Genomic DNA, 69,341 nt, shown 5'->3' on the forward strand with positions numbered 1-69,341 from the left:
GGAAAAATCTCCTCAATCCACTGCCCAGACTCCTGTCCTCCAACACTTTGGGTCATGGGGATCCCTAACATTTGGAATGAGACAATTCCCCACAGCTCCAGCCTCTGTCTGGGTCAATTTTCCATTCTTTCTTTACTGATCTATCAGAAGCATTTAACATAGTATCACTCCCTCCACCTGGGATGATCTGGGAATGAGCTTCCTGTGACAGAAATAGGGATGAAAAGCATCAAGTTCAGTCATGGTGTCCTCAAGGCAGATAGGCTGCCTCTCAGTGTGTAGGACACTGCTGTCTCTTGGCCTGTCCCCTACCCTACAGGGCTTTCATTCTCAGTCTCCTATGTGAGTCCCTCCTCTTCCCCCTGGAATTTTGTTGTTGGAGCTCCCCAAGGGTCAGTGGTGGGCTTCTTCTTGATCCACATGACATCTCTCGGTTTTTGTCAGTGGGATCAATGGATGAAATGCCATCAACTCCCAAACCAATCTTCAGCCCAGCTCTCTTGGTTGAACTGTAGACTCTTGCATCTAATTTGTTATTTGATAACACCACATGGATGTATCATGTATGTTGCAGACTTTTTACATCCCAAGTGGAAACACTGATCATCTCCCCAGATCCCCTCATCTACCAGTTCCTTCCTCGGAATTCCTATCTCAGTTGAAGATAAACTCCATCATTTTCAGTGAAAACCAAAGTGGTTTGAAGTAATCCTTTATGCTTTCATTCTCTAACATACTCCAGCTAATCTATGGGGAAAGACTGCTCTTTCTACCTTCAAAACGTGCCTGGATCTGATTACTGATTCCTGGTTCCCCTACAATCACCAAGTCCGAGACACCAACACCTCCCACTGGCAGAACTGCAAGACCCTGTCACTGTGCCCTTCTTCCACCTTCACCAACCACAGCGGCCAGAATGATCCTTTTACACCATAACTCAGGTCCTGCTGCTCTACTCAGAACCCTATAGAGCTTCCACATTTCACTGAGTAAAAGCTGGGATCCCTACATTCTCCTGTGCCCTAACGTAATATGTCCTCCTACGCACTTTTGAGGACACACTTTCTACTCTTTTGCTTCTCAGTCACTCCCCTCTAGTTTCCTGACCGTTTACTGTTCCTTGAAGACACCTGGCATGTGCCTGCTTTATGGCTACTTTAGTCCCACCCCACCTGCATGTGCCGGGCTAAGTCCTTCATCCCCTGTAAGTCTTTGCTCAAAAGTAATTTTCTCAAGGATACCTATATAAAATGATTGTCATCTTAAAATGAACAAATAACAGAGCATGGATTTCTATCTTAAATTCTTTATCATTTCTTTCCTGCTTTTTAGTACCCCGAAACACCTTCCTTCCAAGTACTTGGTCTTTCTCATGACCTAAGAATCTGAAAGTATAGTTAAACTGTTATAAACAATAAGGGACAGTTATGGCTTAATGAGCAGCTTATCAGAACTCAGATGATGAAAAGAGAAACCAGTTATACACTCTTTCTTCATACTCCTCTATGCTCTATCTTGGTTCACTTTTCAGGCATACATCCTTTACATATTGGCAAGATGGTTGCAACAGCCCCAAAACCTTATATTATTTCAGAAATAAGTAGAGGAGAAAAAGTCTCCGGCCTTCTTCCCCCAACATTCCCAGCCAATGTCTGATTGTTTCGAGGGCCCGTCTCATAACCCAACAGGACCTCTGAAATGGGATGAATGCTCTGATTAGGTCAAGTGTGGCCCAAGAATGCTGGTGGTCTTCAAACCCTTTCTGGGGTATCCATGGGGTGTTTCCTTCCTAACCACCCATTTGTGTGAGGCCAGATTCTCTTTATACAATTCAGCAAAACAACATAGTGTAGCAGACTGAACGCCAGGCAGACATGAGTGTCCAGATGTCTATATAGACTCAGACATTAAAGACATTTTGAAAATGTAAAACAATGCCATTCCTTTTTAATTGTTTTGTTTTAAAAAACAGAGTTACTTTTCAAAAAGTATGATCTTTATATTTATATGTCATAATTGTATTAACTGGTTTATGATTGATAATTATTTAAAAAATATTTTAGTCCTAATTTCTAATGAGATAAATAAATATGAATAATCAACATAAATGAAGGTTTTCTATGGTTCTTAGAAACTTTCAGATGGTAAAGTGATCCTAAAGAACATTGGGTGGAGGGTTGGGGTGTGGATGAGATGGTGTCTGTCCTCTGCTGAAACAGAGTTCTTACTCACCCTGCAGCTACTGCTGTGCTTTGACTTTGTGACGGATTGTCCCAGTATCAGGCTGATATCCTAGGCGGTGGGAAGGGGATATTGGTTGGAGCTGATTTGTCATGTCAAAACATCTACATTTGGTCAATCAATGACCCAGAATGATTCCTCAGAATCTCAGAATGGGGCTCTTGTACTGAGCGGTCCCATAAAGTCATATTGAGTGAGGATTTTCTGTAGTGTCTATTAAGATGCCTTAGAAGAAACTAAGCCTATGTGGTAGTCACTGATGCCTCATTCTTGTGTCCGACTCAGTGAATCTTGCCTATGCGTTTGCCTTTAGCAAACTGCAGGATTTGAGATCCATAGAAGTATTTTCTGTTATTGCCCTGCCATCTCTAAATATAAGAGACATCTCATTTATGATGCCCCTTTTTTCTTTTTTTTCTGTTTTATTTTTCTTTCTTTTCTTTTCTTTTTTCTTTCTTTCTTTCTTTTTTTTTTTTTTGAGACAGAGTCTGGCACTGTCGCCCAGGCTGGAGTGCAATGGCACAATCTCAGCTCACTGCAACCTCTGCCTCCCGGGTTCAACTGATTCTCCTGCCTCAGCCTCCTGAGTAGCTGGGATTACAGATGTCCACCACCATGCCTGGCTAATTTTTGTATTTTTAGTAAAGATGGGGTTTCACCATATTGGTAAGGCTGGTCTCGAACTCCTGACCTCGTGATCCACCCCCACGTTGGCCTCCCAGGTGCTCAAGTGCTGAGATTACAGGCCTGAGCCACTGTGCCCCGCCTATGCCCCCTTTTTCAATCGTGGCTTTGATTTTAATATATTTTCTATATGATGAGTAGGCCCTGTTATAACTTGTAACATCAGGTGGTGAGCATCTGTCAATAGGAATCTCCTGCTCAGCTGGGATCCAAAAAGTGAGGGTGGAGTCTTCAGTGACAAGAGTTGAACTCAAGCAGGCTGGTCTCCAGGTTCCTGCAGCCAGAATCAGTATTCTTGCCCTACGCTACATCCATCCTTCATTGACAAGAGAACTATGAATAGAGCCTGTGTTGAGAAGGACCTGTAATGTAGGGGTGGGGTGCACCTAGGGTAATGCATAATAACATATCCGTGGTCAGACATGCTGAACAATCGGTTGGACCCAGTGCAGAATGAAAATGTGGGTTCTCTTCTTCAAAAAGTTTTTAGAAATTTCAAATGATGACATTGGAACATTAAATCAAGCATGGGCTCCTTCTAAGTCTGGAGCCCCGTGTGACTTCACTGTTCACACATCCATGAAGTTGACTTAGTTTATTGCAAATTATTACAGAATGGCTCCAATCATTAATGCCTCCTATCATCCATCCCTTTCTGTAATTCCCTTGTTACAATGACCCTGGCTTGACTTTGTGACTTACTCGAACCCAAAGACTTTGGGGTTACTTTGACTTCAGTAAAGGGTGACCATGTACATCCCTAAGTATAGTCCTTGCTGTTGCTTGGACTATTCCAAGCTGCCTTGGAGCCTCGAGCAGCATGTAAAGGAAGACTGGGCTCTGTTACTGGAGAGACCACATGGAGGGAGAGGGTTGGTATGGTTTGCATGTGGTTTATTCCTGCTAAAACTCATGTTGAAATTTAATTACAATTTTAACAGTATAGAGAGGTAGTGGATCTTTTAAGAAATATTTGGGTCATGGGAGCTCCACTCTCATAAACGAATGAATGCATTTTTGGAAGACTGGGTTAGTTTTCCTAGTACTGGATTAGTTACTATGAGAAAGAGTTTTTGTTTGTTTGTTTGTTTTGAGACAGGGTCTCACTCTGTCTCCATGCTGGAGTGCAGTGGCACGATCCCTCTGCACTGCAACCTCTGCCTCTTGGACTCAAATGATCTTCCCACCTCAGCCTCTCAAGTAGCTGGGACTATAGGCATGTGCTGCCACGCTTGGCTAATTTTTGTATTTCTGGGGGCAGAGGTGGGATTTCACCATGTTACCAGGCTGATCTCGAACTCCTGCGCTTCCAAAGTGCTGGGATTACACGCATGAGCCTCTGCACCCGGCCTGAGAAAGAGTTGTTACAAAGCCAGGTTATGTCTTTCGTTTCATCCCTTTTCCAGCTTGTTTGCTACGCCTTCCACTTCTTTGCCTTGTTGTGACGCAACATTAGGTCCTCACCAGAAGCCAAGCAAATGCTGGTGCTATGCTGCTTGAACTTACAAGCCTCCAGCAACCTGAGTCAAATAAACCTCTTTTCTTTTTAAATCACCAAGTTTCAAGTATTCTGTTATAGCTGCAGAAGAGTCTAAGCACAGGCTCTGGATGGTGAAGATAGAGTAGATGGAGGCCCCAGTGTTCTGGTCATCTCAGCAGATCAACTAGACATGGAATGAGGTTCTCTTGAAATCTCTAGCCTAGATTGCACCTGCTGTAGCCAGTGCAGCTGATACTACATGGAGCCAAAGCAAGTTGAGTGAGCAAACCCAGAGAATAGTGAGAAATTATATGATAGATTCAGTCTACTAATGGCATTTTCCTGCTGTTTGTAAAACACTGTTATCTTTTGGGATCTTGGTTACTCCTTCAGTATATCTTTTATAAATTGTTTGACAGTAGCTGTATTTTTTGTTTTGTTTTGATCTTTAGAGATGGAGTCTCACTATCTTGTCCAGCCTGGAGTGCAGTGGCTATTCATAGGCATGATCCCACTACTGATTAGCACAGAAGATTTGACCTGCTCCATTTCTGATTTGGGCTGGTTCAACTCTTCTTAGGCCACCTGGTGGTCCCTTCCTGCTAGGAGGTCACCATATTGATGCTTAACTTAATATGGACACCCCCATCGGCTTAAGTGCACTTATAGCCCACATCGCCTGGGCTCAAGTGATCATCCTGCCTCTGCCTCCTCAGTAGCTTAGACTACAGAAGCCGGCAACAACTGTCTTTTGACTGTTCAAACCAGTTCCTTTGATTCTTTTTAAAAAAAATTTTTAAGTTTTGTGTGTACCTAGTAAGAATATGTGCTTATGGAGTACATTAGATATTTTGATACAGGCATGCAATGTGTAATAATCATATCAGGTTAAATGGGGTACTCATCCCCTCAAGCATTTATCCTTTGTGTTACAAACAATTCAATTATACTCTTATTTTTAAATGTACAATAAAATTATTATTGACTATACTCACTCTGTTGCGCTAATAAATACTAGGTCTTATTCTTTTTTTCTTTTTTTTTTGTACCCATTAACCATCCTCACTTCCTCTGCATCACCCCACTACCCTTCCCAGCCTCTGGTAACCATTCTTCTACTCTATCTCCATGAATTCAATTGTTTTCGTTTTTAGCTCCCACAAAGAACATGCAAAGTTTGTCTTCCTGTGCCTGACTTATTTCACTTAACATAATTGGCCTCCAGTTCTATCCATGTGGTTGCAAATGACAGGATCTCATTCTTTTTTTATGGCTGAACAGTATGATCCACTGATTTTCTTTCTTTTGGATATATACCTAGCAGTGGGATTGCTGGATTTTGTGGTAGCTCTATTTTTAGTTTTTTGGGGGACTTCCAAACTGTTCTCCGTAGTGGTTGTACTAATTTACGTTTCTACCAACAGTATACGAGGGTTCCCTTTTCTCCACATCCTGGCCAGCGTTCTTTTTTGCATGTCTTTTGGATAAAAGCCGTTTTAACTGACGTGAGATGATATCTCATTGTAGTGTTGGTTTGTGTTTCTCTGATGATTGGTGATGTTGAGCACCTTTTCGTATGCCTGTTTGCCACTTATATGTCTTATTTTGAGAAATGTCTATTCAGATATTTTGCCCATTATTTGTTTATTTATTTTATTATTAGTTTACTCTTTGGGGAGACAGAGTCTCACTCTGTCACCCAGGCTGGAGTGCAGTGGCATGATCATAGTTCACTGCAGCCTCAGCCTCGGGAGCTTAATTTCCATGTGTTTGTATAGTTGTATAGTTTCTAAAACTCCTCTTGTTATTGATTTCCAGTTTTATTCCATTGTGGTCAGAGAAGATGTTTGTTATTATTTGAATGCTTTCGAAAGTTTTAGGATTTTGTTTGTGACCTAACATATGGTCTAACCTTGACAACGATCCACGTGCTGAGAAGAATGTGTATTCTGCAGCCATTGAATGAAATGTTCTATAAATATCTACTAGGTTCAGTTGGTCTATAGTGAAGATTTAGCCCAATGTTTCTTTGTTGATTTTCTGTCTGGAAGATCTGTCCAATGGTGAAATTGGGGTGTTGCAGCTATCCAGTATTTGGGGCCAATCTCCCTTTTTAGCTCTAATAATATTTGCTTTATATATCTGGGTGTTCCAGTGTTGGATGCATATTTATTTGCAATTGTTATATTGTCTTGCTGAATGACCCCTTTATCATTATATAATGACCTTCTTTGTCTATTCTAATAGGTTTTGTCTTGAAATCTATTTTGTCTGATATAACTACTCCTGCTCTTTTTTAGTTTCCATTGGCATGGAATATCTTTTTCCATCCCTTTATTTTCAGTCTCTGTGTGTCTTTATAGTGAAGTGTGTTTCTTCTAGGCAATAGATCATTGAGTTTTTTTTTAAAACCATTCAGCCATTCTATATCTTTTGATTGGAGAGGATAGTCCATCAGCATTCAATGTTGTTATTAATAGGTAAGGACTAACTCCTCCCATTTTGTTATTTGTTTTATGGTTGTTTTGTGGTCTTCTCCTTCTTTCTTCGATTCCTGTCTTTCTTTTCATGAAAGTGAGTTTCTCTGGTGTATGATTTAATTTCTTGCTTTTAATTTTTTAGTATCTGTTTTATGTTTTTTGATTTGAGGTTATTATGAGGCCCCCAAACAATGTCTTGTAACAAATACTGATGACAACTTAGCACTGATTGCTTAAACAAACAGTTAAATAAACAAGCAAAAAGAAAATTAATAAAAACCCTATACTTCATCCCCTCACTTTTTACCATTTTGTCTTTCTATTTATGTCTTATTTTACTATGTCTTGAAAAGTTGTTGTAGTTACTTTTGATCAGTTCATGTTTTTCTTTCCACTTAAGATAATAGTGATTTATACATCACAATTACAGTGTTATAATATTCTGTGTTTTCTATGTACTTACTGTTACCTGTGAGTTTTATACTTTCAGGTGATTATTTATTGCTCATTAATGTCTTTTTCTTACTGATTGAAGTATTCCCTTTATCATTTCTTGTAGGAAAGGTTTAATGTTGATTAAATTTCTCAGCTTTTGTTTGTCTGGGAAAGGCTTTACTTTTCCTTCATGTTTGAAGGATATTTTCACTGGATATTTTATTCTAGGGTAATTTTTTTTCTCAGCACTTTAAATATGTCATGCTACTCTCTCCTGGCCTGCAGGGCTTCCGCTGAAAAGTCTGCCGCCAGACATATTGGAGCTCCGTTGTGTATTATTTGTTTCTTTTCTCTTGCTGCTTTTAGGATCTTTTCTTTATCCTTGACTTCTTGAATTTGATTATTAAATGCATTGATGTAGTCTTCTTTGGGTTAAATCCGCTTGGTGTTCTCTAATCTTTTTGTACTCAAACACTGGTATCTTTTTCAAATATTGGTAGCTTTGGGAAGTTCACTGTTATTTTCCCTTGGAATAAACTTTCTACCCCTATCTCTTTCTCTACCGCCTCTGTAAGATAAATAACTCTTAAATTTGCCCTTTTGAAGGCTATGTTTCCGATCTTGTAGATGTGCTTCATTATTTTTTCTTTTGTATCCTTTGATAACGTATTTTCAACTCATCTATCTTCAAGCTCATGAAGTTTTTCTTCTGCTTGATCAATTCTACTATTAAGATATTCTCATGAATTCTTCAGTGTGTCGATTGCATTTTAAACTCCAGAATTTTTTCAGAATTCTCTGCATTACAAAACAGAGACTCTTGTTTTCTTTCCTTACTTTCGCTCAAACAAATGATGTTTCTCTCAAACAAATGATGTTTCTCTCTGTATGTTGAGCTGCCTGGAGCAGGTGGTGGGGTGACACAAACACCCCTGTGGTCACCACCACTGGGACTGTGCTGGGTCAGACCTGAATCCAGCACAGCTCTGGGTCTCACCCAAGGCCCTCTGTAACTACTACCTGGTTATTGCCTATGGTCACTGAAGGCCCTAGAGGTCTACAATTAGCAGGTGACAATACCAGCCGGGCTTGTGTCCTTCCCTTCAGGATGATGAGTTCCTCTAGGCCCAGGCATGTCGAGAGGTACTGTCTGAGAGCCAGGGACCAAAGTAAAAAACCTGAAAAGTTTACGTGATGTTCTATTGTACTGTGGCTGAGCTTGTGCTCAAGCCATGAGATGGAGTCCTTTCACTCTTCCCTTACCTTTCCACGGGCAGAGGAGCCTCTCCCTGTGGCTGCCTCCACCACAGACTCAAGGGGAATACTGCCAGGCTACCGCCAGTGTTCCCTTAAGGCCCAAGGGCTCTGCAGTCAGCTTGTGGTGAATGCTGCCTGGCTGGGACTCACGATTCAGGACAGTGGGTTCCCCTCTGACCCAGGGCAGGTCGAGAAATGCCAACCAAGAGCCAAGATCTGGAATTGGGGACCCAAGAGCTGGCTTGGTGCTCTACCCTGCTGTAGCTGAGCTGCTACCTAAGCTGCAAGACAGAGTCCCCTTTACTTTTCCGTCTGCTTTTCTCAAGCAGAAGAATTGTCCCTTCATGACTGCCACAGCTGTGAATATGGTGGGTCTCACCTGAAGCCAGCATATCTCAGAGTCTCACCCAAGGCCCATGGAGTGTACTACCGGGTATTGCTGCTGGTTATTTAGGGCCTGAGGGTTCTTCAATCAGCAGGTGATGAACCGGGCAGAACTGGGTCCTTTCCTTCTAGGCAGTGGGTTTTCTTCTGATGCAGGGTGTGTCTAGAAATGTCCTTCAGGAGCGAGTGCCTGGAATGGCGGCTTCATGACTCTGACTGGTGCCCTATCCTACTGTGGCTGAGCTGATGTTTACCACGTAAGACAATGTCCTAGTTACTCTTTCCTCTTCTCTCCTCAAGCAGAAGGAAGGAGTCACTTTCACTGCTGTGAGCTGTGCTGCCTGGGGTTGGGGGAGAGGTTGTGCAAGCACTCCCTTAGCTGCCCTGACAGGTGTCACACTAGTGGTGTCCAGGTCCACTGGCTCTGAGCCCAGCACATCACTGGGACTTGCCTTGTAGTTGTAGTTCTTGTGGCCTAGATTGAGTTTCAAATGTATTTAGGACCCCAGAGCACTTTTGCCTGCTTTGGCAAGGCTTTCCCAAACTCAGGGTCTGACTGCTGGGATAGGTGATTCCTCTTTGGCTAAGGTGGTCTAAATGCTCCTTCTGTGGGTGGGCTGTGACATGGCAGCACTGAGTTCAATGCAGATTTCCACAGTTGCTGCACTCTCCCTCCCCCATGCTCTCAGCTTCTGTCTCAGCTTCATGTGGTGGCTGGTGGGAGATGGGGGAGTGGTGGCCTCAGTGATTCAAAATTGTCTTTCCTATCCTCTTCAGTGCCTCTTTCAGTGATATGAAGTTAAAATAGGTACTATGATTGTTGACTTGATTTTCGTTTCCTATGCAGGTGCTTTTTTGTGTGTAGATAGTTATTAAATGTGGTGTTTCTGCTGGTATGTGTAGGGGTGCAATCAATGGACACTTCTATTGGGCCATCCAGCTCAACCCCTTCTCCTTGATTCTTTGGCTGAGAAGTTAAATATCTCCTCATGCATTAACCTAAAAGTGTTTTAAGCGTTTGTTCAGTGTCTTCTGAACCCAAGGGTTATAGCAATGAGACTGAGTCACTTCATACCCCATGATGAGCTTCAGCTAAGCCCTGCACAAATTCTCCCTAAATGTAAGTGAAGAGTGTTGATATAGCCTGACAGGTCAGTTGTGTACACTTGGATATCAATAGGGTCAACTGAATATAAGCCTTGTATCAAGACATAAATGCTGGATAATAGGTGTATGTAGCTAAAATTGTCTGGGTAATAATGCAAATGGTATCAACGCTTCCTGTGCTTTGGAATTTCCCCACACCGAGATTACTTCCGATGTACATGAAGGCTTCTGAAGTCACAGTTTGGTAAAAAATGAATCTCAAAGTTGGGCTGGAGACAGGTTGTTTCAGAACCACTTGAGGAAATGCTTGAAAATGCAGAATCCTGAGCTCAATGTACAGCCATTCTGTGTGAGTATACCCAGAATGGAGCTCACGAATCCATAGTGCAAAAATTCCCCCAGGTGATCCAAATGGAAACTACACTAAAGTTTGAAGTCTTTTCAGGCGTGGCACTTACATGCTGGCAGAAAACACTATCAACGAATTTGTTGATATAATATTTGATTATATAGCTTATTATTATAGAAAATTGGTTATTAGTCATTAGGGATTGATAATGAATATCCCAGTGAGACAAAATTGATGACCTATGTGCTGCACCCATTAACTGCTTACCCATAGCTTCCTTTTAAGATTTAAAGAATTTTGTCTTCTTGCTTTTCTGTTTGGCTAGAGCAGTTGGGGGCATGAGGAAAACTCCTTCCTGTTTCAGAAATACTGAGGAGTGAACTGTTACATTCGTACTTACTGAGTATCCTGTCCCTTTAGTTTTTTCACAAGTCAGCTAACCCAGACAGTCTGAGGAACACTAAATCCTAAGAATACTTAACCCCTCAGGCTTTTTTTTTCCTAGTCTTTTGTCCTACCCAAATGCAAAGACAGTTTTGAAGGTCAGGCCAAAATAGCTTCCTCACTAAAAATACAATTAGATATTACTATGGAGACTTACAGGAATAATGATCAAGCAGATGAAACTATGTAAAGTTTTGTGCATGATGTAATTATATATTATTTATTTAATTAACCAATTATTCAGAATATTCACATAGAAGTAATCAAGTAACTCATATACATAAACCAAGTAAACCGCATATATGCCTCTTTGAAACACACACACACATACATTCCTCATTGCAGACTCATAGATTGCAAAGTGTCTGAGATAGTCGTTTTATGCAGGCCTGTTATTTGGAGATGAGTAGCAGAATGTTAGGATGATTTGCTCAGATTCCTCATCCAACTGGTAGGCCATCTGCACTGAATCCCCCAGAGATTTGCCCTCAGACTTTTACTGATACAGTCAAGATCATGTAATAGCCCTCCACCACAATCCTAAATATGGGTATGCACTATATTTTGAGAAGTGTGTGTGGTAGAAAAATTGTTAAAGGAAATTGCTGGATCTCAAGAGCTTTGATTATGGCTGAACATCCAGAGCTTTTGTCCTGTAGTGACATGTCCTGGATCTTTTACACACCTTTCCTGTAATAATGAGGGAATGAACTCAGAGAATTTCAATATCACAAAGCAGATCAGCTTTCAAAGCACAAGGTTCTTATAGTTCCTCAGCTAACAGGTCCCAAGCTGGGTCCCACTCTACCTGCTGACTTGGGATATTCACACTCTTCCTCCAAAGTGAGAAGAGGAGGAACAGACACATGTAATAAGGGCGAGTTTAGAGCCTCACTCTGTGACCAGGTGGCTGGACTGGAGAAGGCAGAGAGCGGGAGGTGGAGTGAGGAATATCTCCATCACTCCCTGATTCCCAGCCGGGGGGTGAGGGGTGGCGGGCTGAGCGACCCTCAGCCTTCCAGGTCATCCAGTGCTGCCTTATTATAGTTCCTTTAGTTTTACTTGATTAATTCTCCTTTGTTTGAATGTTCTAGGAGTAGGGAGTCTGTGGTTAACAAACATATACATCTCTACATATACAGATATATGCATGTAAGTACATGCATATGCATGTAAGTACATGCATATGCATGTAAGTGCATATATAGAATGCCTATACATTCATATAGTGAAAATATAAATTCAATCATTAAAAAAGGGTATCTAGTGAAAAGGATGTCTTCATTTACCTTTCTTTATTGCAGCTAGGTTTGTATTCCAGGAAGAATAATTATTCAGTTTTTTAGTACTCTTTCTATAATATATATACTGAATCTAAGCATATATGCAGTGGTACATATAAGCATACTGGCTTTTTCTCATTTTCATAGATTTCTGCATGTAATTCCTCCTTTCCTCCCCCGCCAGACAGTAATATGCTGTATATAGTGTTTGCTGTGGACTGAATTATGTCCCTTAAAAATTCGTATATTGAAGTCCTAACCCCTAGTGTCACTGTATTTGGAGGGAGGGCCTATAAGGATAAACTGAATGTTAAATGATGTCATAAGAGTGGAGCCTTGATTCAAGAGGATTAGTATCGTTATAGAAAGAGACACCACCAGCTGGGTATGCTGACTCTCGCTTGTTATCCCAGCACTTTGGGCAGCTGAGGCGGTAAGATCACTTGAGGCCAAGAGTTCAAGATCATTGTGGGCAACTGAGACAGTTTGGATATTTGCTCATCCATATGTGGTATTGGAATATAATATCCAGTGTTGGAGGCAGGCTTGGTGGGAAGTGAGTGGATGGTGGGGCTGGGTTTCTCGTGAATGGTTTAGCGCCATTCCCTTGGTGCTGTTCTCCTGATAGTGAGTGAGTTCTCGTGAGATCTGATTGTTTAAAAGTTATGGGCCCGCACGGTGGCTCACGCCTGTAATCCCAGCACTTTGCGAGGCTGAGGCGGGCGGATCACCTGAGGTCGGGAGTTCGAGACTAGCCAGACCACATGGAGAAACTCCATCTCTACTAAAAATACAAAATTAGCCAGGTGTGGTGGCGCATGCCTGTTAATTCAAGCTACTCAGGAGGCTGAGGTAGGAGAATTGCTTGAACCTGCGAGGCAGAGGGTGCGGTGAGCCGAGATCATGGGATTGCACTCCAGCCTGGGCAACAAGAGCGAAACTCCGTCTCAAACAAAACGAAACAAAACAAACAAACAAAAAGTTGTGGTACATCCCCCCTTGCTCTCTTGCTCCTGCTCCTGTCATGTCAGACCCCTGTTCCCCCTGTGCCTTCCACCATGATTGGAAGCTTCCTGAGGCCTCCCCAAGACACAGTAACTGCTATGCTTTCTGTAAAGCCTGAAGAACTGAGAGCCAATTTAACCTCTTTTTTTTTTTTTTTTTGTATAATTTAAGTTTTAGGGTACATGTGCACAATGTGGAGGTTAGTTACATATGTATACATGTGCCATGTTGGTGTGCTGCACCCATTAACTCGTCATTTAACATTAGGTATATCTCCTAATGCTATCCCTCCCCGCTCCCCCACTCATAACAGGCCCGGGTGTGTGATGTTCCCCTTCCTGTGTCCATGTGTTCTCATTGTTCAATTCCCATCTATGAGTGAGAACATGCAGTGTTTGGTTTTTTGTCCTTGCGGTAGTTTGCTGAGAATGATGGTTTCCAGCTTCATCCATGTCCCTACAAAGGACATGAACTCATCATTTTTTAATGGCTGCATAGTATTCCATGGTGTATATGTGCCACATTTTCTTAATCCAGTCTATCATTGATGGACATTTGGCTTGGTTTCAAGTCTTTGCCATCGTGAATAGTGCCGCAATAAATATACGTGTGCATGTGTCTTTATAGCAGCATGATTTATAATCCTTTAGGCATATACCCAGTAATGGGATGGCTGGGTCAAATGGTATTTCTAGTTCTAGATCCCTGAGGAATTGCCACACTGACTTCCACAATGATTGAACTAGTTTACAGTCCCACCAACAGTGTAAAAGTGTTCCTGTTTCTCCACATCCTCTCCAACATCTGCTGTTCCCTGACTTTTTAATGATCGCCATTCTAACTGGTGTGAGATGGTATCTCATTGTGGTTTTGATTTGCATTTCTCTGGTGGCCAGTGATGATAAGCATTTTTTCATGTGTCTTTTGGCTGTATAAATGTCTTCTTTTGAGAAGTGTCTCTTCATATCTTTTGCCCACTTTTTGATGGGGTTGTTTTTTTTCTTGTAAATTTGTTTGAGTTCATTGTAGATTCTGGATATTAGCCCTTTGTCAGATGAGTAGATTGCAAAATTTTTCTCCCATTCTGTAGGTTGCCTGTTCACTCTGATGGTAGTTTCTTTTGCTGTGCAGAAGCTCTTTAGTTTAATTAGATCCCATTTGTCAATTTTGGCTTTTGTTGCCATTGCTTTTGGTGTTTGAGACATGAAGTCCTTGCCCATGCCTATGTCCTGAATGGTATTGCCTAGGTTTTCTTCTAGCATTTTATGGTTTTAGGTCTAACATTTAAGTCTTTAATCCATCTTGAATTAATTTTTGTATAAGGTGTAAGGAAGGGATCCAGTTTCAGCTTTCTACATATGGCTAGTCAGTTTTCCCAGCACCATTTATTAAATAGGGAATCGTTTCCCAATTTCTTGTTTTTGTCAGGTTTGTCAAAGATCAGATGGTTGTAGATACGTGGCATTATTTCTGAGGGCTCTGTTCTGTTCCATTGGTCTATATCTCTGTTTTGGTAACAGTACCATGCTGTTTTGGTTACTGTAGCCTTGTAGTATAGTTTGAAGTCAGGTAGCATGATGCCTCTAGCTTTGTTCTTTTGACCTAGGATTGACTTGGCAATGCGAGCTCTTTTTTGGTTCCATATGAACTTTAAAGTAGTTTTTTCCAATTCTGTGAAGAAAGTCATTGTTAGCTTGATGGGGATGGCATTGAATCTATAAATTACCTTGGGCAGTATGGCCATTTTCACAATACTCATTCTTCCTACCCATGAGCATGGAATGTTCTTCCATTTGTTTGTATCCTCTTTTATTTCATTGAGCAGTGGTTTGTAGTTCTCCTTGAAGAGGTCCTTCACATTCCTTGTAAGTGGATTCCCAGGTATTTTATTCTCTTTGAAGCAATTGTGAATGGGAGTTCATGATTTGGCTCTCTGTTTGTCTGTTACTGGTGTATAAGAATGCTCAATTTAACCTCTTTTCTTCATAAATTACCCAGTTTCAGGTGTTTCTTTGTAGCAATGTGAGGAAGAACTAATACAGAGGCAAACTTCTCATGAATGGTTTAGCACCAAATCCTTGGTGCTGTCCTGGAGCAAATGAGTGAGTTATTCTGAGACTGGTCATTTAAAAATTGTTGCACTTCCCTCCATGCCCCCCAGCTCTCTGTCTTGCTCCTGCTTTCTGCATGTGAAGTGCCTGTTCCCACTTCATCTTCCGCTACGATTGTAAGCTTCCTGAGGTCTTCCGAGAAGCTGATACAAGGGCAATACTTCCTGTAGAGCTTACAGAACCATGAGCCAATTAAACTTCTTTATAAATTACCCAATCTCAGGAATTTTTCATAGCAATGAAAGAACAGCCTAATACAGCAATATAGCAAGATCCCATCTCAAAAAAAAAAAAAAAAAAGAGAGACCCATCAGAGAGCTTACTCCTTCCTCCCCTATCTGAGGACACAGTGTTGGGGGGGCAACTGTCAGCAAGCCAGGAAGGGAGACCTCGCTGCAAACTGAACCTGCCAGAACCTTCATCTTGAACTTCCCAGTGTCCAGAGCTGCGATTGTGATATTGTGATTTATAATGAGAAATGCAACTGCTGGGCATGGTGGTTGCAGCCTATAATCTCAGCTACTTGGGAGACTGAGGCAGAAGGATGGCTTGAACCCGGGAGGTGGGGGCTGAAGTGAGCTATGATGGCGCCACTGCACGCCGGCCTGGGTGACCGAGTGAAGCCCCATCTCTAAAAAAATATATAGCATATATTTAGTCTTCCTCCCTGTTTACTCGCTCAGAGCTCCTAAAACTCTTAAAATTTCTGAATAAGTGTCTAATTTTTGAATAAGTGTCTAATGAACTATGTTAATGAGATGAGTGGCACCTGTGTAGACTCAGGATGGGGGCCGGTTGCCAGCAGAACCAAGGAAGTGATTAGAGGTTTAAAACATCCATTCCCATTCCAGCTAACCCCCTGGGAGGTGGATTTAAAGTTGAGTTAATCAGCAGTGGCCAATAATTTCATCAGTCATGCCAATGTAATGACACCTCCATAAATCCCAAAAGGAGAGAGAGAGACTTTGGTAAGTTTCCAGATTTGGTGAATGATATGGTTTGGCTCTGTGTCCCCATGCAAATCTTATGTCAAATTGTAATTATTAACGTTGGGGGAGGGACCTGGTGGGAGGTCATTGGATCATGGGGGCGGATTTCTCTCTTGCTGTTCTTGTGATAGTGAGTTCTCATGAGATCCGGTTGTTTAAAAGTGTATAGCACTTCCCCCTTCACTCTCTCCTGCTGCTGTGTGAAGATGTGCTTGCTTTCCCTTCACCCTCTGCCATGATTGTAAGTTTCCTGAGGCCCCCCAGCCCAGCCATGCTTCCTGTGCAGCCTGCAGAACTGCAAGTCAATTGAACGTCTTTTCTTCATAAATTATCCAATCTCAGGTAGTTCTTTCTTTCTTTCTTTTTTTTTTTTTTTTTTTTTTGAGATGGAGCTATGCTCTTTTTGCCCAGGCTGGAGTGCCATGACACGATCTTGGCTCACTGCAACCTCCGCCTCCTAGGTTCAAGTGATTCTCCTGCCTCAGCCTCCCAAGTAACTGGGATTACAGGTGTGTGCCACCACACCCAGCTAATTTTGTATTTTTAGTAGTGATGGGGTTTCACCATGTTGGCAAGGGTGGGCTTGAACTCCTGACCTTATGATATGGTGGCCCCGGCCTCCCAACCTGCTGGCATTACAGGCATAAGCCACCAGGCCCAGCCTCAGGTAGTTCATTATAGCAGCATAAGAACAGATTAATACAGTATACAAGAACACATCCCTGTGCTGGGAGGGTGGCACACCCCAACTCCACAGGGACAGAAGATTCTGCACTTAGGACCCTTCCAAGCCTTGCCCCATTATCTCCTTATCTGTACCTTTAATATATCCTTTATGACTGATGTACAAACTGAAGTGTTTCCCAGGGGTCTGTGAGCCATTGTAGCAAATGATCAAACTGAAGAGGAAGTCATGGGATCCTCCAAAGTATAGCTTATTGGTCAAAAGCACAGATAATGATCTGCTTCTTGAGACTGACAGTCTTGTGGGACTGAGCCCTAAACCTGTGGGGTCTGTGCTCACTCCAGTTAGTGTTACAATCAAATTGAATTGTAGGATACCCAGCTGGAATCAGTTGCTGTGAGAAAGCACCCTCCCATATTTGGTGGCCAGTGTTAGTGTGAGTATGGAGGAGAAGAGCTGACGTTTCCTCGACTGGAAGAAAGAAATTTCTGTTTCTTCAGCTACTCATTTGTGGTATTTTGTTATAGGAGCCTGAGTAGATTCTTACAGTGGCCTACACAATTCTTCTTTCTCATTAACTATATATTTTGGTAACATTCCATGCCAGTAGCAAGAGATTAACTGTATTTTTTTGCATTAAAAAATGCCACATAAAATTCCGTTGCAAAGATATACAATCCTATTTTAACCAGTTCAGCAGGATATATTATTTGTTTCTAAATTTACTATTTTAAACAATTCTGAACGGTATATTCTGAATAAAAGACCAACACGGAACCCCATATATTTGCTATTGCATTGCAGTTAACAAGTCATGCATGTACTATCCATGTTCCTAGGATCTGCTGTACTGAAGCTCCTGCACATCTGTGAAGTGTGGGAGCTGTGGGTGAAAACAGTAAATCCTTCCAGTTGCACATGTGTGTCCCTTAACCAAGGAATCCTGGGAAAGTAAAAGTTGTCACCACAAAATAGCTACGGTAGTGGAAGAATGTCTCTGTCATTTTCTGTGTAATGAAAAATCTGGTAACATCTGTGCACTGAGATTCACAGGTATTGGGTTAGGCTCTAATCGTTAATACCAGAAAGGGTGAATTTAATACCTATTTTTATATGTGGAGGAAAAACATGGACAGTGCGAAGGGTAACTGACTTTTTTCATTTTCATTTTGAGTCTCTTTGTCTTTGAGATAAGTGCTTATTACCAAAGGCTTTTGGCAAATTTTTCTCTCATTTGTAAAAAAAAGCAAATGAAGAATCCTTTCTTTCTCATTATTAGCTGTGGCCTGGTTCTTGGCCCCACTCCAGGTGAACGTGATGCCCTGGAAGGAAATGAATCTCTGGTGAATTGAGAAGTGCACTGACCTGGTGAATGTATGTGGGTTCTGGCTGATGGTGCCATTTTGGTAACATCTACTGGTGCACCTGGGAAACCATAGGTCATCATGATGATGAATTTTGTATTTCAAGTTGCCTGGGCCAGTGGGTGCCCAGATTAACATTATTTCTGTGTGTGTCTGTGAGGGTATTTCTGTAAGACTAGCAGTTGAATTGGTTGATTAAGTAAAGTGGGTTGCATTTCCAGTGTGGATGGGGCTCACCCAATCTGTTGAGGGCCAGATAAGCATGAAAAGTGGAGAAAGGAATTCACCGCTTTTTTCTCGCCTTACTTCTTAAGCTAGGACATCTTGTGCCATCTTTCCCACACCTAGGTTGACATTTACATCATCGGCTTCCATGGTTTTCAGGCATTAGAACTCGAACATAATTATACCACCGGCTTTCCTGGGTCTGCCAGCTTGCAGAGGGCAGATTGTGAGACTTCACTGACTCTATAACTGCCTGAGCCAATTTCTCATGATAAATCCTTCTGTATCCATATTTATTTCTATCTGTGTCTACCTAAATCTTTTACGTTTCTCTTGATAATCCTGAATAAAACACTCGTATTTTCTTACTCAGTGGGGATGTGTGATAAGCATGTAATGTGCTCAGTTTCCCAGATATTCTTTTGGGTAACCTGGCTGGCCCTGTATGCCAAGTTCTCTAACATCACCCAATTTTACATCCGAAACAGCTTTGAGATAATGAGAATTTTGAAGTAGTCAATTGGTCTTCTTTTGAAATCACTGTAGATCAGACATGAGACACAAGTGACAAATCTGTCATAATTCTACATGTATTTTAAGACAAACATTCGCAAAAATCAAGTTTTAGTTTAGAAGCAAGTCTGTTTTTCATAGGTAATTTGAAATAGGGATATAGACAGAATTTCTATGCTTCTATCCTTACTAATTGCCTCACTTCCTTATGTAATCGGAGTGGAAACACAGCTTATAAAATGGGAGTATCAGCTGGCTTAGTGGTGGGTATTTATAGCCCCAACTACTGGGATGGCTAAGGCGAGGGCATGGCTTTAGCCCAGAACTTCAAGCCCAGCCTGGGCAACATAGGGAGACCTCATCTCTAAAAATGAACTGAGAGGCTGGGTGCAATGGCTCATGTCTGTAATACTAGACCTATGGGAGGCTGAGGTGGGTGGATCACCTGAGTTCAGGAATTTGAGACCAGCCTTGCCAACATGGCAAAACCCAATCTCTACTAATAATACAAAAATTAGCTGGGCATGGTGGTGAGTGCCTGTAGTCCGAGCTACTTGGGAGGCTGAGGCAGGAGAATCACTCGAGCCTGGGAGGTAGAGGCTGCAGTGAGCCAAGATTGCATCAGTGCACTCCAGCCTTGGAAAAAAAATAAAATAAATAAATAAATAAATAAAATGAACTAAGAAACAAACAAAAAGTCAATATCAGGCAAAACTGATTACAATGTTTAGCCTAGATCCCTCTCCACTCTCTCTTCTGCCCTGACAATGGGGTCTCCTTCCTTCCCTTTTGGAAAATCAATTCACGGACATTTTGAAAGACAAAGCCTGTTGTTTTCTCATTAAAATGCTTGATCTACTTGGATATCCTTGAACATTGTAGGCTACTCTGCTGTGGGGTCTCATACTCGTGAATCCCAAGCGTAGTCTTAATCTCTGCAAGTGTGTCTCCCCAAGGTTGATGATTTTCCTCCTTGACCTTCCATTTAACCCCCACCTAAAGACATCTACCCTAATATGTTCCCAATTATTAAAAAGTAAAACAAAGTGAAAACAATAGCATTGTGAATTAACCTTCCTTCTGTGCTGGACTTTACAGAATGTGTTAGAGCTGGTAGCTGAAAAAACTAGGGCTTGTTTCCCTGGTGAGTAACAAAGACTCTCTATGAGAACGTACGTTTTGATAAATAAAAGTTTTATTACTTGATTTAAGTAAGAAGGCCACTGGGAGTATTCTCCAAAGCAGTGTCTTCCTGATGGAAAGTGACAAGAACATTCTATGGGGTGATAGAGAGGGCAGAGGGTGTATCATCACTTGTAGAGGAGGAGTCCCAGTTGCCCAGACACAGTGAGTGATTCTGCCAGCACATAGTGCACATGTTATGGTGATGAGGCTCCTCCTTGAGTGGAGACTTTAGCATGGTAAGGAGGAAAGTTGATGCCGGTTTGTCTGTAAGTTGCTGGGTTATGCCAGGAGCTGGTTCCCACCAGCAAGCTTGTAAAACAGGCTGATTGCTCAAGTTGATTAAATTCTTATAATCCCTGGAGACCCTCCCTGCCTGCTTATAGAACAATTAACTGCATTTACTCCTGCAAGACTTCCTGAATATTTGATATTAAGAGAATTTTATAAAATCAGACATGGGAAGTTCAAGGAAAAGAAGTGGACTCCAAGGATCATGTCTTTGGAACATGCTGATGTGACCACTTAACTTCTCCACTGGTAGTCTCTGTGGTGCTGGCCTTGGGTCCAGGGCAATCAGAAAATTTTGGATGTCTACTGCAGAAGGGGTCGTGAGTCCATCCAGGGTTTCCTGATGGTCAAGCACAGGATCCTCCTTACTCTTGTTTGAATCATCTCACCCCCTGGGAGAGGGGAGCTGCCTCTGACCTCAGCCCAATCCTCATCGTGGGGATGTCAGGAAGACGATGTGGAAGGCATGGAGGGGCTGGAGAGAGGCCATGGCAACAGGGAGGGGAATAGCATGGTGCTGCACCATGAGAGGATGATGGTGACATTCACTGAGATTGGAAGACTCTTGTTTCCCTCTCCCTCAACCTGTGGTCCTTCACTGGGGCCTTGCTTCCACTCTTGTTTATCAAAAAGTTGAGTTCTGCACAGCAGCTGGACTGATCTTTAGGCAGCATTATTCTTGCCTGTAACATTCTCAATTTGTGCCCCATGAGGAACTTATTTTATTCTTCCATCTTCACAGGCATGAAGGGTCTGAACCTCATTAACTACTATCATTAATACTCATGGCTATGATGATCTTGTCCTGACCAAACAACTTCTGTGCTTCTAAAACGCCAAACCTCTATCTATTCAGGACCATTTTTAAAAAATGAAAATGTTTGAATACATCAAGGAATAAACACATACAAAAATGCAAATAGTTGTAGTCATTTTCTTTCAGATGTTTTAATCAACTTATTGTAAACACAGAACTGAAGTCTACTTACAGCTTTAGTATTGGTCAGGAATTTTGAACTCTCTTTCTCTTTGCTGGATGATTCTCCACCTGGTGTCTGCATGACTGGCTGCTTTTCCTCCTGTTCAGATTTCATTCTCTGAGATGGGTCTTTCCTGGTGACACTCTGCTCTGTCACTTCTGTGGCACACACACATACACATATGTGTGGCTCTGTGTAATTATCTGTGTACTATGCTGTGTATTTTTCCTCCTGACACTTAGGAAAATTTTGTATGCTTAGAAAAATTTTGTATGTTTATTTTTATCCTAGTATCATGTGGCCCCAAAAGAGCAGTGACTTGTCTTGGTCTGTGTTGCATCAACACTCTTTCAAACTGTGCCTGGAGCAAGGTGTCTACTCAGTAGACGTCTGCTGGATGAATGAATGAGTGAAGGAATGAATGACAGGAGAGGGGATGAAGACACAATGTGGAGAGGGCGTGGGTGCAGCGGGGACTGATCCCTCTATCCTATGGTTTTAGAGACGAGGCATCCCTGACTGGGAAGACACCTGTGATCTGGTACCTGAAGCGAGAAGGTCCACTCCATCTTTCTTCACAGGAAACGTGGCTCCAGCTTTCAGTGTCCCACCTTCTTCTTTTGCTACTTTGAGGTGTTGGGAAGACTGCACTAACTTCCTAACATGCCCTATTTTACCTAGAGTCAGTGGATTCTGTTGAGCACTGAGATTTCCCAAACCCAGTGTCTCTGTGCAAACTTTTAAGTTCACAGCCCTGCCCCACCCTTGGAGAAGCAAGATCTCAATAGCTTCTCCAGAGGACAGACTTCAATACAGCTACTGTCTGGTGCAAATGGAAGCAACCATTACTGACATGGAGTCATCTGAGGATGGAAATTGCTGTTTCTGAGGGTCTGGAAGAGGAGGAGAAATATGGAAATCAGAAATCTCTGACTGAAGGACCAAGGTGCAGATCTGATGGCATCATATCTCTGTTGTATTCTGAGTCGGGCCGTTCAAAAAGACCCACTCTGTCCCCGGAACAATCACTTGAATGCTGCACCTGTCCACAGCTTGCAAGAAAGGGCTTCCCCTTCCTGTTTCTCGTGGATTCCTGAGTGAAGCCCTGTTTTGGAGTCCAGGGCAAGGGCTCTCATTATCCATTTCTTCTCTCTCTGGGTCTACAAATCTCTAATTTTTGAGGGTGTGCCCTTCCTGACAGGTGTTGAATGAACCCTTTGACTCACCATTGGGAACATCTATGGAGGGCAGAATGGGCAGGAGCCAACTCACCTTCATGAGTGCTCCCACTTCCCCATCCTCTTCCTTCCATTTCCCCTTCCCAGGTGACCAGTGGCTCCCCATCTCCAGGATATGGAAGTTTTGGGAAAGATGTCCACCTCTCCTCCAGGCAGCATTACAATCTGTCCATATTGCTGTCTGAACAATTTATCTCATTCCACATTTGACAAACCCTGGATCCACCTCTAGTACAGTTGCTCATAGCTGGAGATTTGATGTGCTCATTTAAAAGGAATATCTCTGAGGCTAAATTTATTTTTATCTTGGTTTTACCATGTTTATAGCATTCTTCACTTTTTCTACTTTTTGTTTTTGTGTTTTCTGTCATAACATTCAATCCTATCAAAATTTATCATTCATAAATCGTAATGAAACGTGCATTTTCAGCCTATTCACTGCAGCCCCTGTATCTCTTGGGATAGAAATCATGTCAATAAAAACCAGACTTCGACCGTAGAGCGTCAAATAGGACCTCAGTATCAAATTGGGCTCAATTGTGAAATGCAACTAAAACAAGTGGAGATCTATACTCAAGTTATAGGTTGGTGTGGGGGAAGGGGTTAGTGGATGGAAAATTACCTAGAGGAGATATCAAGGCTAGGGAGACCAATGCTAAGTTGATGTAATTGGATTTTTTTTTTTTTGAAGGTAGACCAGGAATCAGTTATCACATGGAGAATGATGGGGGAATTAAGGAATTTGGTCAAATATTGAGGGTGAGAGACTCATGATAAACCAAGTTAGGAGGACTTCTGTTAAACCTGACTTTAGGTCTGGCACTGGTGGCACATGCTTCTAATCTCAGCACTTTGGGAGGCTGAGGAGGGCGGATTGCCTGAGGTCAGGAGTTGGAGACCAGCCTGGCCAACATGTTGAAACCCCCTCTCTAAAAATTACAAAAATTGGCTGCGTGTGATGGTGCATACCTGTAATCCCAGCTACTCAGGAGGTGCAGGAAGGAGAATAGCTTGAACCTGGGAGGTGGAGTTTGCAGTGAGCTGAGATCTCGCCACGCACTCCAGTCTGGGCGACAGAGCGGGACTCTGTCTCAAAAAATAATATAAATAAAATAAAATAAAAAATAAATATAAATGACTCTACAAGGAAGGACTAGGAAGCCCAACAGGATGACCTAGTTGTGAAGAGGGTTTAGAGGAGATGACTAAATCTTGATCAAAGTAAGAGTCTTCGACAGTTGCAAGATATCGGTTGAGACCTCAGCTTCTCAGCCTAAAGCAGGGAGAGGGATAAGTCTGTGCTGCTTCATGACAGTAAGAGTCTCTTATCTTCAAATCTCTCTGTTTCCCACAAGTCTCAGGTTAGAGGAAAGAAAAATCTCTAGAGTGGATTGTCACTAAATGACAGCAGAGCAGCTAACGAAGACACATAGACACTTTCAGATGGATTTGCAAAGCAGTTTATTGCAGGCTTCACAAGGGACTTCAGCTCAGGAAAGCTGAAGGGGTATGGAGATTGATGAGGACAGATGTTGATACCCAGGGTACATGGAGAGACGGGATCTTGGGTATGATTGAGGAGCTTGGCAGATGAGTGATGACGAGGAGTATTGATACAGGAGCTTAGATGATTCTATCCAGGTGAACTGGAACTACTGGATACTGTGGAGGGTCCCGTTGTTGATCTCTGTTGTCACATGCAACTATATAGAACATGTTTGCTGGTGTCTGTGCATACCCGCAGTTTGAAATATTCTGTGGACTTGGAGTTGTGAGGTTACAGTGGATTAAAGGCACCTGGCTTCCACTTTGATGACAATTTTTGCGAGTTTTGTTACTAGGACATGTCATATTTGGGTTACCACAAACATTAACTACATTAGCAAAAGTGGTACGAAGAAAAGTATTTTGGTTTTTGCATCGCCGTTGATAATTGTTAATGACCCGCATTGCATTGGTGCATTGCTGGGAGGTCATATTGATGTGCTGGATTTCAAACCACTGAGCCCAGGTAAACTGTCGGGGTTTGGCATGGAGTGAGCCCTCCACACCCATAAGCCCCAACAGAAGAAGCAGACAAATTTGGGAAGTGAACAGTTTTGGAACCATGTTTCCTGTGAGAAAAGAAGAGAAGTAACTACTCCCCGATCCGGTCTCGGTTATGACACACACTGTAGTGTCTTACCCCACAGGCCCCTCTGCTGCCACTCTGGGGTCCCATTTCCTTTACTTCCTGACCCCAAAGTGTGCCCCATCTCCTAAGCACTAACGTCAGCTCCCTTCTCCCTCAGTTGCTGCCCCATTGCTGCCCCTTCTGTCCCAGCTCTGGGGATTCTTGACTTACCCAGTCTCCGTGCTGTGGCTCCTGTGAGAATTGATCCAGCTGGTTGTTCTGGGGTTCAGGGGCAGCTGGTCTCTCCTTCTTGGAACTGTTTAAATAAAGCATCCCTTGGTGGGTTGGACCAGCAGAGCCAGGAGGGAGGGACTGACTCTTGGCCATGCAGAAACCCACAGATTTGTACATAGTCCACTTGTGCAATCAGCCTTTTTATTTGATGACTTGGCTGAGCAACGGATACCCAAGGACAGCCCTGCTGCTCTTTCTGCTATAAGGACTCTAATTCCAAGTCAGCCTGTGTAAGACAGAGTTTTGCCAGTTAGATCTGGACTCTGGATGAAAACTATACGCTGCCTGCAGAATGACCACAGATTTTATAACTGTCCTCTGGCAGGCCCCTAAATGACCAAAGTACATGAAGGCAGGCATAGTAGTTAGAACAAATAGAGCCACAGAGGGCTGTTTGCCCAGGAGGAACCCAGCTTCCCTTTCATTTTTAGTAATATCCTTGGTTCTCTCTCACACAAATGCTCTCCATCTCATCCACCACTCTTGCTGGAAACTTGACCTATTAATTTCTTGAGGCACAAGATTCTATAGATAATTAAAACAATCTGCTCCACATATTTGAGGGATTTTTTTCTTTACTCCTCTTGCATCGGATCCACTTTCTCTTAAGTCTTGCCCTGATTATTGCTTCCACTTGGTGTAAAGTTACACAACCTAAAAACACACAGAGGAAAGTTGTAAAATCTGGCAGAGAATGTGCATTCTGGCATGGACATTTGGTGTCATGGAAGATTCCAACCTAGCACTCGGTATTCCTGTGATTTTTTCAGCCTATGGTATTTTCTACAAAACGGTGTGTTCTGGGGTTGTCATTCATCTTCCTGGTAAGTTTCATTTGGTGATATTAACAAGAAAATTGTTCTGTATTTACAAAATGAACATTTAAGGACAGAGCACTGTATTCCTGAAAGTATAGAAGTCAAGTGTACAGTTTGATGCACAATCATACGCTTATTCTTGGCCCTCAGAGACATACAGGAAAGTAATTGTAGACACGTAGTTGTATTACAGTGTGATAGAGGTAATAGCACTTGTGTGAACATGGTTTCACGGGGACACTGAGGGTGAAGGAAATCACTTGGCTTGAGGGACAAGGAAGAATTAAAAAAAAAAAAGTTTCATTTCAGCAGGGCCCTAAAGGATAAGCAGGGAGTTTTCAGGGACTTTAGGGAAGAAATGAGCATTCTGGGCACAGGGGATGATGTGGGGAAATTGTACAGAGGTGGGAAGTGAATTGCAGGGGTAAGACCTGGGTACTAAGAGATGTTAAATCTGGTCTAGTTTTGAGATTAGAAAATTGATATTAGACCCTTAAATGATATCATATACCTTCCAACAGTTAATCTACATAATTTTTACTACCATCCAATTTTCCTGTCATTTAGAAATGCAATAATTTTATCACTGGAGTCCTTAGGTAAATGTGGACACAGTGGTGACCTGGTGAGGACTCAGTGCACAGCTAATAGTGCTCTGCCTTGAAGTCCTTTTCTGGCCGACATTCATTAGCAGCTTTATCATGAGGTGAGGATTTTTTTTTCATGTGTATTGTGTGGAGATCAGTTTTGTAGGTGATGAGAATGTAAAGGTGAATGATACATCGAGTATCCCCTCTGTGATGCTGACAGCCACACTGGGTAGAAAGACTTGCACTCAAGTGTCTATAGTATGAGGCAAAAGACATAGACTGCAGTCCCAGGGCATGTACTTGGCTAAACAGTGCCTCTTTTCAGCATACACAGTGCTATTTATAATGTTTGGTTTGGAAGATAAAGTTTGACATTGGAATAGTTCACTCAAAGTTTTCTTTACTGTCTTATCTTTAAAAATCACATGATGGTGATTGGTGCACCGTGTCTCCGTTACTGTATTGTATCAATTAGAGCTGAGCAAAGCTGCCTCTGTGGAAGGGGCTCTAGCTCACGGCTGTTCTCTGACTCCATCTCTTCCTCCTGACTTTCATCCTGTCTGTTCAGTGATGACACCTGCCTGGCTTCTGGAGACATCTGTGCTTATGATGCATCAGACTTGTTGCAGTGTCTTAAGAAATAACTCAGACTATAACCTGCCCAATTTGCAACCATATTCATCCTTTAAAATTGTGAGGTTTTTTTTTTTTTTTTTGAGATGGAGTCTTGCCGTTGTTGCCCAGGCTGGAGTGCAGTGGCGTGATCTTGGGTCACTGCAACCTCTGCCTCCCAAGTTCAAGTGATTCTCCTGCGTCAGCATCTCGAGTAGCTGGGATTAGAGGCACCCTTCACAATGCCCAGCTAATTTTTGTATTTTTGGTAGAGACAGGGTTTCACCACGTTGGCCAGGCTGGTCTCAAACTCCTGACCTCAGGTGATCCGACCCCCTCGGCTTCCCAAAGTGCTGGCATTATAGGCATGAGCCACCACTCCTGATCACTAAAATTGCATTCAGAACATGCTCATAAGATTTTTCTGATTCTCCCTTGTGTAGATTTCCTGTGTACATTTCCAGCTACTTTCATTTGCCTGCAGAACTGTAGAAAAGATCTATTTTGATATTTAGGAGCTTTGGGAGAAGATTGTTTTATATGAAGCAGGAATAAAGTATAAGCCAACGTTAAACAAAATTTCTGTAACTTCAGCATGATTTTTTCTTGAACAGACACAAGCCATTTCTCCCGGGCTCTTTATTTTATTAGTATAACTTGTCTTGCAGCCTAATTTAATGACACATTTTCAGACCCAATCCACACTTCCACTGAGAGGAATAGTCAGAATTATGCCCCAGTATTAAGTCCTTTTTTGGAAACCGATGAACATTGTAAAATATTGTTCCAGACAAAGACTTCTGCATTTATGGTAAAAACCACTGTTGAGTACACTGGATTGATCAGTGACTTTTTGCATAGCATTTATGTGCAAAAATATAATGTTTAATGCTTGCAATTTCTTCAGCCCCGGGGTATCCTTGCAATATTTGCTCTTAACCTGCTGATGGGGAGGTACCAAACCATCAATACCTTCCTGCACACAGATTTCCCTCATGCAGCAGTGGCTATCTATGGGAAAGAAAATGCAGACTATTTACTAGGTTGTTGCAAAGGTAATTGCGATTTTTGCCATTAAAAGTAATACAAGATTGTCATAATAATATGGTGCAGGTTAAATTGCACCGAATTGAGTAATATTTTACTTACCTAAGTTCTAAAGATATTTGGTGTACTGAGCTCTTCCTGGTCTCTTAAACCTCAGAAAGGTGGCCCTAGGCCTTCCCTCTTGTGTGGGGCCTCCTGCATGTCTCCCCTGAAAGCCATTAAATAAGTAGATCTGACACCTTTGATTAAGTTTCTGGCATGAAAGAGGAAAGAACTAAGCCTTTCTTCTTTTCCTCAACTATAACAAGTCCTTTACTTCTCTGGAAAGGGAAGAAATGGAAATAGAGCTCAGATGGAATTAGGGAGAGGTGTGTCTTAGGAGGGATGAAATAAAGGGTGTTTCCTAAGAAAATGGAAAATTGCATATTGCATTCATGTCCCATTGCATATTTTTAAAATCTTTCTCTTTCTTTCTTTCTTTCTTTCTTTCTTTCTTTCTTTCTTTCTTTCTTTCTTTCTTTCTTTCTTTCTTTCTTTCTTTCTTTCTTTCTTTCTTTCTTCTTTCATCTCTCTTCTTTCCTCCCTCCCTCCCTCCTTCCTCTCTTTCTTTCTTTCTCTCTCTCCCTTCCTTCCTTCCTTCCTTCCTTCCTTCCTTCCTTCCCTCCCTCCTCCTTCCCTCCCTCCTTCCCTCCCTCCTCCTTCCTCTCCTCTCTCTCTCTCTTCTTTTTTTTTCTTTCTTTCTTTCTTTCTTTCTTTCTTTCTTTCTTTCTTTCTTTCTTTCTTTCTTTCTTTCTCTTTCAGATGGAGTCTTGCTCTGTCACCCACGCTGTAGTGCAGTGGCAAGATCTCAGCTCACTGCAACCTCTGCCTACCGGGTTCAAATGATTCTCCTTCCTCAGCTAGAGGCATGCACGACCACGTCCAGCTAATTTTTGTATTTTTGTAGAGATAGGGTTTCACCATGTTGGCCAAGCTGGTCTTGAACTCCTGAACTCAGGTGATTCGCACACCTCAGCCTCCCAAAGTGCTAGGATTACAGGCGTGAGCCACCGCGCCTGGCCTTATTTCTTTTTATTGATAAATAATAGAGGTACATATTTTCAGGGTACATGTGATAATTTAATATATTCGTATAATGTGTAAAGATCACATCAGGGAAATTGGGATATCCAATACCTTAAATATTTGCCTCTTCTTTATGTTAGAAACATTCAAATTATTCTCTTCTAGCTATTTTGAAGCGTACAGTTGATTATCATTAACTATAGTCATCCTCCTGATCTATCAAACGCCAGGCCTTATTTCTTATATCATTTCTTATATTTATACCCATTAAACATCCTCTGTTCATCCCCATTGCATTTTGAGCACATAGATGCATTTGCTAAGATTTCAGAGCTCACACAAAATGAATTATTATATAGGTTAGTGTCTCTTTAAATGAAGTTGTTACGTAAGTTTTGTGTTACAGCGATGTTGGGTGTAGATTTTGTATAGTCTTGTCCAGATACCAGCTCTGACATTTTCTATTTGAGACTCTTACTATAAGAGTTGTACAGGGCCAGGTGCAGTGACTCATGCCTGTAATCCTAGCACTTTTGGAGGCTGAGGTAGAGGGATCACTTCAGGCAAGGAGTTTGAGACCTGCCTGGCCAACATGGAGAAATCCCACCTCTACCAAAAACACAAAAATTAGGTCGGGCACGGTGGCTCATGCCGGTAATCTCAGCACTTTGGGAGGCTGAGGTGGGCGGATCATGAGGTCAGGAGATCCGAGACCATCCTGGCTAACATGGTGAAACCCTGTCTCTACTAAAAATACACAAAATTAGCCAGGCATGGTGGCACGGGCCTATAATCCCAGCTACTCGGGAGGCTGAGGCAGGAGAATCGCTTGAACTCAGGAGGCAGAGGTTGCAGTGAGCCGAGATCACCTGCACTTCAGCCTGGGCGACAGAGTGAGACTCTGTCTCAAAACAAACAAACAAACAACAACAACAAAACACACACACACACACAAATTAACTAGGCATGGTGGGGTGCACCTGTAATCCCAGCTACTCAGGAGGCTGAGGTAGGAGGATCACTTGAACCCGGGAGTCAGAAGCTGCAGTGAGCCAATACTGCATCACTGCCCTCCAGCCTGGGAGACAGAGAGAGATCCTGTCTCTTTAAAAAGAAAAAAAGAGTTGGACGGTTATTCATCCTTTCTATGCCCCTGTTTTATAATCTATAAAATACAACAACACATACATTGGTTTGTAGGGGAAGTTTAACGTGGTAATTTTTGTGTGTGTGTATGTATGAAATAATGAAATATGTAGCATAAAACATTGCAAAAGGAAAAAAAAGTTTTGATGAGGACCATCAGTCTTACGCATCAAGGTGTTAGTGTAGCATCCGTTACTGCGCTATCTTCTCTGTGGTATTTACAATGAGACCGTATGCTTGTTTCCTTTCCTTGTTTCCCATCGTGAAGGCATTAGAACTGGAGCTCAAGTTTTTGTCTCTTTTTGACCAAGTGCTGCTTAGGTGGACAGCAAGTCATTTTGATAGGGCCTCTGTTTCTCAGGGACCCTTCCCAATCTGAGATAGAAGAAATCACCTTTTAACATCTTGCATTTACTTGTGAAGTCAGAACAAAGGCAACTAGACCATCAGGAAATCTATGTTTTCCATCAGTTTGGTGGCAAATTTGAGGAACTGTCTTAGCAAATAATTAGAGCACCTTTTCATGATAAAAATACAGTACTTGCACGATTTCGTCTCTTTTATACAGAATTTGATGAATTTGGCCAAATCAGTGACCTTGAGCTTCATTTTTTTCTACTGTCCTTGGATCCTTTATTCTTCTGTGAAAATATTTTCCAAGGTAGAATTGTTTAATTTACAGCCGTAGATGAAACTGAACACAAAATTATGAAATATGTACAACAGGTGGAAAGTGAAGTGACTGATGTTAGAAAGTACACATAAATAGTAAAAATTGTTCATTGTTATGCATTTCTTTTAATGGGAGTGAATAACACATTAGTCCATAATGTTATGCATATTATTGCTTAGGACCATGTTGTATAAATGAAAGAGTGAATAAAACAGATAATATTAGTCAATAGTACAAATGGAATGGGGGCATGGTCCAGGGATGCCTGATGTCTGGGAAACCCTGAGATAGTCGGGTTTGCCGAAGTCAACAGCCTACTTGCCTACATTTCTCAATTTGTGATAATTCCTTTATTTCTCAACTATAGTCACTATGATATTTTTTAGTAAATGGTACCTTTTCTTCAAAGGGATTCTTGGCCTCTTACCCTGTCAAGACATGCCCTTCCTTTGAAACCAGGATATTTTCCTTCATGGAGCGTCATCCCTTACTCCATCTCTTTGAATCTCCTATTTGGCTCACATCCTTCCCTTAAGAGGAACAAGCTTGGTTGTCCATCTAAAGTAATGGACTTAAAAAAATATATTAGAGTTTCACTCCAAACTCTGTTATTCACCAACACAGGACCTCAAACAAGGCACTTATCTTCTCTTTTCTACCAGGGAAATGTTAACATTCTTTGTTTCTTATATCACAAATACACAAACCTAGCAAGTCTGATGGTGGGACACCCTGCATCCTGAGCACAGGTGAAAGTCTATGGTGTCTCTAAAATAGTAGAGGCGAGGGTTACCTACAAGACAGTCCTGTTGTGAGTCTTAAAAAACATGCCTTGAATGAAATGGCTACCCCCATGTGGTGTTGGGTTGCTTCTTTTTTTCCAATGCTTAGTGAAAAATTACAGTGTATGTAAATGTTCAGTGATGCTGAGATTTTCTCAGCTAGACAGCACCTGCCAAACAAAGCTTCCTCTTGGATGTAATGAGTTTTGGGCCCCTTGATCACCTATTAGACTGGAGGTAGGCGAAGGGAAGGGAGATAACCAAGAAGAGGAGCTCCATTATTGTTTGTTGACTGAGAGTTATCTCCCAGGCTATTAACCAGTCCTCTAATCTAGATCTCAGGGGCTTGAAATCATCCCATAGTCTTTACGCTAATGTTTTCTCTTGCTCCATTGAATAACAGTTCTAAATGACAGGACCTCACATCTTCCCTACAATGAAATTGGTTACAAGTGTGTGGGGTTTTTTTGCATAGTTTAAAAATAATGATGTAATCTGAATGTAGTAATTTTATTTCAGATAATTATGCTTTCTTCTGCCTAAATTCATAATGATTTAGGAAAATCAGATTTACACGGACGTACAGTGCACAAATGTCAACCAAATTTTCTTTACATCTTTTCCTACAGACACACACAGACACAGACACACACACACATGCTCCAGAGTATCGGATTTGTAAATAGTCTGAGCTGGAAGGAACTTCTGAAGACATTTACACCAAACCCCTCAGTTTCCAACTGAGGAAGAGTAATGGTAGAGTGATTTGTTAAGCACACTAAAAAAAATTAATGATGTAACTGAATATTAGAAAATATCTTTTTGCAGCCAGGGACGGTGGCTCACACCTGTAATCTCAGCACTTCTGGAGGCCAAGGTACGTAGATCACTTGAGGTCAGGAGTTCGAGACCAGCCTGACCAACATGGTGAAACCCTGTCTACTAAAAATACAAAAACCAGCTGGGCGTGGTGGTGGGCGCCTGTAATCCGAGCTACTTGGGAGACTGAGGCATGAGAATTGCTTAAACCCAGGAGGCGGACGTTGCAGTGAGCCGAGATCGTGCCACTGCACTCCAGCCTGGGTGACAGAGACAGACCCCATCTCAAGAAAAAAAAAAAAAAATTAAAGAAAAGAAAATATCTTTTTACTTTGAGATTATGTTAGTACTATGTGTATTCTATTAGTACAATTCGAAACTGAGATGGGTGTGGAGATGTAGTGTTTAGCAAGATGACTATACTTAGCAATATTGTATTGCATACTTGAAATGTACTAAAAGCGTAGACCACATGTGTTCTCAACACACAAAAAGAAAATGGTAACTATGTAAGATGACAGATATGTCAATTAGCTTCATTGTTATGATTATCTCACAATGCTTTTGTAAAGCAAAACATCAACTTGTACACCTTAAATATATACAAGTTTTATTTATCTATTATACCTCAAAGCTGTAAAAAATGAGAAGAGTGTATCTGTAATCAGTATAAACTTCCAAGAAAACCTGCTGGGCCAGAGTAGTGAAATGGGAAGAAAGAAAAGAGAGAGGGGCCAGGCGTGGTGGCTCACCCCTGTAATCCCAGCACTTTGGGAGGCCGAGGGGGGCAGATCACTTCAGATCAGGAGTTTGAGACTTGCCTGGCCAGCATGCTAAAACTCCATCTCTACTAAAAATAAAAAAATTATCCGGGAGTGGTGGCAGGTGACTGTAATCTCAGCTACTTGGGAGACTGAGGCAGGAGAATCGCTTGAACTTGGGAGATGGAGGTTGCAGTGAGCCAAGATTTCGCCAGTGCCCTCTAGCTTGGGCGAGAGGTGAGACTCCATCTCAAAAAAAGAAAAAGAAAAGAAAAGAGACAGTGATATGGAGATGAATGTATAAGAGGGAAGGAGGATGTGGTGAAGTGAGTTGCTCAGATGGGTCCTTAGAGGAGCGAAGAGAGATGGAGACAAATGTGAGAAGTACTGAAGTCTGGGATATGATTAAGAGGAGAACACCATCATCACTGGCCATCAGAGAAAAGCAAATCAAAACCACAATGAGATACCATCTCACAGCAGTTAGAATGGCGATCATTAAAAAGTCAGGAAACAACAGGTGCTGGAGAGGATGTGGAGAAATAGGAACACTTTTACACTGTTGGTGGGACTGTAAACTAGTTCAACCATTGTGGAAGACAGTGTGGCGATTCCTCAAGGATCTAGAACTAGAAATACCATTTGACTCAGTGATCCCATTACTGGGTATATACCCAAAGGATTATAAATCATGATGCTATAAAGACACATGCACACATATGTTTATTGAGGCACTATTCACAATAGCAAAGACTTGGAACCAACCCAAATGTCCATCAATGATAGATGGATTAAGAAAATGTGGCACATATACACCATGGAATACTATGCAGCCATAAAAAAGGATGAGTTCATGTCCTCTGTAGGGACATGGATGAAGCTGGAAATCATCATTCTCAGCAAACTATCACAAGGACAGAAAACCAAACACTGCATGTTCTCACTCATAGGTGGGAATTGAACAAAGAGAACACTTGGACACAGGGCGGGAACACCACACACCAGGGCCTGTCGTGGGGTGGGAGTGTTGGGGAGGGATAGCATTAGGGGAAATACCTAATGTAAATGATGAGTTAATGGGTGCAGCAAACCAACACGGCACATGTTTACATATGTAACAAACCTGCACATTGTGCACATGTACTCTAGAACTTAAAGTATAATAAAAAATAATAATAGTAATAATTAAAACTTAAAAAAAGAGAACAGTATCTCCAGGCACTGAGACACAGATGCCCTACTCTCTTTCTCTTTATTCCCTCCACTGAGATGAAAACATGACTCGGATGTGGACCTTTTTCCTGTTCACCTCTGGGACCCAGGAGTATTTTCCTCTAGACCCAGAAATTTGGATATCTCTTCAATGAATTGCCCAGACTCTTCCACCCCATCAACAGTGGTCATGAGGGAAGCCTTTGCACTTGGAGTAAGACATTTCTCCCCTGACAGGGTTAACTTTCCATGCTCAGCAGCATTTGACAGAGTTGATTGCTCCATGCTCCTTGATGAAGCTGACCTGAGAATGAGCTTCTTGTGACAGGAACAGGATGAAAAGTCTGGTGAGCTCAGGCCTGGTGCCTTCAAGGCAGACAGTCTTGTCAAGGATGTGTGCTGAGTTACAGCACCCCACCCTTTCCTTATTATTTCTCCTACGTCCCTGGACTCATGTTCTCAGTCTTCTTCATTAGTTCTTCCCCTTTCTCTCTGTCCTCTTGATGGTGGAGATTCCTAGGGGTTAGCTATTCTTTCTTTTCTGTGGACATATGCACTGTCTTCATGATCATGTCTAATCTCATGGCTTTTGTTGGGGCTCAGCACACTATACTCCAAAGTATGGCACTTTGGCACGCTGAACTCTTTGAAATAAAGGAGATCGGAAGGCCTCAGAAGCAGCCTCCAGAACCAAGGTCTCTCTGACCTTCTCCTGCCTTCCAGTCTCTTGCTCCCCTCTCCCCAAATCAGCCATAAAATCTAGAAATATTACTCTAGTCTTCCCTCTGCCATTTTGTGTAGGAGCTGGCCATAAAGAAATTGTCTGACCTACTTTGTCTGATAGTAGGACATAAGACTGATTCCAGAGGGAGTCTTGTTGTATAGTTGGGAGGGATAATTCCTATACAGAGAGGCCAAGAAAAATGTAAACAGACAGGCTGTGCTGGGTTCCTCCCTCAGCCTATTACTATCAAATCATACCCTTTTGTCCAATTACATTGCTACATGGCTGTCCATCCTTCACTGAACCTGAGCATCAATCTGGACAGTGTTCCCTGGGCCTTTGGGTCTTCATTTCTGAAGGCTTCTGAGTCACATAAAACTTTAAGTAAATTTGCTACGCTTTTCTCTTGTTAACCTGTCTTTTGCTACAGGAGTGTCAGACCCTTATGAGGGGAGAGGAGAGATACCATACTTCTACCTCTACACATTTAATATAATCAGTTTTCTAACAATGCCCAAATCTTCAGTACACCTCTCTTTCCTGAACCCTATACTTGTACAGCAACTTCCTATGTGACATTTCTTCTTAAATGTCTAATAACTGTATCAAACCTAGTATGTCCCCAGGAAACACTGATGATCTTTCCTACTCTTCCCCCAAAATTGTTCCTCCCTCAGTATTCCTCATCTCAGGAGAAGGTAAGTCCATTGTCTCTAATTCTTGAATAATCTTCTTTATCCCACATCCAGCCTGTCAGGGAAGTCTGTTTCTGCCTTCAAATCACACACAGAATCTGGCCACTTCTCATGGTCTTCACTGCTACCACCATTCTGAGGCTCCATCACCTTTCACTAGAATGACTGGAAAAGCATTCCCACTGGCCTTCCTGCTTCCACCACTGATAGCCCAAGCAGCTAGAGGGTCCTTTTAAAACATAAGTCAGATCATGAAACTCTACTCAAAATCTTTTAGTGCCTCTTCATTTCACCCTGAGTAAAATGAAATCATTATAAAATCTCATGTGCTCTTACATGATCCATATTCCCAAACCATTTGCTTTTCAAAACTAATCTCCTACTCTTCTTCCCAATCAATTTGCTCTAGTTCCCTGGCCTCTTAGCTATACCTTAAAGACATGAAGCATATCCCTACCTCAGGGCCACCCTAACCACACCGCACCCACAATGTGCATAGCTAACTTCCTCCCTCTCTCTAAGTCTTTGCTTAAAAATAGTTTTCTTGGCTGGGTGTAGTGGCTCACGCCTGTAATCCTAGTACTTTGTAGACCAAGGTGGGCGGATCATGAGGGCAGGAGATTGAGATCATCCCGGCCAACATGGTGAAACCTCGTCTCTACTAAAAATACAAAAATTAGCTGGGCATGGCGGCTCTTGCCTGTAATCCTAGCTACGCGGGAGGCTGAGGCAGGAGAATCACTCGAACCTGGGAGGTGGAGGTTGCAGTGAGCCGAGATTGCACCACTACACACCAGCCTGGTGACAGAGCTAGACTCTGTCTCCAATAATAATAATGATAATAATAATAATAATTTTCTCAAGGAGATCTATTTTGACTATTTTAAAATGCTACCCATGGCTAGGTGTGGTGGTTCACGTCTGGAACCCCAGCACTTTGGGAGACCAAGATGAGAGGATCACTTAAGCCCAGGAGTTCAAGACCAGCCTGGGCAATATAGCAAGACCTTGTCTCTACCAAGAAAAAAAAAAAAAGAAAAGAAAATAATAATAAATTTAAAAAATTAAATTAAAGGCCACCCATATGAAAATGAATAAATAACACTCATGGATTTCCAATCAAAAATTCTCTATAATCTTCTTTCGGCCACTTAGCACAACTGAAACCACTTACTCCAAAGTACTTGATATTTTCTGATGGCCTAAGAACATGAATGTACAGTTAAACTACCCTAAGCAATAACGAATTGTTATGGCTTAATGAGCAGCTTATCAGAACGCGGATGATGAAAACAGAACGTGGTTTCTCTGTATTTTCCTGTTTCTTTCTCCTCTATCATAGTCCCACTATCAGACAGATGTTCCTTGTATATCTGTAAGATGACAGCAGCAACTTCACACCTTCCATTCTCTCAAGATGAAGTCCTGCTTTCATCTCCCAATATTCCTAACAAATGTCTCTGACTGGGACAAGTGCCCATCTCATCTAATGAGACACACACACTGAGTAGCTCATTACTGGAGCTAGGGTGGAGCCAGTCCATCCAAGCCACAGACTGGAGCGAGGTGGAGGATTGGTTTTTCAAATAAAACAGGAATATGGTTTTTAAAAAGACTAGCTCATCTCCACACAACCAGTATTCCCCATCCCAATGTCTGTACTTGCATTGTCCTCTAGTGGGCCACAGCTCCACCGTCACTTTACCCACCTTTGCACCTGCTAAGAGGGGGTCCTCCCCCTCTGGTACCAGAACCACTGGACTGAGAGTTCCTGAGAGAAAGGGGCTATGTCTTGGTTATCTTTGTGTCCATCTCCCAGCCCCATTCTGGCACAGGGTAGGCTTCCTTAAATGTGTGCCCACATGATATTTTTAGGCTGTCCTGCATGATACCTCTTCTTTTGGTTACTCAGCGTCTCTTGAGCAGCCAACACCCAATTATCATAGTCCTTCTAGGACTCATTGCTAATTTCCACATCCCACTTCTCTGGCCCATACATCTAAATATGATATTTCAGTATAGTATTATTAATGTTGCTGCTGTTTTCTAATAAGAAAATAAAGTGTTTCGGCCCAGTTTTGGGACTGACCTTTTTTTCTCCTTGCAAGTTCGTTGACACTGGTGCCAATCACTGATGAGAGTTTGCACAAGTTCCTGGGCCTCATCTAACTCATTTTTGGGAAACTCTGTGTTAGATTTCTCTCTACTTTCATATTTCAACTGTACTGTGTCTATTCTTATCTGTGACAAAGATGAAACTGGCAACACCATTTACATTGCTGTGGCCGTAGTAACTAGCTGCCCTCAGGCTTATGCTCACCCTTGCATGGTGTAGAGTTGATGCTGAGAAGTGACAGCTCAGGTAGGAACTATAGTTCCCTACCTGAAGGCCATGCCAGTGAAAAATGGCCAAGGCAGTTAAGAAAGTGTGCTTCTCCCCCTTCTATTCTGTTTGCCAGCTATATGAAATGGATGAGGAAATGACCCAACCAGAAGATGGAAGTAATCTGTCTCTGAATAACACATGGAACAAGGCTGCCTGTCAATGAGCAATACTAGGCTTTTATGTAACAAGATATTGTTTTCCGTTTTATATATACTCTGGTAGAACAAACTCTCTCACCTTGTTTTCTAGTTTGTTTTTTTGAAGGTGTCTTTGCTATTCTTATACATCTATATATCCTCTAGAATCAGTAAGTTCCCAAAATAAGCAAACAAAGACTTGGTTGAGAATTTGATTGGAATTGTTCTAAATCTAAAACTACCCTTGCAAATATCATGACAGTAAGAGAAATCTGACACAGTTGACTCCATCTTGCTTCTAACCTCCAAGCTGTCCTTGGTCATTCCTGGGCATAGGCCAAGCTACTTTGGGTGGAAGTTATAGTTCAAATTTAAAGTGAGGATGATAGTAGTCCTTCCCAAAACTTTGTAAAACTAATGAAAGTCTGCAAGGTTAGGATTATGAAAGGCGCCTGAATTCTGATAAAATGTATTTTCTATAATCCCTTTCTGCTTAAGGGCCAGAAGTCACAAGATTTGTCACTTCTCCAATTGCTCCTACAGATAACATCACTACTGTGGAACCTAAGTTTGGTCTTTTGGGATGGTTTTTTTTCAGACTTTTGCATTCTGGCAACCTATGGAACCAGGACTCATAACTCAACCAGTCCTGTTGTTCCACCCAGAGGCTGACTCAGCCTATAAGGATTGTTTTTCACACCCCTATGAATTCATCCCCAGCCAGTCAGCAGCACCCATTCTCTAGCCACCTGCTCACCAAACTATCCTTGAAAAACCCTAACCTCCTGGCCGGGCGTGGTGGCTCACACCTATAATTCCAGCACTGTGGGAGGCCAAGGTGGGTGGATCACAAGGTCAGGAGTTCGAGATCAACCTGGCCAACATGATGAAACCCCGTCTCTACTAAAATACCTAAAAATAGCCAGCCGTGTTGGTGCGTGCCTGTAGTCCCAGCTACTTGGGAGGCTGAGGCAGGGGAATCATTTGAACCTGGGAGGGGGAGGTTTCAGTGAGCCAAGATCATGCCACTACACTCCAGCCTGGAGAGAGAGTGAGACTTTCTCTCAAAAAAAAACCAAAAAACAAAAAACATAAAAGAAAAAAAAAAAACCCCTAGCCTCCAAGACTGCTGGGAGAGTGATTTGAGTAACAGCTCTATCTCCGGTGGTCTCAGTGAACTGATTTTGTCTGTGCAGCAGGCAGGAAGAACCCATCAGGCAATTACAAATCTATAGGTCGATTTGCAGAAAAATTGCTATATCTAAATTAGTGAGTCTTACAATCTATAAACATGCTATACCTTTCTATTTACCTTAATGTCTCACAATAAAGTTTTGTACTTTTGTCCATAAAGTTCTTTATCTTTTCCTGGCTTTTCTCCTTATGAACTTAATATCTTAATAGTATTGCAAATTGTATCATTTTAACATTTCAGTTTCTGTCTGTTGCTGGGGTCAGGGCTCAGAAGGCACCACTCCGAAATATTCCTCTCTAGCATATTGATTATTTACTATTTATTTGGAAAAACTGCCCGCACAGGAGTTAGCTCTGAAAAGCTGCCGTTTTGTAAAAGAAATTCAGATCTATAAAGGAAATTTTCACTGGTAAAAGTGTTTTTGATCAGGAAGAGAGCTGCTCCAAGACAATTTCTATCACCTGAGAGACTCTTATCTGCATAACAAGGCAACCTTTATTTACCATGTATTTACTATATGTTTCCTCCTCTCATGTTCCCATAACTTGCACCACCACCCTCCAGAAGCCCCAAGCCTCTGTTTCTCTTTGTAGCTTAAGATGCTATACAAGCTTTATTCATCTGGCCTTTCTTTGAGTCTCATATTTTTGTGGGACTCCTGTGTATACATACATAATTTAATATAGTTTTTCTCATGTTAATTCAGTCTTATGTAATTTAACTTGTAGCCCAGCCACAAAAAACCTAAAAGGGTGGAAGGAAGTCGTTTTCCCCTCCTCTGTGCTGAAATATAAAAATAAATAAACCATATGCCAATTTTATATCTAGCAATTATTAATCTAAATACTTAATTTGCATGTGTAGGGGCAAAGGGGAATTTCCCTTTCCCTTTAAGGTTTGAGTTTGCTGAAATTAACCGATGGAAGATTAGCTGGAGAAAAAGGCAAGTTTATTGTATTCATGGGGGAAAGATGAGAGAGTGACTACCCAGTAACCCAGCGAGGTTCAGAATCTATATAGCCTTCTTCACAGGAGAGAGAGAGATGGGGGAATGTAGGCAATTTTGAGGAGTAGGAAATTGTTTTTAGGAGAATTGAATGGGCCCAAAGAACAGGCCATAGTTTGTGAATTATACTCTTTGGAAACTCTTTGGAATATGACAAAGAATAGACAACAGCTTCTGACTAAGTCTGCCTAGGTGTGGTGACATCCCTCAGTCTTACCTTCTGCCATGAGTTTAATCTTCCCCGGTTAAGAAAATCTCAGGGAGGTGATCAAAGTCCACTGGGTTCTTTCTGGAGGAGCTTTGGATAAGGTAACTTCAGACGGGAAGAGTTTCGTCGTGCACTTGGGGGCAAAACAGGAGAAGTTAAGAAAGTCCTTCGTTCTGAGGCTGATTCTAACACTCTTTCATTTTCTTTAGTTCAAAGACCTTAGTATTGGAGGGTGAGGGGGAAGTGAATGGTTAATGGGTAAAAAAATATAATGATTAGGCGGGGCGTGGTGGCTCACACCTGTAATCCTAGCACTTTGGGAGGTTGAGGTGTGCGGATCACCTGAGGTCAGGTGTTGGAGATCAGTGTGGCCAACATGGCTAAACACCATTCCTACTAAAAATACAAAAATTAGCTGGGCATGGTGGTGCATGCCTGTAATCCCAGCTGGTTGAGAGACTGAGGCAGGAGAATCACTTGAACCCAGGAGGCACAGGTTGCAGTTAGCTGAGATCATGGCACTACACTCCAGCCTGGGTGACAGAGGAAGACTCTGTCTCAAAAAAAAAAAAAAAAAAAAAAAGAATGAATAAGATCTAGTATTTGATAGCACAAATATAGGATGACTATAGTCAATAATAATTTTATTGTACATTTTAAAATAACTAAAAGAGTATAATTAGCTTCTTTGTAACATAAAGGATAAATGCTTGAGGGGGTGGGTATCCCATTTGCCCTGATGTGATTAGGCCCTGAATGCCTGTATCAAAATAGCTCATGTACTCCATAAATATATACAACAAATTTGTACCCACACAAATATTTTTTAAAAATTTAAAAACAAACAAGCAACAGAAAAAGCCCAGAGTGCTCCTCATTCCAAAGCACCATAGTTTGAGGTATTGTTTCTGAGTCCTGACGCATTGTTTTTAGATTTTTCAATGTACACTATTATATCTGTAAATAGTGACAGTTTTGTTCCCTCTTTTCCAATTTTAAAACTCTATGATGGCCAGGCATGGTGGCTCATGCCTGTAAATCCCAGCACTTCGGTAGGCCGAGGCGGGTGGATCACCTGAGGTCAGGAGTTAGAGACCAGCCTGACCAACAGGGTGAAACCCTGTCTCTACTAAAAATACCAAATTAGCTGGGTGTGGTGGCACATGCCTGTAATCCCAGCTATTCAGGAGGCTGAGGCAGGAGAATCCTTGAATCCCAGAGGCGGAGATTGCAGTGAGCCAAGATTGCACTGTTGCCCTCCAGCCTGGGCAACAAGAGCGAAACTCCGTCTAAAAAAAAAAAAAAAAAAAAAAGGAAGAAGAAGAAAAGAAAAATACATTCTTTTGCAATTTGCAAACTGCCATTTCAAAAATCACAGTCTATATAGGAGACTTTGTGTGAAATTTCTTTTTTTTTTTTCAGAGTCTTGCTCTGTCACCCAGGCAGGAGTACAGTGGTGTGATCTCAGCTCACTACAACCTCTACATCCAGGTTTCAGGTGATTCTTCTGCCTCAGCCTCCCGAGTAGCTGGGATTACAGGTGCCTGCCACCATGCCTGGTTGATTTTTATATTTTTGCAGAGATGGGGCTTGTCCATGTTGGCCAGGCTGGTCTCGAACTCCTGACTTTACGTGATCTATCCCCGTCGGCCTCCAGAAGTGCTGGGATTACAGGCATGAGCCACCACGCCCGGCCTTTGTGTGACATTCCTGAACCACAGTTTGTTCTCAGTTATTGAAAATAACACGTATGACATACCTGGTTATAAAAGGTATACTTTACAACCACAGGGACAGCATAATTGGTCTGTGTGGTTGAGTGTCCTCTCTCCCCACATCCCACACCTTTGGGAATGTGATAAAATCACCCTGATAGGGAAGGCTGATTAGATCAATATGGCATTACTGGTTTATGAATTTTTTTTTTTTTTTTTTTTGAGACGGAGTCTCTGTCGCTTAGGCTGGAGTGCAGTGGCGTGATCTTGGCTCACTTCATCCTCCCCCTCCCAGGTTCAAGCGATTCTCCTGCCTCAGCTTCCGGAGTAGCTGGGACTACAGGCACCCGCCACCACGCCCGGCTAATTTTTGTATTTTTAGTAGAGACGGGGTTTCACCGTGTTAGCCAGGATGGTCTTGATCGCTTGACCTTGTGATCCGCCCGCCTTGGCCTCCCAAAGTGCTGGGATTACGGGTGTCAGCCAGCACACCCGTCCGGTTTATGACTTCTACCAGCTCACGGTAGTCTCCTGTCTACATAGAGCTCCACTTCCCAGCCAGGCTCAGTAGCTTGCGCCTGCCATCCTAGCACTTTGGGAGGCCAAGGCAGGCAGATCATGTGAGGTCAGGAGTTCGAGACCAGCCTGGCCAACATGGAGAAACCCCATCTCTAATAAAAATACAAAAATTATCCAAGTGTGGTGGTGCGTGCCTGTCATCCCAGCTACTCAGGAAGCTGACACAGGATAATCGCTTGAACCCGGGAGGTGAAGGTTGTAGTGAGCTGAGATCACGCCACTGCACTCCAGCCTGGGCAACAGAGTGAGACTCCGTCTCAAAACAAACAGCTGGGTGTGGTGGCTCATGCTTGTAATCCCAGCACTTTGAGAGGCCAAAGTGGACGGATCACGAGGCCAGGAGATCAAGACCATCCTGGCCAATATGGTGAAACCCCCATCTCTAGTAAAAATACAAAAATTAGCCAGGCGTGGTGGCGGGTTCCTGTAGTCCCAGCTACTTGGGAGGCTGAGGCAGGAGAATAGCTTGAACCTGGGAGGCAGAGGTTGCAGTGAGCCAAGATGGCACCACTGCACTCCAGCCTGGGTGACAAGCGCAAAACTCCATCTCAAAAAAATAAAAAATTTAAAAAAATAAAATAAGAGAACTCGACCTTCCAAAGGTATTGGCTAACTCCACAGGCAAAAACACCATACCCATTACAATGCTGTTTTAAGATTCTTGCCCAGGCGAGGTGGCTCATGCCTGTAATCCCAGCACTTTGGGAGGCTGAGGCAGACAGATCATGAGGTCAGGAGATCAAGACCATCCTGGCTAACACGGTGAAACCCCGTCTCTACTAAAAATACAAAAAAAAGAAAAAAAAGAAAAAAAATTAGCCGGGCATGGTGGCAGGTGCCTGTAGTCCCAGCTACTCGGGAGGCTGAGGCAGGAGAATAGCTTGAACCCAGGAGGCAGAGCTTGCAGTGAGCCGAGATCGTGCCACTGCAGTCCAGCCTGGGCGACAAGAGTGAAACTCTATCTCAAAAAATTTTAAAAAATAAAAGAACTCCACCTCCCAAAGGTATTGGCCATACCCCTTACAATGCTATTTTAAGATTCTTATGTATCTCTTCTAACTCCAACGTGTCACCATTTTAGACCCAAACCCACCAATCACGAACCTAAGGATGAAAGTAAAGGTTAAGCAGTTGACCTGGGACCTTAACAGAAATGTGACCGATATCGAGTGTGTCAAAGACACCGACTATTCTATGCCGGTAAATCATATGCTCTATTGTTTTTTATTTTTATTTTATTTATTTATTTATTTTTTTGAGATGGAGTCTTGCTCTGTCACCCAGGCTGGAGTGCAGTGGCATGATCTCGGCTCACTGCAAGCTCTGCCTCCCGGGTTCACGCCATTCTTCTGCCTCAGCCTCCTGAGTAGCTGGGACTACAGGAGCCTGCAACCATGCCCGGCTAATTTTTTGTATTTTTAGTAGAGATGGGTTTTCACCGTGTTAGCCAGGATGGTCTCGATCTCCTGACCTCGTGATCTGCCCCCCTCGGCCTCCCAAAGTGCTGGGATTACAGGCGTGAGCCACGGCGCCCGGCCCAGACTCTCTATTGTTGACAAACGAGACGTTTCCGTCTTCTGCAGGAATCTCGGAACCAATACTGCTCCCATTGCTGGTGTCATGACTACCTGGTTTCTGCCCCGAAGTCAGCTGTGGGATTTGAAGTGACTGGAGGGTCTGGTTCCCCATCCATGGGATAGCTAAGATGGCACACACTGGACAGGATGGATGTGAAAATGAAATGAGGCTAAGCTATTACTGGTGCAAAACCAAACCCCACGCTGGGCGCGGTGGCTCACGCCTGTAATCCCAGCACTTTGGGAGGCTGAGGCGGGCGGATCACGAGATCAGGAGTTCGAGACCAGCCTGGCCAACATGGTGAAATGCTGTCTCTACTAAAAAGATGAAAATTAGCCGGGCACAGTGGCTCACACCTGTAATCCCAGCACTTTGAGAGGCTGAGGCTGGCAGATCACGAGGTCAGGAGTTCAAGACCAGCCTGGCCAACATGGTGAAATGCTGTCTCTACTAAAAAGATGAAAATTAGCCGGGCACAGTGGCTCACACCTGTAATCCCAGCACTTTTGAGAGGCTGAGGCGGATGGATCACCTGGGGCCAGGAGTTCGAGGTCAGCCTGGCCAACATGGTGAAACCCCGTCTCTACTAAAAATATAAAAATTAGCCGGGCATGGTGGCGGGCACCTGTAATCCCAGTTACTTAGGAGGCTGAGGAGGAGAATTGCTTGAACCCTGGAGGCGGAGGTTGCAGTGAGCCGAGATTATGCCATTGCACTCCAGCCTGGGGTACAAGAGCAAGACTTCATCTCAAAAAAAAATAAAAATTAGCTGGACGTGGTGGCTCATGCCTGTAATCCCAGCTATCCAGGAGGCTGAGGCAGGAGAACTGCTTGAATCTGGGAGGCGGAGGTTGCAGTGAGCCGAGATTGCTCCATTGCACTCCAGCCTGGGTAACGAGCCAAAATCCATTTCAAAAACTACAAAAAAAAAAAAACAAAAACAAAAGTGTGTGCTCAGGAAACAAGGTCTTCATCACGAAATCCTTCCAAATCCCCCCCTTGTCATCACCTGCGTTCTCAGGGTTTGACAACAGCACCAGACCTCATGGGGTGGCCCAGTTGAGAATGTGAGCTATTTACAAGTCAGTGTCTTATGGGAAAGGAGCACGTTTCCCTGAGAACCTATTTGGTCCCCTCCAAGTGCTATGTTCATTCAGTACAATTCAAATCACAGCCCTTTATGCATCTGCTCTGGCCACCACTACGAAGTCCCACAGCCCAGGAGGCCTAAACCACAGACATTGATTCTCCCACAGTTCTGGAGGCTGGAAGTCTGAGATCCAGGTGTGGGCAGGGCTGGTTCCTCCTGAAGCCTCTCTCCTGGGCTTGGAGATGCTGTCTTCTCCCTGTGTCCTCACGGGGTCATCCCTCTGTGTGTGTCTATGATAAAATCTCCTGTTCTTATGAGATGTCTCAGTCCATTTCAGGCTGCTATCACATAATACTATGGACTGGGTGGCTTATACACAACAGACATTGATTCTCCCACAGTCCTAGAGGCTGGAGTTCCAAGATCAAGGTGTGGGCAGGGCTGGTTCCTCCTGAGGCCTCTCTCTTTGGTTTGGAGATGCCATCTTCTCCCTGTGACCTCACAGGGTCATCCCTCTGTGTGTGTTTGTGTTCCAATCTCCTCTTCTTATGAGATGTCTTAGTCCATTTCAGCCTGCTATCGTAGAATACTATAGACTGGGTGGCTTACACACAACAGACATTCATTCTCCCACAGTCCTGGAGGCCGAAAGTCCAAGACCAGGGTATAAGCAGAGTGGGTTCCACCCGAGAGGCCTCTCTTCTTGGCTTGTAGACACCATCTTCTCCCTGTGTCCTCACAGGCTCATCCCTCTATGTCTGTCTGTGTCCTCATCTCCTCTTCTTATAAGGACTGTAGTCCTATTGGATTAGGGCCCACCCTATGATCTCGTTTTAATCACCTCTCTAAAGACGTTGTGTTCAAATACAGTCACAGTCTGATGCCCTGGGGGTTAGGACTGCCACCTGGGAATTTGGAGGGGGACATAGTTCAGCCCGTAGAACCCATTATCCACATAACTCATTCCACTTCACAATCAGCACAAACCATTAGTTTTAAAAAATCTCAAATCTGTATTTTTAAAAATTGCTCTTAACACATTAGAAAAATATAGAAAAACTTTTTTGTTGTTGTTTTTCTGAGACAAAATCTCACTCTGTAGCACAGCCTGGAGTGCAGGGACGTGATCATAGATCATTGCAGCCTCCACCTCCTAGGCTCAAGCAGTCTTTTGCCTCAGTCTCCCAAGTAGCTGAGACTACAGGTGCACATCACCACACACAGCTAATTTTTTTAAAATTTTATTTTCAGTAGAAATGGGGTCTTGGCTGTGTTTCTCCCACTGGGCTCCAACTGAGCTCAAGTGGTCTTACCACCTTGGCCTCCCAAAGTGGTAGGATTACAGATGTGAGCCACCACACCTAACCTGGATAAACTCTTTTTTTTAATGGGTTATGATTACTACTTATGGCCTGCATTTTCATCCTATTCTCTTTATTTAACCAACATTTGCTGGCATTTTTTTTTTATGCCCAAGAAAACACATTTGCCCATCTCTGTCAGGCCTCCAGACCCTCAGGGATGTGCATCTAATGCACCTTCAGCTACCAGTGTAAACAGTAAACGGGCCAGATGCTATCTGTGCATCTTCCCTGGCCTTGGGAGAGCCATTGGAATCTCTGCAGCCTTTAAGAGCATCTTGCTTCAGGTTTGCTGATGTGCTTGCTTCTGTAAGATCATGTAGACTTCCCAAGCAATATCTAGCATTTCATTGTCTCTTTTCTGTCTTGCAGGAAGAAGGGGCTATAGACCCACCTCTTGTTATGGAAATACTTATGGTAAAGGAATTATGTCTTACAGAATATGTGAGGCAAAACTGTCCATTTGCAAATAACTAACACACTGTCTGCACTGATGGGAAGCTGGTGCTTTTTTCCAACGCACAACTGACTGGCCATTTGGGTCTTTAATTTGCATTTTCCTTGGTCATTCATGCTGGGGGAAGATGTTGTGCATGCCCTGAGGACTTAATTTATTGAAAGGAACTATGGCCCACTTACAGGTGTTATTGGGTGCATGTATGTATGCATATGTGTTCACACACAGTTATGCTTTGTGCATTTTGTGCGCATGCGTGGGCACATGTGCATGTGGATTTTGTGCTGTGCATAAGTGCACGTGGATTTCGTGTGCACGTGTGTGCACACATGGATTGAGCACATGCATGTTTGTATGCACAGATGTGTTGGCATGTGCTTGTGGATTTTGCATGTGTGCATGTTTGTGCTTGGGTTGCATATGTATTACATGTTTCCCATGTGTGTCCGTTCACATGCACACATTTAGGGGTGTGCAAGCACATGTGTGCATGTGGATAGATGCAGGAGTGTGCATCTGGGCGTGCTCGTTTGGTGCATGTGCATACTGCACGAATATATAATATGCATCTGTGCATGTGGATTGTGTGTATACATGTGTGTGTACAGGCATGAACATACACAGATGAATGTGTGCATATTTGTACATGCATGTGTTTTGCATACATGTGTTAACATGCACACATTACTGTGCATATGCACACGTGTATATGTGTGTGGGCAAATTGTGCTTTATATGTGCTTTTGTTGCCTGTGTTCGTGGTATGTGCATGTGTGTGTATGTGGGTATGTGTGGGATGTGCGTATGTGTGGATGTGTGCATTGAGTGCATGTGTGCTTCAGTGTTGCATTTGTATTTGTGTTGCACATGTCTGTAAATGCATGTGTGCATGCACATGTGTATGCATGCTTGTCTGTTGCACATGCTGGTTGCATGCAGCATGTATGTATGCATGTGCACACACATTTGTGCATGTCAGTGTTGCACGTGCATATGTGTGTGTGAATGGCGTGTGTGTGCGCATGTGTGTCCATGGGGTTGTCAGCCTGTGTGTGTTTTGCATGCGCATGTACGTAGACTCCCCAATACTGAAATAAAAGCTGCATCTCCCTCTCCCCGGTATTATCCCCATTCCGCTAATGACCATTAGACATGGCATACACATTCACATTCCTCCTCCTTATGCTGGTTGACTGTCCCCCTCCGTGCACAAGAATGTAAATTCCTTGAAAACAGTGATCTGTGTGCTGTGTTCATAATCATATCCTCAACAGTGCCCAGCAATAGAAGGCACTCCATAAGCTCTGCTGAATATACACAAGCGTCCTTTTCCATTTACAAGTGGAGATCACCATTCAACATATGGCAATCCAGAAGGTAACTGATTGACTTACCTGGTCTCAACCTTTAATAAGAGCACACTCTCCTAAATCAGTGGGAGGAGCTGTATGGGCTTCTGTTTCCCAATCTCACAACTTTCATAGAGCACCCACACTTTGCATGTGTATAAAGTAGCTTCTGAATAAAAATATCTGAACTTCAGCACAGGACCAACCAGAGTTCAGAGAAAGGAGAGGCAAGCATTGGTTTTTGCTGCAGAAGATGCCCCTTAGCTCTCAGAGTAAGGCTGTGAATGAGTGCTGAGACTATTGCATTTCTCCCAGTACCACCATTGCTCCCCTTTCTTTGATCAGCGTTAACTTGAAACCCAAGAAGGACAGGAGAAAGGAAGTTATGAACATTCTGCCCAAGGAAGCCATCAGAGTGCACTGTCAATCCCATCTCAGGTCAAAGGAGAGAGAACTTGAAGCCCAGAAGGCTGACTTTGTGTCCTGTGTTGCTGGGAGAACAGGTTCCCCCTTCCCTCAGACTCATACTCTCAGAGATTTGGGCTGACATCTGCTTGAGTTAAAGTTAAGAGTAAACACACTCAACCCCAAGACTCTAGTGAGTTTTCAATTATGCGGGAGGAGAAAGTGATTGAAGGTGACCTCTACCTTTCAATGAACATGCAGAATACTAGTATCAATATTTTTGGGGTATGTTGGCATCCTTAGAAAGATGTATTGATTCTCCTTTTTCCCTCTCTGGTGTAAAGTGAGGTCCAGAGATGGAAAGGGCAAGGCAAATAAACAAGTCATTGCAGTCAAATCTGATGAATAATTTGCTGGAACACATGGGATCCTGTAGCAAGGCAGAAGGAATACTCCTAGACTGGGTTAGGTGAGGGAGGTAGGGCTTCCTGGAGAGAACAATACCCAAACCAATCCCCAAAATATGGGTGGGAGGTGCCCAGGAGATGAGTGAAGTGTCAGGGAAGATAGTATGCCAGGTAGAGCTGGATACACATATGGGGACACCAGAGATTGTGTAGCCAGAGTGTGGAATGCAACAGGAACCAGGGAAGGATGCAGCAGTGACAAGGAAAGACCACCAGGTTAGCAGAGGTGAAGTCTGCATTTCATAGAAACTTCATGGGAAAGAGCCTGCCCCTGTTGGATGTGTAGGTGAAGAATGGACCTGAGGGGGCTCACTAAGGCCCAGGGAGACCCCATTTCAGACCAGTTTAGTACCCTCTGGAAATGATGACAGGCTGAATTAAAGCCTGAGCAAGGGAGGCAAAGAGAAGCAGTCAGCTTGGATGACCACTTGGTAATGACAATTGATTCTACTTGATTTGTAAGAGAAGGGAGAGAGGAAAAGGTATGTATCAGTCAGCTATGCTGTGTCACAAAAGACCCCAAAACTTAGTGGCTGGAAATAACCACCATTTACTATGTTCATGATTATGTGAGTCAGAAATTTGGGCTGAAACCATTCTTGTGGTCCTCCTGGTATCTTCTGAACTGCTACTTTTGTGTGCAGTCAGCTGTAGGTGTGGCCAGCGCTTTGACCATGTTTCCTGGGTCTTATGTATTTGGGGCCTTAGGTGGAATGGTTCATCTCAGCTTCATGTGGACTCTCATATCCCTCCAGGAAGCCAGGCCAGGCTTCATCACACACCACAGACCAGGCAGAGTACCAAGAACATGAAGAGAAGCGTGCCTGGGCTTAGAGCCACGGTGTCTTCACTTGTGTGACATTCTGTTGGCGAAAGCCTGGATTCTCAGAATGAAGATGCAGCTCCACCTCTGGATGGTGAACACTGAAATCATACTATGGAGTGTGAGCACACAGGGAGGGGCAGAAGAGAGGGCTGTCTCTCCCAGGAGGTAGGGTGCAGTGAGTGGCAGCATCAGCTGTAGAGCAGGTTCTTGTGTTCAGTGACAACACTCTTCCCCGCAACGTAGCAGCCTCATTCATGGAGCAGCCTTGTGTCCCTCACCTATGCCGTGCCATGTATTGGCCCAGGCGTTCAATCCAGTCTGAAGAAAGTCATGCATGGAAAGGGGAGGCTATTTCAAATGGCCACCTTTTTTCCCTTTGGAAGTGTTGATTTTTGCCATATCAAGCTCCTTCTTGTTCTTTGTGCTGGAGTACTGAAGCTCTAGAGTAATTTGCCATCGAGGCATTGAAGATGCTTGTGTCTAGTGTGTGCTTGGGTTTAGAGTTCCAGCATGCCTTTGAAAGCAAGCCTATCTGGCAGTTACTAGTTGAATAATATTTTTGCATGAGTGAGCATTCTACATCTAAAAAGGCATGAAATCGTTTTGACGTGTGCCTGTCATCCCAATTACTCAGGAGGCTGAGGCAAGAGGATCACTTGAACCGAGGAGTTCAAGACGAGCTTAGGCAACATAGTGAGACCCCATCTCAAAATATAAATCAGGCCAGGCGTGGTGGCTTGCACCTGTAATCCCAGCACTTTGGGAGGCCCTGGTGAGTGGATCACCTGAAATCAGGAGTTTGAGAGCAGCCTGGCCAACATGGTGAAACCCTGCATCTACTAAAAACACAAAAATTAGCTGGACATGATGGCATACACCTGTAGTCCCAGCTACTTGGGAGGTTGAGGCAGGAGAATCACTTGAACACGGGAGGTGGAGATTGCAGTGAGCCGAAATCACGCCACTGTATGCCAGACTGGGCAACAGAGCAAGATTCCTTCTCAAAAAATAAATAAATAAAATTAATTAAAAGGCATACATGAATTGAGTTCAACAAACAAAAATGCCAAATGCCTCGTCTGTGCAAATCCTGGCCTTGGTTGTCTTCAGTGGTAAAATGTGGTTGACAAGCTTGGCTCTTTGTGAAAACAGAATTACTTCCTAAGGATTTTTTTTTAATTAACTTTTTTTTTCTGTGGATACAAGGGTGGGAAGGGATGTGATGGAGAAGTTATTAGATTGGTGCAAAAGTTATTGCAGTTTTTGTCATTATTTTCAATGGCAAAAACCGTAATAACTTTTGGACCAACCTAATACTTAAGCAGTTTTCCTACAGCCATGTTTTTTTCTCAGATGAGCTTGCCTTTTCTCCAGTCCTGCAGGCAATATGGTAGCAAAAATCGTGTCTTCCATTGTATCCATAGTGGTGGTGACACTGCTGGGCATGAAATCGTAGCCAGTTATTTCAAACAAAACAATAGGATAAATTGTTTCAGGACCCAATGGTAACTTTGGCTCTAAACATTGTTTTCCTTGTTACTATGCCTGATTTTTTATTTTAAAAATTGCTTTTGGATGTCTCTCACCAGCAAAGTTATTCTTGGTTAAGTTCAATATACATAACTTGCCTAATAATGTGATTTTTTAAAATTTATTTTTATTTTTTTGAGACAGAGATTCACTCTGTTGCCCAGGCTGGAGTGCAGTGGCACAATCTTAGCTCACTGCAATCTCCACCTCCTGGGTTGGGTTCAAGAGATTCTCTTGCCTCAGCCTCCTGAAGAGCTGGGAATACAGGCATGCACCACCATGCCTGGCTAATTTGCATATTTTTTGTAGAGATGGGGTTTCCCCATGTTGGCCAGGCTGTTCTTGAACTCCTGACCTCAAGTGATGATCTGCCTGCGTTGGCTTCCCAAAGTGCTGGGATTACAGGCGTGGGCCACCGCGCCTGGCCAACGACTGGGTTTTCATGGTCAGGTGTAGGCTGTACCTTCCTCTAAACCTTGTTACAATGACACTGGCACATTGTCTGTCTAATGTAAAAGAGGGGGAGAAAAAATGGAAAGAAAAAGAAACAAAAAAAATACTAACCTACATTGCAGGACTAAATCATGATGGTTGGTTGAACTAACCAAATATAGTTCTGTTTTGTATTCAGTGAAATTTTCATCACAGGTGAGTCAGGAAAAATATCTGGGTTGAATGTGAATGTTTTCCACAGAACCCCACCCACAAGGAAAACTACTGAAACACTAAATTATAAGCCTCTCTGGAATTCCGAAGCTGAGCTCAGACCATAGGGGAAAAGAAAGATCTGCTGTGGCTTCCTGGTTCAATGCTGGCTCCACACCCTGGGTTTGAAGAATCACTTGGGATTTGAGAGCAGAGGATGCCCTAAAGAAATCTCTGAAACAGCAGTCAGGGATTGTTTTATAGCCAAAAGAGTGACTCAGATCTTTAACTGGGGGTCCCTGGAGATTTGGTTTAACCCTCAGGCCACTCACATCAGAATCTGTCTGGAGTTTGCCAATCGGCCTCTAACTCATACCTTCTTTGTGTCCCTGAAGGAAACCAGAAAGGGATGCCCATTCTATGGTGTTTGCTTTAGGATTTGCATTTGGCCTCAAAAATCCTAAAACCTTCCCATGCGCGCACTCTGCTGGTCAATGGGCAGTATCAACCATTAGCTAATGAACCTCTGTTTGGGGTGAGCCTCCATCCAGGTTACTTCCCATCCTGAAATTCTAGGAGGAAACTGAGTTTCTGAAAAACTGCCTTATTTTCCTGACAACCTGAGAGCAGATTCTTGGGTTCAGTGACAACACTCTTTCACCCAACATAGCAGCCATCATTAACGAACACCACGTTCAGCAGCCTTCGTGGCAGTGAGTTGTAAGCCTTTGTTAACCAACGGCTGAAACTGAGTAAGAGAGAGGCACCCATCTCCACAAGCACAAAATGTAAGGGCGGGGGACGGGTCACCCATAAACTCAATAATGAAGACAAATATATTTTAGTGCAATATTTTATAAGGAAAATCACTGGCATGGGGGCCAGTTGAGTTTCTGAAATAGGTGTAGTTTTAAAAATGTGATTGATGCCTGCCCCATTTGAGGTGGAACCACGTTTTTGCTAAAGAGGTGTAATGTCTTGAAGCTCTTTCATGCCTTTTGGCTACCTGGTAAGTATTTTGTCTACTTTCTGCATTGTACTTCAATGATACTCTCACCAAGTATTCCCAAGCACCAAATTTATCTTTCCCTCCCTTAAAGTTCCTGAGATCAGACAGGAGGATGCAGACAGAGTGAGCTGATCTTAGGGAGATCTCTTCAAGGTGGACAGTGACATTTATGTGGATCCTGGACCTATATCACCTCGCTGGCTGTAAAGCCTTTATATTATCTAAGAAATATGTGTATGACAGCACTATATATGGGTTTGGTATCAAATGGGGCTCAGAGCTCTGTGAACTTGACTCTGAGGTTCCAGGCTGCTGCTGATGGTACCCAGCTGTCCACCTCTCCTTAGTTAGGTCATGAATTTTCTCTCTCTCCTAAAGGATGATGTGCATGGTATACTAACCATATCCATGGTGATGTGATGCAGTGCACAACCTGTGGAACTGTATACATGCTGAGGCCATACACTGAAGCTTGCACACTTTGTAGGTAAAGAGTTGTAGTAACAGAGCTACATAGAAGCAGATGTCTGTCACTTGATGTGGACTTTTAAGAATCATACTTTGCTTTTATTTTGTAAAGTGGAGAAAATGACAACACCACTTGAGAAGTTATAAGGACCAACAAGGCCATATTCAAAAAAAGAAGTTCCTACAAATATTAGTTTTAACCAAAAAGAAAGTTACTCAATTCATTTGAGATCATCAAAATCCTTAACAAATGGCAAAACGTAAAAAAACAATGTTTTGAAAACTAAAATTTATTTCCAGATACGATTTTAACAGTTTTTAAATATTTTTTTTTTTTTTTTGAGATGGAGTCTTGCTCTGTTGCCCAGGCTGGAGTGCAGTGGCTGCATCTCGGCTCACTGCCAGCTCCGCCTCCCAGGTTTACGCCACTCTCCTGCCTCAGCCTCCCATGTAGCTGGGACTACAGACACCCACCACCATGCCTGGCTGATTTTTTGTATTTTTAGTAGAGATGGGTTTTCGCCGTGTTAGCCAGGATGGTCTCGATCTCCTGACCTCGTGATCTGCCTGCCTCAGCCTCCCAAAATGCTGAGACTACAGGTGTGAGCCACCACGCCTGGCCCAAATATTTTCTATTTTTAATTTTTCCGGCTTTATTAAGGTATAGTTGACAAACATTGTATATATTTAAGATGCACAACTTCATTTCTGCATAATTTATTTGTTCTAATCTATTTCCTGCTGAAAGTAAGGCAAGTGTCATATAGATAGCACACAGTTGGATCTTGGTTTTCTTTTTTTTAATAGATTTTTCATTCTTCTAGATTTTTTTAAAGCATAATAAACATTGTATATATTTAAGATGTGCAACTTCATTTCTGCTTCATTTTCTTCTGTCTAATCTTCCTTCTGCTAAATATAGAGCAAGAGTCTCTTGTAACAACATACAGTTGGATCTTGGTTTTCTTTTTCTTTGTTTCATAGACTTTTTTTTTGTCCCCACAATGACATTTGTTTCCAATCTTCCTTTCAGAACCAGAAAATGTCAGAAGATGTTAAGATCCCCGATTACTTAGAGGAAAAACAACTAAAACAAGAACGTTGTTTATCACTGTCGTGGAAATTTCCTTTTATTCTTGACACAACTTGATGACTTAAAGTGTGTTTTCTTCTGTGTGAAGTACGTGAGCTTTCTCACTAAGCATTCCCAACTCATTGGATGTGATGTGGTTATAAAGATAAGTTAGGCGGCTAGCCCCTGCATTCTAAAAAAACGATTACTTGATCTGTTGGTTTGGCCATTCATTTGCACAAAGAGACTGTGGCTCTCTGTTCTGAGATCTTCAGCTACTTCATAGTGCAATAACATACACATGCTTAACCATGTTGATGGCACAAAGCAGTGAGCAGTAGGGAGGCAGAGTATCTTGGTGGGGAGGGGATGTTATCAGCTTCTGGGAGATGGAGAATATTGTTGAGTTCCAAAGATGCTAAATTCTTCAGTGATATAAAAAATCATTGAGCATTCATTATTGTGAATGAAGTGGGGATGCATTATTTCTGACACCCACAAGCAGGGTTTGATCATCCTTTCAGCTTTGATGTATCTGCACATAAAATTATTATTACCTGAAGAAAATAAGGCTGCATTTTGAAATGTTAAGTGCAAAACAACTGGTGTTAAAACCAACTGGGGGAAATCTTGGGATACTTTTCCCTAGGAAATCATATGGTTTTGATATATTTTGGCACATAGGAGACAGAAATGGTGATTATCAGGCATTGAGCCTTTTTGTGGTGGTTTTAGTCTTTGATAGTCTGTAAGTACTAGTTCCTAGGGCAACAACATTGCATTCCTTGGTTTATACTTTTTCTATTCACCAGAGTAGGAAATCTTAAATCCTTAGGCATCCAAGAAGTATACCAGCTTCTTGCTTCTCTTTTAGAAACACTTGGGACAGAAAAAAGGATGGTTTGGGCATATTGATATAGTTTGAGTAAACTAAGGTTAATGTTCATATAACATTTAGACTTTGCCATAAATATCAGAACCAAAGATTAAGACATTCATGTGCAGTCTGGAATGTATATATGGGACCCATAAAAATTCCAAGTATGCATGTTTTATGCTCACCATTATGAATTGGGGTCTCAAAGAGAGAAGGTTGAAAGTGGAAAGCACTTGGAAGAGCTCCCCAGTTTGTAAAATACCTTTAATCATTCACATTAGGCATCTCGGAGCTGCGGGGCTCAAATGTGGATTCATGCATCATTTGTGCAATTTGAAGATAGTCCATATTTCCTGTTTCAGTATTAGGTCCCACAGCACTTTTCAATTCTTGTAGAAGGTTGTTTTCAGGAGTGGTGATGTCTGATGCTCCATTACTATTTTCTTTATAAGAGTTTCAGCATAAGCTTAATTAAATTCTTGTGAAAAAGTCTCTGTGTTTTTAGTTACATACACACATACATACCTACTTAAATGGAATCTAAACATTTTTAGCCTTTAATCATTCCATTTTCTAAAACTGCCATAAACCATTTTTAATCATTTTAAATAAATGTAAAAAAAATAACTGGATTTGATTATTGCATAGTTTTTTTCTATATTTCACAAATAAATTTTATGAAATGGCTGTTGAAGTGGCCCCCAAATTATGAACCTCCATAGCTGTGAATATGATGCAACAAATCTGTTTGTTGCATCATATTCACATCAGATTCAACAAATCTGCTCAAGATAGATTATGAACATATGAAATTCATAGAGTTACCTAATAATGAGATAAAATTCACCTAAGTGACAAGGATCATGTTCAATCTACTTAAAATGAAAATATTTGAATAATGATTGCTTGGGGGAACCTCTCTTTGAGGGGTCATGAGGACCACCTGTTGGGTATTCTGTTTTCATGCTGAGAAGGTGAGAATTGAACAGATGAAAAAAGCCTTGATAAGATGTCATCTCCATGTATTTTAGAGAAGGATAACCTTGACTCTACAGTTGACCCTTGAACAACACAGGGCTGAACTGCATAGGTCCACCTATATGTGAATTTGCTTCTGGCTCTGCCATTACTGAGACAGCAGGATCAACCCTCCATCTACTCAACATGAAGATGATAAGGATGAAGACCTTTATGGTGATCTACTTCCACTTAATAAATAGTAAATTCATTAATTTTATCTTCCTTATTTTCTTCATAACATTTTATTTAGCTTACTTTATTGTAATAATATGGTATGTAATACATATGCAAAATATGTGTTCATCAACTGGTATCAGTAAGGCTTTCAGTCAACCAGTATGCTATGAGTAGTTAAGTTTTCGGAGAGTCAAAAATTATACATGAGCTTTCAACTGTGCAGAGGGTCAGTTCCCCTCACTACCCCACATTGTTGAAGGGTCAATTGTATAATGTTAAAAGCCAAACTTACCTCCTCTTTGTGGGGACTTGAATGCATTTGGTGGTCAACGGATAAATATCTTCATGATGGAATAAAGAGAAGACATGACTAATTTTAGTAGGGTGAAGCGGAAAATGACAAATATACGAGCTCTATTTTTGTTTAACTTTTTCTACACGGGAAAAATAACAACTTTTTTGTCCACGTATAAACCACTATATGAAATTCTTCTGGTTTTAGGGGAGAGGAATGTATGATTCTGCTGATTTGCCTTTGACTACTGGAATTGGAATATCCAGTTACACACAAAAACACACCACACACACACACACACACACACATACACAAGCACAGTATTAACAAACACACTGATATGAGTAGAATTATGTCCCCTCAAATTCCTATGTTGAAGTCCTAACCCCTGGCACCTCAGAATGTGGCCTTATTGAAAATAAGTCTGTTGCAGAGGTAATTAGGTTATTGAAATGAGGTCATGCTGGAGTGAGGTGAGTTCCTAATCCCACATGCCTGGTGTCTTTATAAGAATGTGGGGTTTGGATATAGGTAGTCACACAAGGAGAAAGCTGTGGAGTGATATTACTACAAGCCAGAGAACTACCCAAAGAAGGAGAGGACCCTGGAACAGATCCTTCCCTAGAGACTTCAGAGGGAGCATAGCCTTGTGGACACCCCGGTTTTGGACTTCTGGCCCCCAGAACTGTGCAAGAATAAACAAATATCCATTGTTTAGGCCACTCAGTTTGCAATACTTTGCTATAGCAGTTCCAGGGAATGAATATATGCATTAACACATGCCATATACATGTTTTTCCGCCTAATTAAAAATGGTGGGGAATTAGTTTAGCTTGCCTATAGAGGTAGTACGCAAGATTAGCCAGGGTTAAATACCAGACTCTGACACTCAATTTACAGATTCACAACCCGGTTTCTCCATTTCAAGCTGTGCACACTTAGGCAAGTTATACAACCTCTCTGGGCCACGGTTATCCCATTTGGGGGAAACAAAGGGGAGGTATCCTAAGAAGATCTTCCTCTCCAAGATGTGTTGAGGATGTAAGATTTAATGTGTGAAGACTGGGCACAGTGGCTCATGCCTGTAATCCTAGCACTTTGGGGGGCCAAGGCAGGTGGATCACCTGAGGTCAGGAGATTGAGACCAACTTGGCCAACATGGTGAAACTCCGTGTCTACCAAAAATACAAAAAATTAGCCGGGCATGGTGGTGCATGCCTGTAATTCCACCTACTTGGGAGGCTGGGGCACAAGAATCACTTGAATCAGGGAGGTCGAAGTTTCAGTAAATGGAGATCATACCACTGCACTTCAGCCTGGGTGAGAGAGTGAGAGACCCTGTCACAAAGGAAAAAAAAAGAAAGAAAGAAAGAAAGGACTTAACGTGCGAAAAGCATTCTCGGTGCCTGGGAGGCAGTAAGGGCTGCCCAGGGGTTGGGGAAAAAAAACAAGCTTCTCTTTTAGTGTAAATAAAATCAATCTCATGGAAATACATAGGGCATTTCTTAGGATTGGCTCAAAAGCAACAAACATGAAAAAAAGCTCAACATAACATCACTGATCATTAAAGAAATGCAAATCAAAACCGCAGTGAGATAACATCTCACATCAGTCTGAATGGTGGTTATTAAAAAGTCAAGAGCAGATGCTGGTGAGATGGTGGAGAAATAGAAATAATTTTACACTATTGGTGGGAATGTAAGCTAGTTCAACCATTGCGGAAGATGGTGTGGCAATTCCTCAAAGATCTATACCCAGAAATACTATTTGACCCAGCAATCTCATTACTGGGAGTATACCCAAAGGAATATATACCATTCTATTACAAAGATACATGCATGTGTATGCTCATTGGAGCACTATTCACAATAGCAAAGACATAGAATCAACCTAAATGCCCACCAATAATATACTAGGTAAAGAAAATGTACACACACACGTGTGTGTGTGTGTATATATATATATTATGCCTATAAAAGAATGAGACAGGAACATGGATGGAACTGGAAGCCATTATCCTCAGCAAACTTATGCAAGAACAGAAAACCAAACACTGCATGTTCTCACTTATAAGTGGGAGCTGAACAATGAGAACACATAGACACAGGGAGGGGAACAACACACACTGGGGCCTGTTGGCAGGTGAAGTGTGGGGAGGCAGAGCATCAGGAAAAATAGCTAATGCATGCTGGGCTTAATACCTAGAGGGTAGGTTGATAGATGCAGCAAACCACCATGACACACATTTACCTATGTAACAACCTGCACTTCCTGCATGCACATGTACTCTGGAACTTAAAATAAAAATAAAAATAAAAGAATTGTTTCAGAAGTCTAAGACCATGAAGCCAAGTCTGCTCAACCTAATTAAAAACACGGAGTCTTAGAGAATGCACACGTTGTCCACCCAAATCCCTTCTTTCTGTCTTAATAATTTCAATAGTGCTATATTTCTGGTGTATGGAACTGCGGTCATTGTTCCCCAGCTGAACTACATTTTCCAGCATCCCCTGTGGGTAGGTGAAGCCACATGACTGCACTCTGGCAAATGGTGAGTCATCTCTATTTCTGAAGCTGAAAGATACTTTCACGATTTAACGAAAAATTGTCTTCCAGGATGAGGAACACCACGGTAAGTCAGTCTTGCATTTGGAGAGAAATTGGTGTCAGGACCCGGTAGGTCTAATGGAGGAATACTTTCCCTATGTTTTTTGCATGCAAAAAATAACAGAGGAATAATCTAAATTTAAATTTTTCTTGGGGATCCAGTTATCCAAAGAATTCCTGGGAGCTCTGTGAGAACCTTTACACATCCCCCCATCCTTGCTTTACTTGAACACCAAGAACATAAAGATACTTTTTGAAAATTTTAATTTCCCCCTCAATTTTTTTTCCTGATACATACATTTTCTTAAGTTAACCAAGTCCCCAGGTTTTCTCATTAAGTCTTCAAACAACATGAGACTTATCCTCTCAGGATAATTGCTAAAAATCAGTAGTTCTTTCTGATATTTTTTTGCTGGAAGAATTTTTGCTTGAATTCCTTAGGCATTCAGTTCCCTGAACGAATAGATGATCTTTTCAGCTGCTTGGGAAAGATTCTCCTTCTTCTTTCCAGGATAAATTCACTTTCAATCTTTGCTGATCATTCATTATATTGATGGGGGGAGTACAATTTACTAAGACTTTATGTTTCTGCAGACATTTTGGAATTTGACTTTCAAATTGTGTGTGTGTTTTCTGACTTGTTCATTTTGGAGACTTTTCATACAATCTGTATACTGTTATTTTATCCACTTTCAAATAATTACACTTAGATTTCATTGCTTTTACTTCCAGAGATTTTAAAGACTAATTTACCTTAACACGTAAATCAGTTTCATCAACATTCCTTTTGATTTCTAGCAATTCTGCACCTTCTAATGCATTTATCCGCAATGACAAGGGCTCACCATCCACCGCATTATCTCCAAGAATGGCAATCTGATCTGTCTTCAGCAAGTATTTTCTAATATTGTTTGTGTTTGTTCATTAAATTCACTCACTCTTTCTTTGCATCCATTGGCTTCTTGGGAAATCAGGTTTATGCATCTATGAAAATGGAAATTTTCATTTACACCATCTTTTATTGCCGTATTAAGTGAGACTCTTAAATCTCATAGGTCTTTCCACTTTACTCATTGATTAATGTCATATTGAAATGTATTGTGATGGGGCCAGTTGATTTCAAATACCATCAAACTTTTTCCTCTCTAGTATTTTGAAACAATGACATTTCTTTTCATGCATGCACAGATATAGTCCTGCTCATTTTAACAGTTCTTCTTTAGGATTCAAATTCTAAAACCATCAGCAGTGAACCATGTAATTCTTTTCACCAAAAGCAAATTCTTGCTCTGAACCCATCAAGGTTTTCAGTACATGCTATTTTCATGTAGCCCTTGATTTCTTTTCAATTAAGTTCATTTAGATGGCCAGAAATGTCAGTTAAGCATCATTTGAAGGTAATAAGTAACCATGAAAAATTTGTGGCTTTGGTATAGTTTTCCAAAAATTTAGGCTGGGTGTAGTGGCTCACACCTGTAATCCCAGCACTTTGGGAGGCCTAGGTGAGAGGATTGCTTGAGCCTAGGAGTTCAAGACCAGCCTGGGCAACATAGTGAGACCCCATCTCTAGTAAAGAGTAAAAAATTAGCTGGATGTCATAGTGCACACCTGTAGTCCCAGCTACGTGGGAGGATGACTTGAACACAGAAATTCAAGACCATAGTGAGCTGTGATAGCACCACTGCACTCCAGCTTGGGCAACAGAGTGAGACTGTTAAAAGGTAAGTAGGTAGGTAGGAAGGAAGGAAAGGAATGAATGAAGGAAGGAAGGAAGGAAGGAAGGAAGGAAGGAAGGAAGGAAGGAGTTAGGAAGGAAGGAAGGGAGAAAGGGAAGGAAATTTGATTCTTTTCACCCATAAACTTGTGATGAGACACCAGTTTTGGAAAGCTGCCCTGCTTTGGTAGAAATAGCAGATGGCAAGATTCTGATATTATTTTCTACTATGAAGTTCAAAACAGTCAGAAGTGGGCAGCTTGGTTTTTCTGAAATTTGTCATTCTGACAACCGACCCAGACCTAGAGGAGATTTTTTAATGCCATCTCACAGATCTAAAACACAACTTCTTAGACAACTGTGCAAAAGTTGCAGCTATCCTGTTTGCTTGGCTTCATTGATCCAAACTACAGGGTTGACAGTTTTCCTTCAAATGGATAAAGTGAGGGATTCTGCAGTTATATGAAGCATTTGAGTCAAGGTGATACTTGCCTCTCGAATCCACAGATGCCACTTTTTGCCTTTGAGGACTTGCTAAAGAGTTCAGACATTTCCTACTGTATGTTTTCTGTGCAGAAGTCATGTTTTGTGGTGAGGACCATGGATTTTATTTCATTTCATAACTTTTCTATGCAAATGGGACCTTGAGGCTGCAGAGAAAAAAAAAATTGGGGTGCACAAATCCAAATGGAAATAGGCTCATTAGTTTAGCTAAGGAGGACACTTGTGTTATCTTGTGATTCCAATGACATTTAAGCTTTAATCACAACATTTTCACGCAAAAGGAAAAATATGTGTATTACATATGTGTGTGTGTGTGTGTGTGTATCTCCTGTAAAACTAAAAACAATATATCATATTAAGGAGGCCTTGCAGCTGTTGGCCTTATAGCTTCAGAAATTTTATTTTTTTCAATATATTATTCTTAGGTCTGCAGCATGAAAGCTTTTTTAAAATAAGCTGTACAACAATTTCACAAAATATTCAGAATAAAAAAGAGGGAGTGTTGGATATTAATTGTCACTAAATTTAATGATTAAAATACTAAAAATTTTACAAAGGGGTGACCACACTAAAATTCATATATCCCCAAAGATCTCTTAAAAATTAGATTTTTCAGGCTGGGTGCAGTGGCTCATGTCTGTAATCCCAGCACTTTGGGAGGCCAAGATGGAAGAATCACTTAAGGCCAGCAGGTGGAGACCAGCCTGGGTAACAAAGCAAGACCCCATCTCTACAAAAATATTGTAAAAATTAGCTGGATTTTTTTTGTAAATTTGTAAAATTTTTGTAAATTTGTAAATTTGTAAAAATTAGGTGTGTGCTGGTAGTTCTAGCTACTTGGAAGGTTGAGGCAGGAAGATCACTTGAGCCCAGGAGGTCAAGGCTGCTTTGAGCTATGATTGTGCCACTGCACTTCAGCCTGAGGAACAGAGTGAGACCTTGTCTCTAAAAGAGAAAAAAATAGGTATTTTGAACATTACAAAAGCCTACGATCTTTTTAAAATTGATTACTTTCATTAAATTCTTCTCCATTTAATGTGATTTTAGAAGTAATCCTTTTATATCTGGAAAATGAAGAATAATTTATTGTTTCACCCAGAAAATGATAAAGCAGTCTATCAAAATATAGCATTTTAGAAAGCTAATGAAGTAAATAATGTTCTAATTAGGAAGACCTGCTGCCAGTAGGAGTAATAGATAATAACAATGCTATTTGCTATTCCTTTTACGTTAGTAGGAAAATAAGAGAAAAATAAGCTATTAAAATTATTTATTTATTTATTTATTTATTTTTGAGATGGAGTCTCACTCTGTCACCCAGGCTGGAATAGGGTGGCACAACCTCGGCTCACTACAACCTCTGCCTCCCAGGTTCAAGCTGATAATTTGTCATACTCCGGTTTGAATTTTTGTTTCTGGACTAAACCAAGGGTCAGGATGCTTATTCTGGTGGCCCAAAAACAATATGCAGATGAACTAGGAGAGGAGGAAGTTTATCTCCGTAACCAGTTATAGGGAGAAGGCCTGGACATTATTGCCAGACCAACTCAAAATTACAAAGTTCTCTAGAGCTTCTGTACCTTCTAAGTTGTATGTCTACGTGTAAGTGTGCATTCATCTAAAAACAGTGATTAACTCCTTCTGATCTGTAACTAAGGTCTGAGTCCTGAAGACCTTCCTCTGGAGCCTCAGTAAACTTATTTAACCTAAATGGGTCCAGGTGGCCAGACACTGTGGCTCATGCCTGTAATCCCAGCACTTTGGGAGGCTGAGGCGGGCAGATCACCTGAGGTCAGGAATTCCAGACCAACCTGGCCAACATGGTGAAACCTTGTCTCTACTAAAAAATACAAAAATTAGCCGTGTGTGGCGGCATGTGCCTGTAGTCGCAGCTACTTGGGAGGCTGAGATAGGAGAATTGCTTGAACCTGGGAGGCGGAGGTTGCAGTGAGCTGAGATCATGCCACTACATTCCAGCCTGGGCAAGACAGAGCGAGACTCTGTCTCAAAACAAAACAAAAAAAGAGGGCAAAGGAATTCTGTGACCAACATGTTTCACAATTTCTGCTCGATTTTATAAATGATGGCACTTTCCCCTTGAAATCTCTGCAGTTTTATCAATCTCCCTCCCTGTCTGACTGCCTCAATCCTTTTCTATCTCTGCCAACTCAAAATGGTTGAAGCAATAAAGACAGCATCTGTAACAAGATGCACTTAGATTCAGGACCTCTGGGCTGGGTCAATTTGAGGGCTTAACAATGTCCTCCAGTAGCCAGGTTCTCTGTGTCTTGCAGTCCTGTGTTTCATATGTCATCAACCCATTTCACTCATGGAAGAAGCTGCTGTACCTCCAGCCATCACAGCCTCATACACTAATATCTGGACGCCCAATTAAGATCATTTCCTCTCAGATTTTCTCTTTTAAAAGCAAAGACATTCTTTCAGGTGTCACCCCCAATTCCTCATCCCTGATTTACACACAGCCCGTAACTAAAAGTAATCAGGTGCAGGCCAGCCATGGCAGCTCTTGCCTGTAATTCCACTTTGGGAGGCTGAGTCAGGAGGATCACATAAGGTCAGGAGTTCAAGACCAACCTGGCCAACGTGGTAAAACCTCGTCTCTACTAAAAATACAAAATTAGCCAGGCATGGTGGTGGGTGCCTATAATCCCAGCTACTTGGGAGGCTGAGGCAGGAGAGTCGCATGAACCCAGGAGGTGGAGGTTGCAGTGAGCCAAGATCGTGCCATTTCACATTTCACTCCAGCCTGGTCAACAGAGTGAGACTCCCTCTCAAATAAATAAATAAATAAATAAAGGGATCAGGTGAGAAAGCATGAAGTAACCCTGGGAAAAAATACAGGCTTCACCAACAATAAGGAAAAATGATGGCTGACTGGGTAGCCAGTAGCATGTGCTGCAAATTATTTGCTTATTTTTGTGTCAAGTCGTTTGCCAATGTAGTTCTTTATATATTACCATGTTAATCATTACCAAATATAAAATACTGAGATGTAATTGCAATTGTGACCCACACACATACATATAGATGCATGTTCTGTGTATCATAAATGTGTTCTCTCAGTCTGTACTTGTCTTCAATCCTTAGAACCTTTGTCACAATCATTTTGTGCAATCCAATAGCTTGGCACAAACATCTGTTTTTGATTTTTGTTGTTGTTTGAGACAGAGTCTTGCTCTGTCACCCAGGCTGGAGTGCTGATCATGGCTCACTGCAGCCTTGAACTCCCAGGCTCAAGCAATCCTCCCACTTTAGCCTCCTGAGTAGCTGGGACTACAGGCATGTGCCAACAGTCCCAGCTAAGTTTTTCTTTTTTATTTTTATTTTTGTAAAGATGAGGGGTATCTCACTAGATTGGCCAGGCTGGGCTTGGATTCCTGAGCTCAGGCGAGCCTCCCACTTTAGCCTCTTGAGTAGCTGGGACAACAGGCGTGTGCCAACACTTTATGCTAATTTTTTAAATTTGTTGTAAAGACGGAGGGATCTCACTATATTGGCCAGGCTGCTCTGGAACTCCTGAGCTCATGCGGTCCTCCTGCCTTTACCTCCCAAAGTGCTGGGATGGCAGGCATGAGCCACCATGCCCAGCTGCCTGCTGGGTTTCAATCCTTCCTTTCCCAGTACACAGGTAACTTCAAAAAGGTCTTGTAACTAACTCTCTAATAAAATTGTCCCAGGCATATAAATGTCTTGACATCTTTTTCAAATGCCTCCCTAGGAAAGTTGGCACTCGCCTATTCCCGGCAACAGGGAGGAGAGAAAGGTTTACTCCAAATGCACCCATGACAAAGCTGACCTGCTGCCAAGCTCTCTATGGCTTCCTGGAGACCAACACACACAGGAACAGAAGCCCGGCAACCCCCAGGGGAAGATGCCTCCTCCGGGTTTAAAAACGGAGCTACGCTTTTGCCCGGGGATCATGAGCGTTGCCTTGTGACTTAGTGCCTTATACTCTGCTTTCAGAGCACAAATTCTCAGTGGAACGGGAGAAACAGGCGGGTGAGGAGGGATGGGGTGATTTATGGGGCAGAGAATGGTGCAACACCTACACATGTTTGTGTTGGGAGACCGAGGCCTCCTGCATTCCCTAAACATGCTGTTTAAACATCCCTGCAATTGGGCCAACGTCTCTTTCTGGCTGTTTCAACCCTTTTCTATCTCTGCCAAATCCATGCCCCACCTTCTCCAGCCCTCCTGGCTCCAGCTACCCCTCCCCAACACCCTCAAATCTCAGAAAGGCAAGCAGTGACTCTCAAGCCTGGCTGTGCCTTAGGAACTCCTGGAGGTCTGGTTCACATAGCGGGGCCGGGGGGACCCCCAAGACGCAGGGTTCTTATTTCAGAGTTCAGATGCCTAAGAATGTGCATGACACAGTTTCCCAGGTGATGCTGATGCTGCCGGACCAGGACTGAGCCTGCACATCTCACCCCGAATTCAAAATCAAAAGATGGGGTGAGGGTTCTCAGCAAAACGCAGCCTGAGACTCTATTTTGGAGACCCCTGTTCCAGAGAGAAGAGCAGTGCTCCTGACACTTGGTGGGTGGGGCCCACGTACGCGGCTCAACACCCTGCAGTGTTGAGGATGCCCGCCACAGAGAGTCATTCAACTTAATAGTAGTAAAGTTGAGAAAGATTCTATTGCCTATCTATGTATCTATCAATCTATCCATCCATTCAGCTATCATCATCATTTATCTATTACCTATGTGTCATTTATCTATTATCTGTCCATCCATCTAGCCATCCATCATCCATCTATCATTATTTATTATTATGTATCATTTATCTAGTATCTATCTGTCTTCCTATCTTCCTTCTCCTCCTCCTTCTTTTCTTCTTCATCTTCTTCTATCAAATATCGATCTGTCTGCTTGCCTGTCTTTCTGCCTCTCAATCTAATCTATCCTCATCATTTATTTGTCCATTGTCTACCTATAATCTATCTAACATCAATCTATATATCCATCCATCCATCCATCTATCATTTATCTATTATCTGTCATTTATCTATCTATATTTATCTATTATGGCTTTCTGCCTGTCTACCTATCATCATCATCACATTTATCTATTATCTATGTATCTATCATGATCATCATTTATCTATTATCTATCAACATTTATCTATTATCTGTTTCTCTAATCTATCAATCCTCATTTATCTCTCTATCATCTATCTACCTGTCATCCATCTATATTTATCAGTTTTTCTACCATCTACTTATTATCTGTTTATTTATATCTATCATTATCTTCCTATCATCTATTGATTATCTATCATCTGTTTTCTATTATCTATGATCCATCTCTCTACATCTAACCATGGCAGTGGCTGTCACTTGGGTGATTTTGATGCCAGAGAACACATGGCAATGTGTGCAGTCCCTTGTGCTTGTTAGGATTAGGGTGGGGTGTCGTACTGCATGTAGCAGGTGGAGCCCAGGGAGGGATGCTGCCAAACAAGGCACAGTGCACAGGATGGCTCCACAGCAATTATCTAGCCCCAAATATCATTGAAGAGTCTGGAGAAAGTCTGCTATAGGCTAAAAGAAGCCACCAGTGTAATTTGAAGTTTCCACAGCCTTGCTAAAGCACAGGAAAGCTCTGTTTACTTTGTTTTCTTAATTTAGGGAGTGCATTAAAAACATCACAAGGAAATAGAAGCCCAAGTTTGTTGCTCTGTTGGGGGACTCCTTGGTGATGTCGTCACCATTGTGTGGGGGTGCTCCAGGTATCAGGTGGGTGGAGCCCTGGACAACTGCTCAACACGCTGCAGTGCACAGGATGATGCCACCACAAAGACCTCAAGCCCTTAAGGACTGGGACTCCAAAATGAAGATGGGGTTTTTACCCAACATTCTGCTCCGGATAAGATGGTCCAGGGGTGGGGTGATGTGTGTTAAGGAGATCAGAGGCTTCCGTTATGCATGGGGAGAAAAATGTGTTCACCAGGCCGGGGAGATAACAGCTGCCTAGAAGGAGGCAGGAGGCAGGCCCCTGCCTGTCTATCCTGCCAGTGAGCTTGCTCAACAGCTGACAGAATCTATCCTGAGGCTGCCAGGTGGGGTTGTGTTCATTGGGTCGTTGTGACAACTGTCACTGTACTTTGAGAATACCTGGAAACACAAGGTGAAGACGCCATGGGAAGGTTGAGGAAGGGCCAGCATTCCCAGTCCTTTTCCCTTAGGGCCTGGCCAGGTGGCTCTGCTTGGTGCAAGTCCCAAGTTGCTTCCACCCAGAAGAGCTCTCTTGCTACAGAGCAGCGTTTCTCATGGGATGATTTTACCCTCAGGGATCATTGGGCAAAATCTGAGATCTTTCTAGTTGTGACAAAACTGGGGAGGGGCGGTAGTGGCTACTGGACCCCTGTGTAGGTTGGAGTCCAGGGACGCTGCTCAACACCCTAGAGTGAACACGACAGCCCCACCACAGAGAGTAAGCTACAGTCTATCTATCTATCATCTATCTATTTATCTATCATATCAATCTCTCTATTTATCATTCTGTATATCACCTACCATCTCCATCTATCTCTCATGTATTTATCTATATCAATCTATTATCT

The 69,341-nt window shown here is 42.3% G+C and overlaps 1 protein-coding gene and 1 long non-coding RNA gene across 5 annotated transcripts; one reads left to right on the forward strand and one right to left on the reverse strand.

The window, feature by feature from the left end:
- Positions 1–24,174: 24,174 nt before the first annotated feature.
- Positions 24,175–57,961, reverse strand: LOC100586798 (non-secretory ribonuclease). 4 transcript variants are annotated; one of them, XM_030808661.1, is made up of 4 exons: positions 57,928–57,961; positions 41,020–41,143; positions 25,072–25,156; positions 24,175–24,841 (listed from the first exon to the last, which is right to left on the reverse strand). In XM_030808661.1, the coding sequence occupies exon 4, from the start codon at positions 24,834–24,836 to the stop codon at positions 24,351–24,353; it is 486 nt and encodes a 161-aa protein (XP_030664521.1). In that variant the 5' UTR covers positions 24,837–24,841; positions 25,072–25,156; positions 41,020–41,143; positions 57,928–57,961; the 3' UTR covers positions 24,175–24,350. The 4 variants fall into 4 exon arrangements, with proteins under 4 accessions (XP_030664521.1, XP_030664522.1, XP_030664520.1 ...); XM_030808662.1 differs by lacking the exons at positions 41,020–41,143; positions 57,928–57,961 and adding exons at positions 30,579–30,787; positions 31,513–31,559; XM_030808660.1 differs by lacking the exon at positions 57,928–57,961 and having other exon boundaries at positions 41,020–41,285.
- On the forward strand, positions 47,339–50,801 carry LOC115833842. The gene is made up of 3 exons (XR_004029096.1): positions 47,339–47,750; positions 49,065–49,167; positions 50,780–50,801. It is a non-coding gene; the product is annotated as an uncharacterized LOC115833842 (long non-coding RNA).
- Positions 57,962–69,341: the final 11,380 nt, after the last annotated feature.

The sequence above is a fragment of the Nomascus leucogenys genome, unplaced genomic scaffold, assembly GCF_006542625.1.
Source record: "Nomascus leucogenys isolate Asia unplaced genomic scaffold, Asia_NLE_v1 000747F_102173_qpd_obj, whole genome shotgun sequence".
NCBI lineage: Eukaryota > Metazoa > Chordata > Mammalia > Primates > Hylobatidae > Nomascus > Nomascus leucogenys.

Coding starts and splice junctions, on each gene's coding strand:
- LOC100586798 (XM_030808661.1), bottom strand. CDS start 24,836: ATGGTTCCAAAACTGTTCACTTCCCAAATTTGTCTGCTTCTTCTGTTG.